Genomic DNA, 60,948 nt, shown 5'->3' on the forward strand with positions numbered 1-60,948 from the left:
CATCAGCAACATCACCCAGATAGGAAATCAGGTGTCCAATAGCAGCATCATCCAGGAAGGAAATTAGGTGACCACCAGAAACATCATCTAGACAGGAAACCAGATGTCCATCAGCTGCATCGCCCAAACAGGAAATCGGGTGTCCATAAGCATCACCTTGACAGCCAATAAGATTTTCACCAGGAACATCATTCAGACAGGAAATCAGGTGTCCATCAGCAGTATTACCCAGACAGGAAACCATGTGTCCATCAAGAACATCCCATAGACAGGAAACCATGTGTCCATCAAGAACATCCCATAGACAGGAAATCAGGTGTCCATCAGGAACATCACCCAGACAGAAAATTAGGTGACCATCAGGAACATCACCCAGACAGAAAATTAGGTGACCATCAGGAACATCGCAGATGGGAAATTAGATGTTTAACGGGAACATCACACAGACAGGAAATCATGCCAGAACATCACCCAGACAGGAAATTAGGTGTCCATCAAGAACGTCAGTTAGACAGGAAATCAGATGTACATCAGGAGCATCACCCAGACAGGAAATTAGGTGTCCATTAGAAGCATGATCCAGACAAGAAATGATGTGTTTATCAGGAACCTTCCCCAGACAGGAAATCAGGCATCTGTCAGGAACATCACTGAGACAGGAAATCAGGTGTCCATCAGGCACATTACCCAAACAGGAAAACAGCTGTTCATCAGAAACATCATTTAGATAGGAAAAAAGATGTCCATCAGCTGCATCGCCCAAAAAGAAAATCAGGTGACTATAAGCATCACCCTGACAGCAAATAATATTTTCAACAGGTGTTCCGCGAGATATGGCGATCCGTCAGAAATAGTAACAGAAGTGACGTTCCGTCGCCACTATCTTGTTACACCCCACACTCCTCCATAGTAAGGAAACACTGAGAAGAGGGCAAGTGGACATCTTGTTACACCCACCGGAGTTTTGCATTTCACACAGTAAACGGAGCTTTTATAGTGAAATACAGGATTTGGAAATCAGCCTGACTGTTTATATGTTGAATTGCAGTATGAAAGCAGCAGTGTTCTGTCAGATTAGCAAACCTGTGAGATCAGCAGGTTTGCCGCTGCTTTTAAAATTCAACATCTAAACAGTCTGTTGGATTTCTAAATACTGTATGTAGCACTGACCCCCCCAAGGAGCTGCTGGTTTGATTGGGCTTACCGTTACCTTCTTGACTGCTCCTCCATCTAGGGTTTCCCGTGGTAGACAGCCCAAAGAATTGTGGAAGCCTACACTGAATCTTCTTTTGGGTTATTTATTTAAAGTAGAAACAGAGTCTCTGAGTTAAGGGTAGAGGGTTAGGAGTAAGTTCAGGTACTTTGGACTGCAAAAATGGAAAGTCTTTTTATAAGAAAAATCCAGAGAAGAACCGTTTCACAGCTGGATTTCACAACCCCCGGATAGACCTCCTCTCACTAGGCCTAGCCGACTTGAGTGTAAAATACTTGAGTAAAAGTCTCTTACACAGACTTGATTGTAACTGAGGGACGTAGACAAATTTAAAGAGCTATCATACGGTACCAGTATCTCTCAGCCGATCCGGCCATATCGTATGAGTGAAGATCCATGAAGTGTCCTTCAACTGAGCCTCCAGGCTCCTTCAGAGAAGCCAGCCTTGTGCACGGCCTTCTCCTGAAGAGTGCTCCCCTCAGGAGCATCACCCAGACAGGAAATCGGGTATCCACTAGGAGCATGATCCAGAAAAGAAATTAGGTATTCATCAGTAACCTTACCCAGACAGGAAATCAAGCATCCGTCAGGAACATCACTGAGATAGAAAATCAGGTGTCCATCAGGAACATCACCCAGACAGGAAAACAGGTGTTCACCGGGAACATCACCCAGACAGGAAATCAGGTGTTCATCAGGAACATCACCCAGACAGGAAATCAGGTGTTCATCAGGAACATCACCCAGACAGGAAATCAGGTGTTCACCAGGAACATCACCCAGACAGGAAATCAGGTGTCCATCAGGAACATCACCCAGACAGGAAATCAGGTGTCCATCAGGAACATCACCCAGACAGGAAATCAGGTGTCCATCAGGAACATCACCCAGACAGGAAATCAGGTGTTCATCAGGAACATCACCCAGACAGGAAATCAGGTGTCCATCAGGAACATCACCCATACAAGAAAACAGGTGTCCATCAGGAACATCACCCAGACAGGAAATCAGGTGTCCATCAGGAACATCACCCAGACAGGAAAACAGGTGTCCATCAGGAACATCACCCAGACAAGAAATCAGGTATTCACCAGGAACATCACCCAGACAGGAAATCAGGTGTCCATCAGGAACATCACCCAGACAGGAAATCAGGTGTTCATCAGGAACATCACCCAGACAGGAAATCAGGTGTCCATCAGGAACATCACCCATACAAGAAAACAGGTGTCCATCAGGAACATCACCCAGACAGGAAATCAGGTGTCCATCAGGAACATCACCCAGACAGGAAAACAGGTGTCCATCAGGAACATCACCCAGACAAGAAATCAGGTATTCACCAGGAACATCACCCAGACAGGAAATCAGGTGTCCATCAGGAACATCACCCAGACAGGAAATCAGGTGTTCATCAGGAACATCACCCAGACAGGAAATCAGGTGTTCATCAGGAACATCACCCAGACAGGAAATCAGGTGTCCATCAGGAACATCACCCAGACAAGAAAACAGGTGTCCATCAGGAACATCACCCAGACAGGAAATCAGGTGTCCATCAGGAACATCACCCAGACAGGAAATCAGGTGTCCATCAGGAACATCACCCAGACAGGAAATCAGGTGTTCATCAGGAACATCACCCAGACAGGAAATCAGGTGTTCATCAGAAACATCACCCAGACAGGAAATCAGGTGTCCATCAGGAACATCACCCAGACAGGAAATCAGGTGTCCATCAGGAACATCACCCAGACAGGAAATCAGGTGTCCATCAGGAACATCACCCAGACAGGAAATCCGGTGTTCATCAGGAACATCACCCAGACAGGAAATCAGGTGTCCATCAGGAACATCACCCAGACAGGAAAACAGGTGTTCACCAGGAACATCACCCAGACAGGAAATCAGATGTCCATCAGGAACATCACCCAGACAGGAAATCAGATGTCCATCAGGAACATCACCCAGACAGGAAATCAGGTGTCCATCAGGAACATCACCCAGACAGGAAATCAGGTGTTCATCAGGAACATCACCCAGACAGGAAATCAGGTGTCCATCAGGAACATCACCCAGACAGGAAAACAGGTGTTCATCAGAAACATCACCCAGACAGGAAATCAGGTGTCCATCAGGAACATCACCCAGACAGGAAATCAGGTGTCCATCAGGAACATCACCCAGACAGGAAATCAGGTGTCCATCAGGAACATCACCCAGACAGGAAATCAGGTGTTCATCAGGAACATCACCCAGACAGGAAATCAGGTGTCCATCAGGAACATCACCCAGACAGGGAAATCAGGTGTCCATCAGGAACATCACCCAGACAGGAAATCAGGTGTTCATCAGGAACATCACCCAGACAGGAAATCAGATGTTCACCAGGGACATCGCCCACACAGGAAATCAGATGTCCATCGGGACCATCACCCAGACAGGAAATCAGATGTCCATCTGGACCATCACCCAGACAAGAGATCAGGTGTTCATCAGCCACATCATCCAGACAGTAAACCAGGTGTCCATCAGCAGCATCATCGAGATAGGAAATCAGGTGTCCATCAGCAACATTGCCCAGACAGGAAATCATGTTTCCATCACCAGCATCATCCAGACAGGAAATTGTGTGACCATCAGAAACATCACTCAGACAGGAAATCAGGTGTCCATTAGGAACATCACCCAGATAGGAAATCAGGTGTTCATCAGCAGCATCATCCAGACAGGAAATCAGGTGTCCATCAGGACCCAGACAAGAGATCAGGTGTTCATCAGGAATATCGCCCAGACAGGAAATCAGATGTCCATCAGCAACATCACCCAGATAGGAAATCAGGTGTCCAATAGCAGCATCATCCAGGAAGGAAATTAGGTGACCACCAGAAACATCATCTAGACAGGAAACCAGATGTCCATCAGCTGCATCACCCAAACAGGAAATCGGGTGTCCATAAGCATCACCTTGACAGCCAATAAGATTTTCACCAGGAACATCATTCAGACAGGAAATCAGGTGTCCATCAGCAGTATTACCCAGACAGGAAACCATGTGTCCATCAAGAACATCCCATAGACAGGAAACCATGTGTCCATCAAGAACATCCCATAGACAGGAAATCAGGTGTCCATCAGGAACATCACCCAGACAGAAAATTAGGTGACCATCAGGAACATCACCCAGACAGAAAATTAGGTGACCATCAGGAACATCGCAGATGGGAAATTAGATGTTTAACGGGAACATCACACAGACAGGAAATCATGCCAGAACATCACCCAGACAGGAAATTAGGTGTCCATCAAGAACGTCAGTTAGACAGGAAATCAGATGTACATCAGGAGCATCACCCAGACAGGAAATTAGGTGTCCATTAGAAGCATGATCCAGACAAGAAATGATGTGTTTATCAGGAACCTTCCCCAGACAGGAAATCAGGCATCTGTCAGGAACATCACTGAGACAGGAAATCAGGTGTCCATCAGGCACATTACCCAAACAGGAAAACAGCTGTTCATCAGAAACATCATTTAGATAGGAAAAAAGATGTCCATCAGCTGCATCGCCCAAAAAGAAAATCAGGTGACTATAAGCATCACCCTGACAGCAAATAATATTTTCAACAGGTGTTCCGCGAGATATGGCGATCCGTCAGAAATAGTAACAGAAGTGACGTTCCGTCGCCACTATCTTGTTACACCCCACACTCCTCCATAGTAAGGAAACACTGAGAAGAGGGCAAGTGGACATCTTGTTTAGTGATGGCCGAACGGTTCGCCCGGCGGTCGTTTCGCGGCGAATTTCCGACTTTCGCCGTCCGCGGGTTCGAACGCCTTTTTCCGTCGTTCGCCCCGGCGGACTTACGTGTTTAATGTATACAAGAACTTTAACCTTTCGTGACACGTTTATCATGTGTTACAGGACAACCAATTGAGACATGACAGCTCATGGACACTTGGACATTCCCCCTAACCTATAAATACACCCGATCCGGTGGCCATTTTACATTCTTTCTTCTGTCACTGTAGGGAAAGGATCCTGTGTGGAGTAGGGACAGAGAAAACGCTAGCTATTTGGTACACAAAAGTTCTTTTCAGGACTGGTATAGGTGTTAGGTCAGCAGCCTGAGTTTCTTTTGTCAGTTTAGATAAAGGGACAGAGCGCTGTATGCTGCTATTTTAGGGACAGCTCAGCCAGATTAGTCTTTCTTCATCATCATCATCATCATCATCATTAGCTGTTACTATCAGGTCCACAAAAGAGCTGTTCCAGCTAATCGTTCCAGCCTACTCTTTTTTGCCAATTTGTATAGGGACAGGCAGGAAGCAGTGTGTCAGGCAGTGAGGATAATTTTAAAGACTTGCTGTTACTATTAGTTCCACAAAGGTTCTTTTCAGGACTGGTATCAGTGGTACGGTAATAGGCTTGTACACGTATAATATTCTTTCTTCCAAATATAGAAAGAATATTATACTTGACTGCTGCCCTTCTGCTGCAGTCTGCTAATCATTCACAACTCACTTGTTCCACAAAGCTCTTTATCAGGACTGGTAACTTGGTCTGTCTAGGGTGCTACGGTACATAGGCTTGGGTGCGGTACAGTCTGCTGTTCTGTAAGGACCGCTATCGGTCCACAATACATAGGGTTGCCGTGCACTACTGCTGACCGCTGCCCTATACTGCAGCAGTCCTTCATTGGTATAGGGACTGACGTACAGTCTGCTAATCACTAACACACAACCTGCTTGGTCCACAAAAGTTCTTATAAGGACTGGTAACTTGGTATAGGGTGCTACGGTACATAGGCCTGAGTGCGTTACAGTCTGCTGTTCTGTAAGGACCGCTATCGGTCCACAATACATAGGGTTGCCGTGCACTACTGCTGACCGCTGCCCTATACTGCAGCAGTCCTTCAGCGGTATAGGGACTGACGCACAGTCTGCTAAACACTAACACACAACCTGCTTGGTCCACAAAAGTTTTTATAAGGACTGGTAACTTGGTATAGGGTGCTACGGTACATAGGCCTGAGTGCAGTACAGTCTGCTGTTCTGTAAGGACCGCTATCGGTCCACAATACATAGGGTTGCCGTGCACTACTGCTGACCGCTGCCCTATACTGCAGCAGTCCTTCATTGGTATAGGGACTGACGTACAGTCTGCTAATCACTAACACACAACCTGCTTGGTCCACAAAAGTTCTTATAAGGACTGGTAACTTGGTATAGGGTGCTACGGTACATAGGCCTGAGTGCGTTACAGTCTGCTGTTCTGTAAGGACCGCTATCGGTCCACAATACATAGGGTTGCCGTGCACTACTGCTGACCGCTGCCCTATACTGCAGCAGTCCTTCATTGGTATAGGGACTGACGTACAGTCTGCTAATCACTAACACACAACCTGCTTGTTCCACAAAAGTTCTTATAAGGACTGGTAACTTGGTATAGGGTGCTACGGTACATAGGCTTGAGTGCGGTACAGTCTGCTGTTCTGTAAGGACCGCTATCGGTCCACAATAGATAGGGTTGACGTGCACCACTGCTGACCGCTGCCCTATACTGCAGCAGTCCTTCAGCGGTATAGGGACTGACGTACAGTCTGCTAAACACTAATACACAACCTGCTTGGTCCACAAAAGTTCTTATAAGGACTGGTAACTTGGTATAGGGTGCTACGGTACATAGGCTTGAGTGCGGTACAGTCTGCTGTTCTGTAAGGACCGCTATCGGTCCACAATAGATAGGGTTGACGTGCACCACTGCTGACCGCTGCCCTATACTGCAGCAGTCCTTCAGCGGTATAGGGACTGACGCACAGTCTGCTAAACACTAACACACAACCTGCTTGGTCCACAAAAGTTTTTATAAGGACTGGTAACTTGGTATAGGGTGCTACGGTACATAGGCCTGAGTGCGTTACAGTCTGCTGTTCTGTAAGGACCGCTATCGGTCCACAATACATAGGGTTGCCGTGCACTACTGCTGACCGCTGCCCTATACTGCAGCAGTCCTTCATTGGTATAGGGACTGACGTACAGTCTGCTAATCACTAACACACAACCTGCTTGGTCCACAAAAGTTCTTATAAGGACTGGTAACTTGGTATAGGGTGCTACGGTACATAGGCCTGAGTGCGTTACAGTCTGCTGTTCTGTAAGGACCGCTATCGGTCCACAATACATAGGGTTGCCGTGCACTACTGCTGACCGCTGCCCTATACTGCAGCAGTCCTTCAGCGGTATAGGGACTGACGCACAGTCTGCTAAACACTAACACACAACCTGCTTGGTCCACAAAAGTTCTTATAAGGACTGGTAACTTGGTATAGGGTGCTACGGTACATAGGCCTGAGTGCAGTACAGTCTGCTGTTCTGTAAGGACCGCTATCGGTCCACAATACATAGGGTTGCCGTGCACTACTGCTGACCGCTGCCCTATACTGCAGCAGTCCTTCATTGGTATAGGGACTGACGTACAGTCTGCTAATCACTAACACACAACCTGCTTGTTCCACAAAAGTTCTTATAAGGACTGGTAACTTGGTATAGGGTGCTACGGTACATAGGCTTGAGTGCGGTACAGTCTGCTGTTCTGTAAGGACCGCTATCGGTCCACAATAGATAGGGTTGACGTGCACCACTGCTGACCGCTGCCCTATACTGCAGCAGTCCTTCAGCGGTATAGGGACTGACGTACAGTCTGCTAAACACTAATACACAACCTGCTTGGTCCACAAAAGTTCTTATAAGGACTGGTAACTTGGTATAGGGTGCTACGGTACATAGGCTTGAGTGCGGTACAGTCTGCTGTTCTGTAAGGACCGCTATCGGTCCACAATAGATAGGGTTGACGTGCACCACTGCTGACCGCTGCCCTATACTGCAGCAGTCCTTCAGCGGTATAGGGACTGACGCACAGTCTGCTAAACACTAACACACAACCTGCTTGGTCCACAAAAGTTTTTATAAGGACTGGTAACTTGGTATAGGGTGCTACGGTACATAGGCCTGAGTGCGTTACAGTCTGCTGTTCTGTAAGGACCGCTATCGGTCCACAATACATAGGGTTGCCGTGCACTACTGCTGACCGCTGCCCTATACTGCAGCAGTCCTTCATTGGTATAGGGACTGACGTACAGTCTGCTAATCACTAACACACAACCTGCTTGGTCCACAAAAGTTCTTATAAGGACTGGTAACTTGGTATAGGGTGCTACGGTACATAGGCCTGAGTGCGTTACAGTCTGCTGTTCTGTAAGGACCGCTATCGGTCCACAATACATAGGGTTGCCGTGCACTACTGCTGACCGCTGCCCTATACTGCAGCAGTCCTTCAGCGGTATAGGGACTGACGCACAGTCTGCTAAACACTAACACACAACCTGCTTGGTCCACAAAAGTTCTTATAAGGACTGGTAACTTGGTATAGGGTGCTACGGTACATAGGCTTGAGTGCGGTACAGTCTGCTGTTCTGTAAGGACCGCTATCGGTCCACAATAGATAGGGTTGACGTGCACCACTGCTGACCGCTGCCCTATACTGCAGCAGTCCTTCAGCGGTATAGGGACTGACGTACAGTCTGCTAAACACTAATACACAACCTGCTTGGTCCACAAAAGTTCTTATAAGGACTGGTAACTTGGTATAGGGTGCTACGGTACATAGGCTTGAGTGCGGTACAGTCTGCTGTTCTGTAAGGACCGCTATAGGTCCACAATAGATAGGGTTGACGTGCACCACTGCTGACCGCTCACCTATACTGCAGCAGTCCTTCAGCGGTATAGGGACTAAGAGTTTTGTCACAGGGTCATTTAAAAAATGACATGCAGAGGAAGAGGCAGGCCCTTCCGCAGGGGTGGTAGGGGTAGGGCAGGAGCAACAGGCTTGAGCCAAAGTGGGAAGTTGCAGAAGGTGCGTTCAATTACTTTAAAGGATGCACCAGACTTGGTTGAGTGGCTCGCTCAGCCTTACTCTTCTGCACCCTCCTCATCCTCTCGATCTGCACCCTCTTCTTCACTCTCTGCTATGTGCACCCCCAAAGACACTACCACCAACAACACGACCACCACCACCACCACCACATACCTTCCGCTTGAGTCACTGGAATTATTTTCCGATCCATATCAAGAGGACATTTCTGATGCGCAGCCACTCTTGGTATTGGATCAGGAAGAGGAGGTAGCAACAAGCGCTACTCAGCAGTCTGACGCCAGTACCCAGATCAGCCCAAGGAGGAGGTTGGTCCCCGGTGTTGCTGCCTACTCTACTTATAGCGGTGGGGAAGGTGACGTTGATGATGACGTGTCTAGTGATGTCACGTGGGTGCCCACAAGAGAGGAAGAGGAGGGGAGTTCAGAGGGAGATATGGACCAGCAGATAGGGAGGAGAAGCAGCAATGACTTACATTGCACAGCAGGGACAAAGCAGACTGCAAATGTATCAGGAGCGAGTCATCGACCATGTACGGTCACATCTGGCGCTCCCAGGACACCGGCACATGGCTCCGCAGTGTGGGCTTTTTTTAACGTGTCCGCTGCTGACAATAGCGTTGCCATCTGCAATCTTTGCAGTCAACGCGTTAGTCGCGGTAAGCCCAATACTCACCTAGGGACGACCGCCTTAAGAAGGCACATGAGCAGCCATCACCGAGCCCAGTGGGAGCAACGGAACACACAAAGCCACACTGCAGGCTCTCACCGTCCAGCCTCGTCTTCTACTTCTCCTTCTCCTCTCTCCTCACAATTGTCCTCCACTCCACCTTCCATCACGCCAAGCTCACATTTTTCTGCAAAAAGGCAGGCTTCCGTGGGCCTAATGTTTGAGCGTAAAAAAATGATGACGCCGGATAACCCTCTTGCCCAACGGTTGGCGGCTGGCTTGTCAGAACTCATAGCCCGCCAACTACTGCCATATAAACTGGTGGACTCGGAGGCCTTTCGCAAATTTGTGGCCATTGGAACACCACAATGGAAGGTCCCAGGAAGGAAGTATTTCTCAGAGAAGGGCATCCCAGAGCTATATGGCCATGTTCAGCGGCAAGTGAATGTATCTCTGGCACACAGTGTCGGTGCCAAGATACATCTGACCACAGACACGTGGTCTAGCAAACACGGGCAGGGAAGGTATATCAGTTTTACTGCCCACTGGGTGAACCTTCTGACGGCCGTCAAGCATGTAACCCGTGGCACCCGTGTAGATTTGGTTTTACCGCCACGGATTGCATGCAGGCCTGACTCTTCTTCTCCTCCTCCTACTCCATCCTCCTCCCTCTCCTCCTCAGCTGCCTCCTCCTTTTCCGCTGCTAGCGTCTCTTCCACTGCACCGCCCAAGCTCCCCAGAACCTATTCCACATGCCAGGTGAGACGTTGCCATGCCGTGCTGCGTCTGTTGTGCCTGGAAGCAAAGAGCCACACTGGCCCGGCACTCCTTTCAGCTTTGCGTTCACAGGCAGATGAGTGGCTAACACCGCTCAATTTGACAGTTGGTAAAGTGGTGTGTGACAACGGTGCCAATCTGCTTAGCGCATTGAAACAGGGCAAAATCACGCACGTGCCGTGCATGGCACACGTCTTAAACTTGGTCGTGCAGCGATTCCTTGTCAAATACCCTGGGGTCCAGGACATCTTGCGGCAGGCAAGGAAAATCTCGGCCCATTTCAGAAGATCTTACACGGCCATGGCTCGCCTTGCTGACATTCAGCGGCGACACCATCTGCCGGTCAGACGTCTTATTTGCGATTGCCCGACGCGATGGAACTCAACCTTCTATATGCTTGATAGGCTGCTCCAGCAGAAACGTGCAGTTAACGTCTACCTGTATGAACTCTGCGAAAGAAACGGTTCTGGGGAGCTGGGTTTTTTTTCACCGCGCCAGTGGCTGCTCATGCGCGACACATGCAGACTTCTGCGGCCATTTGAGGAGATCACCAAACTGGTCAGTCGCAGCCATGGCGCCATCAGTGACATGGTACCTTATGCCTTCTTTCTGGAGCGTGCATTGCGTCGTGTCATTGATCAGGCTGTGGAGGAGCAGGAGCGGGAAGATGAGGAAGTCGCAATGCTGGATGAATTCCCAGGGGGGGCTACTCTATCTGAGACAAGTCAACAACAGGAGTCTGATGAGGAGTCAGAGGAGGATGGTGCCGGGGCGGATGAGCAGGAGCAAGAAGAGCATGCTTTAAACCTTTCTGGGATCCCTGTTGTGCGAGGATGGGGAGAGGAGAATGAAGAGGACGACATTATCCTGGATGATGAGCAGGAGCCAGGCCACCACACCGCTTCCACTTTAGTGCAAATGGGGGCCTTCATGCTCCAGTGTTTTAATAGGGACCCCCGTATAAAAAGCATGAGGGTCAAGGACCAGTACTGGGTGGCAACGTACTTAGACCCCCGGTACAAACACAAAATGGCGGAAATGTTACCGCCGTCGCAGAGGGCTGTCAGAATGCAGCACTTCCAGGCCTTGCTTCGAGAAATGCTGCATTCTGCTTTTGCGTGCGCTGGCAGAGGAGCAATTCCCACTCCCAGAGAAGGATTTGCGGGTACCAATCCAACAGCGCCTGCAAGAAGAGGCCGGTTTGAAGATGTGTTGGTGACTTCGGATATGAGGTCATTCTTTCAGCCGACCCATCGACAGGTGTCATCCGGATCCAGCATCAGGGAACGCCTAGACCGTCAGGTGTCCGACTACATTGGGTTAACGGCCGATGTGGACGCTCTGAGGAGTGATGAACCCCTAGACTACTGGGTGGGCAGGCTTGACCTCTGGCCAGAGCTTGCCCAATTTGCAATCGAACTGTTGGCTTGCCCCTCATCCAGTGTCCTGTCCGAAAGGACGTTCAGCGCAGCAGGGGGGATTGTGACCGATAAGCGTACTCGCCTAGCTCACCACAGTGTTAACTACCTCACATTTCTAAAAATGAATGAGGCATGGATCTCGGAGGAATTCAACACATGTGATCAGTAGACCATGTATATGTCTATAAACAATTTTTGGAATCAAGCACACAGACCTTCTTAATTCATTTGGCTCACTTCCCTGACCCAAAAAAGCACACCGTACTATATGCCCCTACCCTCCTCTTTGAAGAGGTTGAGCGGTGTCATATTTCTACTGGGGCTGCTTATTATGAGGGGTTCCCACCATCCCTGTGCTGTGCTGACTTCCTCCTGGGTGTTCTTATTATGAGGGGCTCCCACCATCCCTGTGCTGTGCTGACTTCCTCCTGGGGGTTCTTATTATGAGGGGATCACACCATCCCTGTGCTGTGCTGACTTCCTCCTGGGGCTGCTTACGGTGCTGCTGTCAGCGCTGTATGTCACGGAGCTGCTGTCAGCGCTGTATGTCACGGAGCTGCTGTCAGCGCTGTATGTCACGGAGCTGCTGTCAGCGCTGTATGTCACGGAGCTGCTGTCAGCGCTGTATGTCACGGAGCTGCTGTCAGCGCTGTATGTCACGGAGCTGCTGTCAGCGCTGTATGTCACGGAGCTGCTGTCAGCGCTGTATGTCACGGAGCTGCTGTCAGCGCTGTATGTCACGGAGCTGCTGTCAGCGCTGTATGTCACGGAGCTGCTGTCAGCGCTGTATGTCACGGTGCTGCTGTCAGCGCTGTATGTCACGGAGCTGCTGTCAGCGCTGTATGTCACGGAGCTGCTGTCAGTGCTGTATGTCACGGAGCTGCTGTCAGCGCTGTATGTCACGGAGCTGCTGTCAGCGCTGTATGTCACGGAGCTGCTGTCAGCGCTGTATGTCACGGTGCTGCTGTCAGCGCTGTATGTCACGGAGCTGCTGTCAGCGCTGTATGTCACGGAGCTGCTGTCAGCGCTGTATGTCACGGAGCTGCTGTCAGCGCTGTATGTCACGGAGCTGCTGTCAGCGCTGTATGTCACGGAGCTGCTGTCAGCGCTGTATGTCACGGTGCTGATGTCAGTGCTCTGTATTACGGTGCTGCTGTCAGTGCTCTGTATCTCCTGCACCCTCTTGTTTGCCTACCCTGGTCCCTGACCTTCCCTCTCCTCCATTGCCTTCATTAGCTCCATAGTCCTGAATTGTCAGAACAATTTCCCAAATAAAAAAAAAATGCTTGTAGTTATCGATCCCAAATTCACCTCATACATGTATTATGCTATTGTCCAGGTGGTGGGACTACGTGCTACCCCCTAATAATTACCCCGTGGCCGCAAATTCGACCTAAAGGTTTGCGAAATTCGCCTCCCATTGAAGTCAATGGAGCCCGCGGCGAACGGTCGTTTTCGCGAACGTTTGTGTCCGTTCGCGTTTCGCGTTCGCGAAACGTCCCGTCGGAAGTTCGTCCATCACTAATCTTGTTACACCCACCGGAGTTTTGCATTTCACACAGTAAACGGAGCTTTTATAGTGAAATACAGGATTTGGAAATCAGCCTGACTGTTTATATGTTGAATTGCAGTATGAAAGCAGCAGTGTTCTGTCAGATTAGCAAACCTGTGAGATCAGCAGGTTTGCCGCTGCTTTTAAAATTCAACATCTAAACAGTCTGTTGGATTTCTAAATACTGTATGTAGCACTGACCCCCCCAAGGAGCTGCTGGTTTGATTGGGCTTACCGTTACCTTCTTGACTGCTCCTCCATCTAGGGTTTCCCGTGGTAGACAGCCCAAAGAATTGTGGAAGCCTACACTGAATCTTCTTTTGGGTTATTTATTTAAAGTAGAAACAGAGTCTCTGAGTTAAGGGTAGAGGGTTAGGAGTAAGTTCAGGTACTTTGGACTGCAAAAATGGAAAGTCTTTTTATAAGAAAAATCCAGAGAAGAACCGTTTCACAGCTGGATTTCACAACCCCCGGATAGACCTCCTCTCACTAGGCCTAGCCGACTTGAGTGTAAAATACTTGAGTAAAAGTCTCTTACACAGACTTGATTGTAACTGAGGGACGTAGACAAATTTAAAGAGCTATCATACGGTACCAGTATCTCTCAGCCGATCCGGCCATATCGTATGAGTGAAGATCCATGAAGTGTCCTTCAACTGAGCCTCCAGGCTCCTTCAGAGAAGCCAGCCTTGTGCACGGCCTTCTCCTGAAGAGTGCTCCCCTCAGGAGCATCACCCAGACAGGAAATCGGGTATCCACTAGGAGCATGATCCAGAAAAGAAATTAGGTATTCATCAGTAACCTTACCCAGACAGGAAATCAAGCATCCGTCAGGAACATCACTGAGATAGAAAATCAGGTGTCCATCAGGAACATCACCCAGACAGGAAAACAGGTGTTCACCGGGAACATCACCCAGACAGGAAATCAGGTGTCCATCAGGAACATCACCCAGACAGGAAATCAGGTGTTCATCAGGAACATCACCCAGACAGGAAATCAGGTGTTCACCAGGAACATCACCCAGACAGGAAATCAGGTGTCCATCAGGAACATCACCCAGACAGGAAATCAGGTGTCCATCAGGAACATCACCCAGACAGGAAAACAGGTGTTCACCAGGAACATCACCCAGACAGGAAATCAGGTGTCCATCAGGAACATCACCCAGACAGGAAATCAGGTGTCCATCAGGAACATCACCCAGACAGGAAATCAGGTGTTCATCAGGAACATCACCCAGACAGGAAATCAGGTGTCCATCAGGAACATCACCCATACAAGAAAACAGGTGTCCATCAGGAACATCACCCAGACAGGAAATCAGGTGTCCATCAGGAACATCACCCAGACAGGAAAACAGGTGTCCATCAGGAACATCACCCAGACAAGAAATCAGGTATTCACCAGGAACATCACCCAGACAGGAAATCAGGTGTCCATCAGGAACATCACCCAGACAGGAAATCAGGTGTTCATCAGGAACATCACCCAGACAGGAAATCAGGTGTTCATCAGGAACATCACCCAGACAGGAAATCAGGTGTCCATCAGGAACATCACCCAGACAAGAAAACAGGTGTCCATCAGGAACATCACCCAGACAGGAAATCAGGTGTCCATCAGGAACATCACCCAGACAGGAAATCAGGTGTCCATCAGGAACATCACCCAGACAGGAAATCAGGTGTTCATCAGGAACATCACCCAGACAGGAAATCAGGTGTTCATCAGAAACATCACCCAGACAGGAAATCAGGTGTCCATCAGGAACATCACCCAGACAGGAAATCAGGTGTCCATCAGGAACATCACCCAGACAGGAAATCAGGTGTCCATCAGGAACATCACCCAGACAGGAAATCCGGTGTTCATCAGGAACATCACCCAGACAGGAAATCAGGTGTCCATCAGGAACATCACCCAGACAGGAAAACAGGTGTTCACCAGGAACATCACCCAGACAGGAAATCAGATGTCCATCAGGAACATCACCCAGACAGGAAATCAGATGTCCATCAGGAACATCACCCAGACAGGAAATCAGGTGTCCATCAGGAACATCACCCAGACAGGAAATCAGGTGTTCATCAGGAACATCACCCAGACAGGAAATCAGGTGTCCATCAGGAACATCACCCAGACAGGAAAACAGGTGTTCATCAGAAACATCACCCAGACAGGAAATCAGGTGTCCATCAGGAACATCACCCAGACAGGAAATCAGGTGTTCATCAGGAACATCACCCAGACAGGAAATCAGGTGTCCATCAGGAACATCACCCAGACAGGAAATCCGGTGTTCATCAGGAACATCACCCAGACAGGAAATCAGGTGTCCATCAGGAACATCACCCAGACAGGAAATCAGGTGTCCATCAGGAACATCACCCATACAAGAAAACAGGTGTCCATCAGGAACATCACCCATACAAGAAAACAGGTGTCCATCAGGAACATCACCCAGACAGGAAATCAGGTGTCCATCAGGAACATCACCCAGACAGGAAAACAGGTGTCCATCAGGAACATCACCCAGACAAGAAATCAGGTATTCACCAGGAACATCACCCAGACAGGAAATCAGGTGTCCATCAGGAACATCACCCAGACAGGAAATCAGGTGTCCATCAGGAACATCACCCAGACAGGGAAATCAGGTGTACATCAGGAACATCACCCAGACAGGAAATCAGATGTTCATCAGGAACATCACCCAGACAGGAAATCAGGTGTTCATCAGGAACATCACCCAGACAGGGAAATCAGGTGTCCATCAGGAACATCACCCAGACAGGAAAACAGGTGTTCACCAGGAACATCACCCAGACAGGAAATCAGGTGTCCATCAGGAACATCACCCAGACAGGAAATCAGGTGTCCATCAGGAACATCACCCAGACAGGAAATCAGGTGTCCATCAGGAACATCACCCAGACAGGAAATCAGGTGTCCATCAGGAACATCACCCAGACAGGAAATCAGGTGTTCATCAGGAACATCACCCAGACAGGAAATCAGGTGTCCATCAGGAACATCACCTAGACAGGGAAATCAGGTGTACATCAGGAACATCACCCAGACAGGAAATCAGATGTTCATCAGGAACATCACCCAGACAGGAAATCAGGTGTTCATCAGGAACATCACCCAGACAGGGAAATCAGGTGTCCATCAGGAACATCACCCAGACAGGAAATCAGGTGTCCATCAGGAACATCACCCAGACAGGAAATCAGGTGTCCATCAGGAACATCACCCAGACAGGAAATCAGGTGTCCATCAGGAACATCACCCAGACAGGAAATCAGGTGTCCATCAGGAACATCACCCAGACAGGAAATCAGGTGTCCATCAGGAACATCACCCAGACAGGAAATCAGGTGTTCATCAGGAACATCACCCAGACAGGAAATCAGGTGTCCATCAGGAACATCACCCAGACAGGAAATCAGGTGTCCATCAGGAACATCACCCAGACAGGAAATCAGGTGTCCATCAGGAACATCACCCAGACAGGAAATCAGGTGTCCATCAGGAACATCACCCAGACAGGAAATCAGGTGTCCATCAGGAACATCACCCAGACAGGAAATCAGGTGTTCATCAGGAACATCACCCAGACAGGAAATCAGGTGTCCATCAGGAACATCACCCAGACAGGGAAATCAGGTGTACATCAGGAACATCACCCAGACAGGAAATCAGATGTTCATCAGGAACATCACCCAGACAGGAAATCAGGTGTTCATCAGGAACATCACCCAGACAGGAAAACAGGTGTTCATCAGGAACATCACCCAGACAGGAAATCAGATGTCCACCAGGAACATCACCCAGACAGGAAATCAGGTGTCCATCAGGAACATTACCCAGACAGGAAAACAGGTGTTCACCAGGAATACGTCTCATCTCCTTCTGCATTCTTCAAGTCTGTGCTTTCCTCCAGCAAGAGCTGGGAGCCAGAGACAGTTTGCTATCAACTCCTTGCTGGTTGTGGTGTGGAGCAGCCGTGCACCAAGGTGGGGTGTTCTGTCCAACATTACAGCCAGTGTTACAGGGCACCTAGGAAGATTCTACTTTGTCCCATCAGGAACTAAAATATGTAGAAACAGTTAGTATTTCTTCTTTAAGCTCCTCCCTAAACAAATAAAAAATATTTAAAAACAACCCATATTAAAGCAATGGAATATACTTACAGTATACGTGGGAACAATTAGCACAATTAGTATATCCATACAATTCACCATTAATGAGTGGAATGTCACTGATATATGTAAAATATATCCAAAAATATCACCTGAGAGGTATGAAAGCTTCCCACAGGTGTTCAGCATAGGTAGTTGCTTTATCAGGGACCTGATGCTGGAAATTATAGCCTCTGGTGTTATTTTCTGCTAGTGCTATGTATTGCATTCCCATTAATAATGTTCTTATCTATGTTGTCATCTAGTTGTATTTTTGTGCCATAGCAACTTGTTTATGGAGCTTTTGGTATGTTTCTTCTTTTCCCCCTCCTGATTGGTGCTAGGGAGTAATATTGTAATTAGTTTCTGCCAGTTTTTTTCCATACTCCGTCAGTCTCTAGTCTTCATAGCAGATGCGAAACTGGGAGGAAAATTGTCTGTGCACAATTCAGAAGACTGGAAAATACATCCATTGAGAAGTAAATTTGCTTAGAATTTCACTTTCGTGTTCTATTGGAGAGTTGAGCGATCAGGTATGTCCATGCACAAAGCTGCATTTGAAACAGAATGGAGATATACCATCTCTTCACCCCTTCACCTTGGTGGACCATACTACAAATGTTCAGCGTTGTGACCCATAAAGACAGAGACAAGGGTGTGTTTACCTTCCAGCAGAGGAAATGAGGATAAGATCAATTTGTGGTTTCAAAGAAAATAGGAAAGTTGGTAATTTATTCAAACAATATCCACACTTACAGTTATGTAGTAATACTCGTGAAATAGTAAACAAAGGAACTTCTGGTCTCGGCCGCGACCGGAAGTGACGATCGTGACACCTGGCTCCTCCCTGCCGCGTTGCGTCACATCCACGTGATTTTTTAAAAGGGTAAAGGAGACCGGTGTCGGATGGAGCTTAAATACAGTGCGCGCCGCTGTCATGGCAACCAGAAGCCAAACAACGGCGCTTTTACATCTATGAAAACATTACCGTAATCAATTACATTGTACTACTCTAACTTACTAACGTAATAGATAGCATTACAAATTAGACAAAAACATGATACACAAGTAAAAAATACTTAAAATCAATAATAATATTATTAAGAATAAAAACGACATCTGGTGGCCATAAATAATATTACATGAGCCCACACACGATCGCATTGTCCGGCGGATTCCAGATCAAGTCTGCCGGAAAGTCCAGTCATGTGTACGCGCCATTAAAGTTTATTCATCTGAGGACCTGACCTGGAGCCTGAACACCTCACATCTGATATAGAAGGCTCAGCAGGGCCTCCGTTTCCTGAGCACTTTAAGATGCAAAAGACTCTCCTCATAAACAATTGTTACATTTCTTTTTGCTGCTTCAATGGGAAGTATTTTGATGCATTGTTGCACCGTCTGGTATTCTGGTTGGACAATGGCAGATAGGAGAGACCTGCGTTGGATAGTCAAAGTGGCTCTGTGGATTACACTGGTTTACAATGAGAAATCCTCGGAAATGAAAGTAGCTAAAGAATACCAGAATCGGGTCACTAATAAAAGGAAAATTAGGTCCTGAGTATTAATTGGCTCCAATTTCCAAGATACAGCTACAGGGCAAAATTGCATCAAAAGGTTTCAAAATGAGGAGGGGGATGGGCGATTATGCTCCATAACTTTTCTGCAAAGTGGTACCACACCAATCATTATACATTTATCTTTTTATTGATGCCAATAACAACTTTCCATTAATTTATTGTTTTTTCATGCTCCGGCCACACCATTGGGACTGCTGCAAAATGCATGGACTTTCTCTTCTCTTTTCTTCTTCATTCTTCCAATGATCCAGAAGTTGCACGTGTAATGCAACAATAATGAGGGGCCCAACTCTTGTCCTGAGCCCCTATTTGGCATCCAAAATATAGGTGGCATTTCTTTTTTGACCACTGCCGTCATACTGTACATTTCAGATGCAAATGTAGCCTCGCCGCAAATGTAGCAGAAGTTGTCGCCGTTGTTTACACTTGTTTTGGCTTCTGAGAGGAGATGTCACACAACTGTTCCTTGGAAATGTTAGGCAATGACACTTTCACAAGCCACCAGATGTAACTGTATGTTGTGTAGATCTGACCAAGATAACCGTACCTTGCAATAAAAGAAGCACAAATTACAGCCAGGCAATAATCTTTAGTCGCAAAGTGAAGATAAATTTATACACTTCCATGAGGTTCCATTTTCATTGTTCTACCATACTTTGCCGAGAAGTTATGAAGCATCATCAGACACCCCCCTCACTTGTAGACAAATATACTCATCTGTGTACAGGGCCGGACTGGGAATAAAAACCAGCCCTGGAAATAATTTCATACCAGCCCCAGAGCATTATTATAGCAGCCCAACAGCATAACCTCATTGTTTTCTTGTTCATAAAAGGGATAACCAAGCACATTTGAAGACTGCATTATACTCATCAGTGCCCATTAATGCAGCCTCACCATTGCCCATCAATGCAGCCTCACCAGTGCCCATCAGCTCAGCCTCATCAGTGCCCATCAATGTAGTCTTACCAGTACCCATCAGTGCAGCCTCACCAGTGCCCATCCAATGCAGCCTCAGCAGTGCCCATCAGTGCAGCCTCACCAGTGCCCATCAGTGCAGCCTCACCAGTGCCCATCAGTGCAGCCTCACCAGTGCCCATCCAATGCAGCCTCAGCAGTGCCCATCAGTGTAGCTTCACCAGTGCCCATCAGTGCAGCCTCACCAGTGCCCATCCAATGCAGCCTCAGCAGTGCCCATCAGTGCAGCCTCACCAGTGCCCATCAGTGCAGTCTCACCAGTGCCCATCAATGCAGCCTCACCGGTGTCCTTAATGCAGCCTCACCAGTGTCCTTAATGCAGCCTCACCAGTGTCCATTAATGCAGCCATTGATGTTCGTTCGTTATGACGGGACTACGTTGAGGCTACTAACCAATAGCTTTGGTCTCGTAATTTGATTTGAGCATGCGTGGCACTTTGTCCGATCGGAATTCTCTACAAATGATCTGAAAAAGACAGATCACATTTTTTTGACTGAAAATTTGAGATCTTGCTCTCAAATTTTTTCCATTGGAATTTCCGACGGAAAAAGTCAGCCCACACACAATCGGATTTTCGGACAATATAATCCGATCAGACCTTTTCCATCGGAATTTCCGACCATGTGTAAAAGGCATAACAGTTGCATCACACACCACAATACTGCCCTGTCACCCAGTGAGAGGTAATAATGTGCTGTAACCTCTAGCAAACAATCAGTGAGCAGTAATAATGTGCAGTAACCTCTAGCAACCAATCAGTGAGTGATAAACAGTAACCTATAGCAACAGAAAGAAGAAAGAAATGGGACTGTGTGTGAGGCAGGTCACTGAATGGATACCTTATTCAAATCATATATAATTATAATTTTTTTATTAATAACAAATCACGTTATAGAGAGTGTCAATCTGTAAATGCATGACACAATGTATTATGGTACACTTGTATGACTATATAGTTGTTATACAGAATAAGGTAAAACATAATAAGCATTACAGCCACATAAAAACATTCATCCATTCATGAAAATTCAATGAACATAATCGATTGGTCATGGTGAGCCAAACTTGTCTAGGCATCAGTTCGATGTAACACACGTTTCATGGCTCATGCCAATCATCAGGAGTAAAATGCTCTGAAATTAAAGTGGTGTTGCCACCAAAAAATAAAAAGCTGCTTAAAACTCGTTAAAAAAAAAAAAATAAATAATAATTGGCAAAAAAAAAAAATAATTGTTTTACTCACCTCTAAATACCTGTTGCTAGGGGGTCCCTCGTAGTCTGCCTTCTTCCTTGCCCGGGCTGGTGACATCACTTCCCCTCGCGCCGCACATTCACCTGGGACCTGTCACGTGTCCCAGGTGACTGTACGGCGTATCATGGCGCCCTGCGCCGCTCGCGCATGCGCAGTGGGTGCCCGGCTGTGGCTTCACCCACAGGACGCATGACGGTGCTGCGAGCGGAGCGGGGGAACGAGGGGGGGCTTCGTTCCCCCGCATCGCTGGACCCTGGGACAGGTAAGTGTCCGATTATTAAAAGTCAGCAGCTGCAGTATTTGTAGCTGCTGACTTTTATTTTTATTTTTTTTAGGGGGCACCCCAGTTTAAATCAATAATATCTATAAATATAGGATATCCTTTAAATGGAGAACAATCTCTCAAAATAAAGGTGTGTAACTTACAATACGGCACAATGGTGGTGCCCAACCTTAGGTCCAAGGTAAGACAGGGGAAAAGGATGATCATCTCCCCCGGGGCTGAGGTGAGGAGTCCCATCCAGACCAGAGAAAGCAACCAGGTGAAGACCAGGCGACCATGTCATGACCATGTGAATCTAGTGTATGCTTAACAGTCCACCCTGTTCTGCATACTCTAAGGTTGTGTTAGGTCGCATCATTATAGTAACCTATAGCAACCAATCAGTGAGCAGTAATAACGTGCAGTAACCTCTAGCAACCAATCAGTAACTGGTAATCTGCAGTAACGTCTAGCAATCAGTCATTGAGTGATAATATTGTACAGTAACCTCTAGCAACCAATGGGTGAGCGGTAATGATGTGCAGTAACCTCTAGCAACCAATCAGTGAGCGGATAATATATACAGTATTTATCTGCGTATAACACATGACGGCGTAAATAACACGCACCCCAATTTAAGAGGGAAGTTTCAGGCAAAAAATAATAATTTGTGTGCCCATCTGCAGCCTGTTCTGTGCATATCTGCAGCCTGTTCTGTGTATATCTACAGCCTGTTCTGCGCCCATATGCCCCCTCAATGCAGGTCACTATCTCTCATAGGACATCACCGAGCCGTCATCTGTTTCCTCAGCTCTCAGTCGGCAGTCACATACACAGTCCCGCCTCTACCATCGGCATTGGACCAGCTCCTGTGATAGACAGAACACTGGTCCAATGCCGGTGGCGGAGGCGGGACTGTGCGTGTGATGTGCGAGCCGAGTGAGGCCGCGTACACACGGGCGGACTGTTCGTCCAACTTTGTCCGCTGAACAGTGTTTGGGCGGACAGTCCGCTCGTGTGTGGGCTTTCAGCGGACAGTTTGACGGACAAGGTTTTTCGGAAATTCCGTAAAACTGTCCGCTGAAACCTTGTTTCAGCGAACAGTCCGCTCGTGTGTAGGCTTGTTCGTCAAACAAAGTTGCGCGCATGCTCAGAAAGGATTTTCACGCCGAAAGCTATAATGCAGTGTATAGGACGTCGTATTTTTTCAGCAAACTGTTCGTCCGTCGTGTGTGGCCATGTCCGTCCATGCTAAGTTTGAGCGGACTGTTTGCCGAAACTGTTGGACGGACAAAGTTGGGCGAACAGTCCGCGCGTGTGTACGCGGCCTTAGAGCCGAGTGGAAAGTCGAGTGGAGAGGAGATGATGGCTCGTGATTTCCGGCGGCACTCTGCCTCCTTCGAGGGTACGCTGTCGGCGTATAACACGCACCCTCGATTTTCCCCCTATTTTCAGTGGGAAAAAAAAGTGCTTGTTATACGCCGATAAATACGGTATATGTTTAACGTGATTAAAGAGTAGTTGGTTAGAGAAAATTCTAGACACTGTGAATTCATAGTTCATAGGATTTAAGGCTTTTAATATATGTAATTTATACAATTAATTTCTATCGCTTGAAATATTTTTCCCATTTTGGGCGCGAGTGGGGCCTCATGTCTAAGATTTGCCTAAAGCCTCACAAAGCCTGGAGCCGCCTCCAACCCCTCCAACCCTACTTTTAGCTCAACTATTCTAATGCCGCGTACATACGACCGGACTTTCCGGCAGACTTGGTCCGACGGTCTTCCCGACGGACTTTCGGCGGGGTTCCGGCTGACTTTCCGAACAAACGGACTCGGCCACTAAGTCCGATCATTTTGAACGTCATGACGTAAGACGGGACTAAAAAATGGAGTTCAATAGCCAGTAGCCAATAGCTGCCCTTTACGTCGTATTTGGTCAGTCGGACCAGCACACTGACGAACGGATTTCCAGAAAGGAATTGAGTCCGTCGGACAGATTGGAAACATGTTCTATTTTTAGATCCGTCTGATTTTTTTAATGAAAAAAAAGCCCACACACGCCGGGTTGTCCGTCGGACTGATTCCGTCGGGCCTAGTCTGCTGGAAAGTCCGGTCGTGTGTACGCGGTATAACTGGCCTATGGGCATGTTAAAAGATCTTGTTGCCTTTTTATCTATTTTTGCAACCTATGAAAAAGTAATGGAAAAAAAATTAGTGAGATATCCACAGCTTCTCACCTATTGTTTTCATCCTTCTTCTTATCACCGTTGTCAGGATCGCTGGTTTCATTATCTTAAAAGAATTAAAACAAAGCAGAGTTTACACAGCTCCTCCACACGTTGGTCTGTAGTTCCCCTGAAAGTCATTTTACCGGATCAACAATATTTAATAACGTTTTGTAAGCCGTCTTTCCTTTTCTCTTAAAGCCAGAAATCATAGAACAGGACAGAACATCTCAGAGAGCTCTTTGCTGATCCAGACTTTTATCGGCCTGGACTGGAGGCGAATGTCTTATAGAGTCGTGATTTGTCTACCGCTATATGTGAGAGCTTCCTTCTTCCCCTGTTAGTGGTTGTGAAGGGAGCAGCAGGCACCAGCCATGTCTTCAGCAGTCAGTGACATCATCGAGCCTCATTCACTTGCTGGCCAGGAATTTCCAGCCGTGTAAACAAAGGGGCGGGGATAGCACTGACATCACTGACCAAATATGGTCACGTCAACAGCTACAGTAGATGACATCATTTCCCAGATGTAGCCACCTGACCATATTTTGGGAATACCCCACCCTATTGTTTACATTTAGCGGACAGGACCAGAGCTGTCATTTGTTGCGATGGGATAAGACAAGCCCATCAGTTGGCGGGTTTTTTCTTTTAGCAAGTTGGTGGGAAATGTTCATCATGATTGTCCCTGGATGATGTGAGTGACAATGGATTTTCATAATGGGACTTTTTTTTATTTAAATAAAACACTTGTCAAAAGGTGTGTCTTTATTTACACATGTTTTGTGACTGTGTAGGGACACTGTGTACCCCTTTCTCTTTCACATGGAGGGGTTGGTATTTAGGGACCCCTTTATTGTTAAAGGGACTTCCAGATTCTGATAAGCCCCCCCCCCCACCCACAGACTGGGCCAGGGTTTTGGGGAGGAGGTTATTGCATTCATCATCATGGGGACAAGGTGCTTTGCTATGGGAAACACCACTGGAATGGTACCCTCCCTATATTGAGGGCATGTGGCCTGGATTCGGGAAGCAGGTTGGAAGCACGTGATTGATCCCCTACCTTTCTGGCCTCCCAGGCTACATTGTTATAAAAGGGTCTGCTATGGATTTTGTTTTTGCTGGGAGTCCCTCTTGAAATTCATACCAGACCCCCATCATCATCCCAGACCCCCATCATCATACCAGACCCCATCATCATACCAGACCTCATCATCATACCAGACCCTCATCATCATACCAGACCCTCATCATCATACCAGACCCCCATCATCATACCAGACCCCATCATCATACCAGACCCTCATCATCATCCCAGACCCCCATCATCATACCAGACCCCCATCATCATACCAAACCCCATCATCATACCAGACCCCTATCATCATACCAGACCCTCATCATCATACCAGATCCCATCATCATACCAGACCCCCATCATCATACCAGACCTCATCATCATACCAGACCCTCATCATAAAACCAGACCCCCATCATCATACCAGACCCCCATCATCATACCAGACCCTCATCATCATACCAGACCCCCATTATCATACCAGACCCCCATCATAATACCAGACCCCCATTATCATACCAAACCCCATTATCATACCAGACCCTCATCATCATACCAGACCCCCATCATCATATCAGACCTCATCATCATACCAGACCCCCATCATCATACCAGACCCCATCATCATACCAGACCTCCATCATCATACCAGACCCTCATCATCATACCAGACCTCCATCATCATACCAGACCTCCATCATCATACCAGACCCTCATCAACATACCAGACCCTCATCATCATATTAGACCTCCATCAACATGCAAGACCCTCATCATCATACCAGACCTCCATCATCATACCAGGCCCCCATCATCATACCAGACACCCATCATCATACCAGACCCTATCATCATACCAGATCCCCATCAAGATAAAGGTCTGGAAACTGTAATTTGCCAGAAATTTAACAGCATTTTTTCTTTGTAAATGTTGGTGTTTCTGTAGTAGATTGTATACATCGTACAGTAGGGCCAGGGAATCCCCAGATATTCCCGGCCTATAGCAGAATGACCGCCGGGAAGTGGTCCTGTTACCCTGACTGGGCATAATATGATGTCCAGCAGGATAACATGCCGGCGTGTGCGCCGACGGGGTCCACAGCATGCCGATCACGAGTTTGGCGTGTCAGTCTGACACCCTGCATTTCCGATCGTGGTAAGAAGCCTCTGAGACAGACTTCTTACCACGTGATCAGCTATGACCAATCACAGTTGATCATTGCGTGAACCAGAAAGTGCCAGTAAACGGCATTCCCCGGTTCGTGCTGACTTGGAGAGCCAATCGCCGGCTCTCCGTATCAGAGGGGGGATCTGTGCTGATAATCAGCACATTGATTATCAGCACAGCCCCCATCAAATGTACCCATCAGCTGCCAATTACTGCTCAGCAGCTGCCAGTCAATGCCCCATCATTAACTCCTGTCAGTGCCCAATAAAGTGCCAATGATTGGACACCACAGTGCAAATCAGTGCCCACCATATTGCCAAACAGTGTTCATAACAGTGCCAATCAGTGCCCAGCATTAACACCTGTCAATACCTGCCCAATTAGTGCTATCTATTAATGTCCATCAATGCCACCTGTCAATGCCAATCAGTACCACCTATCAGTGCCCATCGGTGCTGCATATCAGTGCCACCTATCAGTTCCAAACAATTCTATATATCAGTGCCTCCTTATCAATGCTTATCAGTGCCACCTTATCAGTGCCCATCAGTGCCGCCTCATTAGTGCCCATAAGTAAAGGAGAAAACAACATTTTATAACAGAAACAAAGAAAAAACATGGGTTTTCTAAACTTTCTGGCTTTTGTAGTTTGTTTAGCAAAAAGTAAAAACCGCAGAGGTGATCAAATACCACCAAAAGAAAGCTCTATTTGTGGGAAGAAAACAATAAAAAATTATTTTTGGTGCAGTGTAGCACGACCGTGCAATTGTCATTCAAAATGCGACAGCACTGAAAGCTGAAAATTGTCCTGGGCAGGAAGGGGGGAAGTGCCCGGCATTGAAGTGGTTAAAGGAATTTAACATTTTAATGTTTTACTTTAACCATTATTAAAATTGCTGCTCCCATCAAACATTTTTTTTTCTTAATTGCTTGGTGCATATCCCCCATGGCAGTACCCAGCCTTCCATGACTCCCATTGACTTTAATGGGGTTCAGATGTGGGCATTTGGCACTCAGTCATCAGTCAGTTCCCTGAACCCTTCTCAAGCCAAACCCAGCTATATTCATCTGATCCCTACTTCTGACTGACCTACTCCAACAAAAAACAGGCTGCTCTTTCCTTATTATAGGATAACTTCCCTCAATCTGAGAAACGAACAGTTGTTGCAAGAACCGGGGAAGGAGGCGGAGTCTCCTAAAGTGGACCTGTCAGTATCTTTACACATCTGCATGGAGACATCTCTGACAACATCAGTATCATTTTTCCAATCAATGCTCCGCCTTTTTTTTCCATCAGTAAGTCCCCCTTCCCCTGAGCTTCAGTTCAATTACTTTGCCTAGAGTGAGATGATGTCATCAGGATTTATGTGATTGTGTCATCTCTGAACCAGAACCTCAGCCCAGGATGTAGACAGTGACCTTGGATGATGCCTGAAAGAAGATGTCACCATCCTTCTAGAGAGAAAAGTAGATAAAGTCATCAGCAGGGGTAGTAATGTGACCTCTGTGAAAGGGAAAAGGGGTTCAAATCTAGTCAACAGAAAAAAAAAAAACAGCTGGTAACTCCATGAAACCTTAAACTTCTTTATTATGCCATCCCAGTGAGTAGACAGACAGTGGCAGACGCGTTTCGGCGATAAGCCTTGTTCATAGCACACCTATCGCCGAAACGCGTCTGTCACTGTCTGTCTACTCCCTGGGATGGCATAATAAAGATGTTTGAGGTTCTTGCCAGCTGTTTTTTCTTTTTTCTGTTGACTATATTGTCTTTTGGTGGATTGGAGGACACCACAGCTTGGGCACCCGGAATACAGCTTCCAGCTACATACCATGGCTCCTCTGCTCTGAGCGATGCATTGCTTCTGTTTGAGATGCCCCAAACTGTTATCCCATCTGACTGGCCACAATGTTTGCATGTGTTGAATAATAGTTCTTCAGGCACATCCAGTATATCAACCAAATGGCATCCATCTGCACATTGTCTCAACATATATTGAGCTCCAGCATGGTCTCCTACCCATGGGAGAACCCCCTCTAACATGTTTCTCCCAGTAAAGGCCCCTCAACAATTGAGGTCCTTCTGCTCACTGAGATGGTATAATAAAGAAGTTTGAGGATCATGGAGTTGGCAGCTGTTATATTTCCGTTGACTAAATTGGGGCATCTATTCCCTTTCACAGAGGTCACATTATTACCCCTGCTGATGACTTTATCTACTTTCCTCTCTAGAAGGATGGTGACATCTTCTTTTAGGCATCATCCAAGGTCTCTGTCTACCTCCTGGACTGAGGTTCTGGTTTAGAGATAAGGCAAGCATGTAAATCCTGATGACACCATCTCACTCTAGGCCTGTAGGAACTACAGTCCTCATCATGTATAGTCATGTCTGTGAATGTCAGAGTTTTACAATGCCACAATGTTTGCAGGTGCTGATTGGGATGAATAATGGTTCTTCAGACACATCGAGGACTTCAACCAAATGGCATCCATCTGCACATTGCCTCAACATATAGTGAACAGCTTGGTCTCCTACCCATGGGAGAACCCCCTCTAACATGTTTCTCCCAGTAAAGGCCCCTCAACAATTGAGGTCCTTCTGCTCACTGAGATGGTATAATAAAGAAGTTTGAGGATCATGGAGTTGCCAGCTGTTATATTTCGGTTGACTTTACTCCCTTTCACAGAGGTCACATTATTACCCCCCCTGATGACTTTATCTACTTTTCTCTCTAGAAGGATGGTGACATCTTCTTTTAGGCATCATCCAAGGTCACTGTCTACATCCTGGACTGGTTTCTGGTTTAGAGATGACGCAATTACGTAAATCCTGATGACATCATCTCACTCTAGGCCTGTAGGAACTACAGTTCTCGCCATGCCTAGTCATGTCTGTGAATGTCAGAGTTTTACAATGCCACAATGTTTGCAGGTGCTGATTGGGTTGAATAATGGTTCTTCAGGACTTCAGCTTGGTCTCATACCCATGGGAGAACCCACTCTAACATGTTTCACCCAGAAAAGGCCTCAACGATTAAGGCCCTTCTGGGCGAAACATAATAGAGGGGGTTCTCCCATGGGTAGGAGACCAAGATGAAGCCATTATTTACTAATGTAAATGTATATGGTGAGGCAGTGTGTGGATGGGGGCCATGTGGTTGTGTTACACAGATTATTGAGCATTCAAAGATAACATAAAATAATATATCTGATGCATAGTTGATTTGCGTAGTTTTGATGGTTCAGGCACTGAGGCCGTCATCCTAATTCTGGTTTCACTGCTCAGTGACCCAGAGAAAGCATGTAGCCAGTGAAGCTCCCCGGTACTTGCTCTACATTCTATTTTCTTTGTAGTCACTTACTATAGAGTGCAACAAGGATGAAGGTTAGATAGGTAGAACTGCCATTTAAAAAAAAAGGCCAAGCCATCAATGGCAGCTCTTATATTATTATTATACAGGATTTATATAGCGCCAACAGTTTGCACAGTGCTTTAGAATGTAGGGAGACAATACACCAACAGTACAATTCAAAATAAGAGGCTTAGAGAAGCCCTGATCCTGGGAGCTTACAATCTAAGAGGGAGGGGCTGGTGAAACAAAAGGTAGGGACTGTGAGGGATGAACTGATGAGGGGAGTAGAAGATTTAGCTGTTGGCTGGAGGCCACCCTGAAAAGATGGTTTTTTTGGGGATCACCTAAATGTGGACAGAGTAGGAGATAGCCGGACAGATTGGGGTATTGAGTTCCAGAGGATGGGAGAGGCTCAAGAGAAGTCCTGGAGATGAGCATGGGAGGAGGAGACAAGGGAGCTAGAGAGCAGAAGGTCTTGGGAGGAGCGGAGAGGACTGACTTATATTTCTGTCCTCGGAATTCCTGTAAAAGCCGAACTGAAAGCAAGCACATGAGAGCTGTATATGTGTGGTGTATACGTTACCTGAGAAGAATTGTTTGATTCTAATCAGCCAGTCCTGGGATTCAACCAGCTCTGTCAGAAGGAATAAATTGATTAATGATGTAATTTTTCTCCACTCAAATAAGCAATACAACTTGACTCACAATGCCGGCCTTCCCTCTCCCATGCCGGCCTTCCCTCTCCCATGCCGGCCTTCCCTCTCCCATGCCGGCCTTCCCTCTCCCATGCCGGCCTTCCCTCTCCCATGCCGGCCTTCCCTCTCCCATGCCGGCCTTCCCTCTCCCATGCCGGCCTTCCCTCTCCCATGCCGGCCTTCCCTCTCCCATGCCGGCCTTCCCTCTCCTATGCCGGCCTTCCCTCTCCCATGCCGGCCTTCCCTCTCCCATGCCGGCCTTCCCTCTCCCGTGCCGGCCTTCCCTCTCATGTGCCGGCCTTCCCTCTCCCGTGCCGGCCTTCCCTCTCCCATGCCGGCCTTCCCTCTCCCATGCAGGCCTTCGCTCTCCCATGCCGGCCTTCCCTCTCCCATGCCGGCCTTCCCTCTCCTGTGCCAGCCTTCCCTCTCCTATGCCGGCCTTCCCTCTCCTGTGCCGGCCTTCCCTCTCCCATGCCGGCCTTCCCTCTCCCATGCCGGCCTTCCCTCTCCCATGCCGGCCTTCACTCTCCCATGCCGGCCTTCCCTCTCCTATGCCGGCCTTCCCTCTCCCATGCCGGCCTTCCCTCTCCCATGCCGGCCTTCCCTCTCCCATGCCGGCCTTCCCTCTCCCATGCCGGCCTTCACTCTCCCATGCCGGCCTTCCCTCTCCTATGCTGGCCTTCTCTCTCCCATGCTGGCCTTCCCTCTTCTATGCCGGCCTTCTGTTGTGCAGAGAATTACCATCAGATAACACAAAGGCAGATAGATAATACAACTAGTTATATTCAACATTGATCAGATGGTGATAGAGAGATACAAAGTAACATTGTTTATAAACATTGATCAGACAGGAGATAGAGAGATACAAAGTAACGTTGTTTATAAACGTTGTTCAGAAAGGAGATAGCGAGTTACAAAGTAACACTGAAGAAGTAATGTTTTTTTTTTTGCCTATTAATTCCCAAGTTATTAATTAATCTAACCCAATCCAATCAAACGTTGTTTTCTTGCAGTGTTTGTTAATTGTCACATTTCACCTGTAAATAACTTTGCACTGCTTTGTAGCAGAAGTATAATTGTGATGTCATTTTTCAACAAGACGCTCTATACAATAGCATGTATGTTATATAACTATAAAAATCCAAAAGCTAAATAATAGTTAGACCGCCCGATGCAGTTGTACTGCGGCAGGTTGGCTCTCCTGTGCGAATCACCGTACATGTACAGCGGCAGGCGCAGATGCGGGTGCGCGCCACTGGTGGCGTTCTCTCACGCCCGCTGCACACTGTGGGAGCATGCCCGCGGGTCGGGGGGACTCGATGTCTGCCAGCGGCCCGCGATCGCCTAGTACAGAGTCAGAAAGGGGATCTGTCTTTGTAAACAAGCAGATTCACGTTCTGCCTAGTGACATGACAGAGATCTACTGTCCCCTGTGATCGGGAACAGCGATCTCCGTCACGTCCCAGGCAGCCCATCACCCCTACAGTTAGAACACACTGAGAGAACACACTTAACCCCTTGATCGCCCCCTAGTGTTAACCCCTTCCCTGCCTGTGTCATTTATATAGTAATCAGAGCATTTTTAAAGCACTGATCAATGTAATGATGTCACCGGTCCCCAAAAAGTGTCATTTGGGTTCAGATCTGTCCGCCGCAATGTCACAGTCCTGCTAAAAAAAATCGCAGATCGCAGCCTTTATCAGTAAAAACAATAAAAATAAAAAAATAAAAGCCCCTAAATCTATCACATAGTTTGTAGACGCGATAACTTTCATGCAAATCAATCAATATACGCCTATTGCTATTTTATTTACCAAAAATATGAAGAAGAATATATAATCGACCTAAACTGATGAATACATTTGTGTATATATATATATATATATATATATATATATATATATATATATATATAAAATTTTATATTTTTGGGGGGGGGATATGTATTATAGCAAAAAGTTTAAAAAAATTTTTTCCAAAATTGTTGGTCTTTTTTTGTTTATAGCGCAAAAAATAATAAAAAACCTCAGAGACGATCAAATACCACCAATCGAAAGCTGTATTTGTTTGTGTACAGCGTCGCACCACCGCGTAAGTGTCAGTTAAAGCGACTCTGCCCCGAATTCCAAAAAAAAAAACGGCCTGGTCATTAATGGGGGAAATCTTTCCGGTCCTTAAATGGTTAGATTGACATCAAATGTAAAAAAACAAAGATTTGCTTTTCTTTATTTTTACCTTTTTTTTGTCTAACGTTTGCATAAAAATGTAAATAACTTTTGCTGGACAAAATATTACCAAAAGGAAGTCGTGTTTATCCCAAAAAAGTTGTAATTTTATGAAAATCATGCTAAAAGTTATTGCCTAATAAACCGGAAATATATATAATATACATTTTAAAATGTACATACCTTTCAAATAATCTTTGGCTTCTGTCAACCAGTCTTGTGGTCTATGAAGTTCTGCCAGACAACATATACAGGTCAGAGATATCAGGTTTCTCCAGTGTTGTGAATCAATACAGGTCAGTTAACTAAATTCTAATATTCCAATTTCTCCATCATGCATGGTTGCCACCTGTCGGGATTCACCCGGACAGTACGGGTTTTGAATCCTGTGTCCGGGTATCAGTCTGCCTGAGCCCTGGACACAGTGCAGAGGAGTCCCCTATTATGGAGTTCCCCGTGCAGGTGTCTCCCTCCCTGCCTGCACCGCCCGGCGCTCTGGCCGAGTCTCCGGTGCTGCGTAAGTTGAGCGGTGACACATTGCAGGGCGACTGTGTGCTGTGAGGGGGGAGAGACGTCCCAGTGCTTATTCCATGCAGAAACAGCTTCGGGCTCTTAGTCACTGTGAGCCGAGCATGTGACCTGTCTGGAAAGAGGGAGGAACAGATACAGAGCCGGTGCACAGAGCCTGCCGTGCATTGCCAAGAGGACACCGACCGCTGGGTGAGTGCAGAGCCGAGGAGACACCGACCGCAGGGTGAGTGCAGAGCTGAGGGGACACCGACCGCTAGGTGAGTGCAGAGCCGAGGTGACACCGACCGCTGGGTGAGTGCAGAGCCGAGGAGACACCGACCGCAGGGTGAGTGCAGAGCCGAGGAGACACCGACTGCTGGGTGAGTGCAGAGCCGAGGAGACACCGACTGCTGGGTGAGGGCAGAGCCGAGGAGACACCGACCGCTGGGTGAGTGCAGAGCCGAGGAGACATCGACCGCTGGGTGAGTGCAGAGCCGAGGAGACACCAACCGCAGGGTGAGTGCAGAGCCGAGGAGACACCGACCTCTGGGTGAGTGCAGAGCCGAGGGGACACCGACTGCTGGGTGAGTGCAGAGCCGAGGAGACACCGACCACTGGGTGAGTGCAGAGCCGAGGAGACACCGACTGCTGGGTGAGTGCAGAGCCGAGGGGACACCAACCGCAGAGCCGAGGAGACACCGACCGCTGGGTGAGTGCAGAGCCGAGGAGACACTGACTGCCGGGTGAGTGCAGAGCCGAGGAGACGCAGACCGCTGGGTGAGTGCAGAGTTGAGGGGATGCAGACCGCTGGGTGAGTGCAGAGCTGAGGGGACGCAGACCGCTGGGTGAGTGCAGAGCCGAGGGGACGCAGACCGCTGGGTGAGTGCAGAGCTGAGGGGACACCGACCACTGGGTGAGTGCAGAGCCGAGGGGACACCGACCACTGGGTGAGTTCAGAGCTGAGGGGACACCGACCGTTGGGTGAGTGCAGAGCTGAGGGGACGCAGACCGCTGGGTGAGTGCAGAGCCGAGGGGACACCGACCGCTGTGTGAGTGCAGAGACGAGGGGACACTGACCGCTGGGTAAGTACAGAGCCGAGAGGACACTGACCGCTGGGTGAGTGCAGAGCCGAGGGTCTTTACTTTCCTGCAGTTCAGTCCACAAGCTCTCCAGTGTAGGACTGTCATGCTGGTCTTTCCAGGGACGTGGCTGCTGACTGAAGATTGCAGTCTAGTTCTCCCTGCAGTCCCATCCTGGCACAATTACTTCATTGTCCAGTGCTCACTCAGTACTTTTATTTATTTATTTTGGTAATTAAAAGTCCTCTGCTCCACTGACACCGTCCTCTGCTCCACTGACACCGTCCTCTTCCCTACTGACACCGTCCTCTGCCCTACTGACACCATTCACTGCCCCACTGACACCGTCCTCTTCCCTACTGACATCGTCCTCTGCCCTGACACCATCCACTGCCCTACCGACACCGTCCACTGCCCTACCGACACCGTCCACTGCCCTACCGACACCGTCCACTGCCCTACCGACACCGTCCACTGCCCTACCGACACCGTCCACTGCCCTACCGACACCGTCCACTGCCCTACCGACACCGTCCACTGCCCTACCGACACCGTCCTCTGCCCTACCGACACTGCCCTCTGCCCTACTGACACCGCCCTCTGCCCTACTGACACCGTCCTCTGCCCTACCGACACCGTCCTCTGCCCTGCCGACACCGCCCTCTGCCCTGCCGACACCGCCCTCTGCCCTACCGACACTGCCCTCTGCCCTACTGACACCGTCCTCTGCTCTACTGACACCGTCCACTGCCAGACTGACACCGTCCACTGCCAGACTGACACCGTCCACTTTTAAGGTAGGTTAGGCTTTAATTAATCCAATCCTATTTTATGGGCACACAAATGCTTTTGTTTCTTTTATCCATGGCCCTTTAAGTCCACTCCCCTCTCTCCTGGGGTAACTCAAAGGTGTCCCAAGTTTCTTACAATCCTATAGCGTGTACTAGAAAAAAAAATTGCAGTGCGCCACTAAAGTGTTCGGGTTTGGCTTGACAAAAGGGTTGGAAACCCTGAACTCAGGTCCCCCCTCCCCCGGCCTGATTTCTAATGAGCAGAGGATCACAACACACTAATACAGAGAGAGATTGAGACACTACTACTAGTTGTAATAAAATATAAATTTTTAATTAAAAATGCATACCTTTCCATGTCCTGCTTTTGTTCAGCCACTCTTGTACTCCAGGCACCCCTGCCAGACAACATAGACAATTTAGTGACATCACTTTTCTCCATTGTACATGTAAGGACCCTGCCATGAGCTGGAGTGTAGTTTAAAGTTAGTGTAGCCAGCTTGTAGACATGTGGAGTTCATTTCGTTCCAAATTCAGACGCATTTTCGTCTTTTTGAAATTCGGAAATTGGGTCTGCGAGTGCCTGTGTATTGTCGTGTTAAGTACCTGTGTATTGTCTTGTTGAGTACCTGTGCATTGTCTTGTTGAGTACCTGTGCATTGTCTTGTTGAGTACCTGAGTATTGTCTTGTTGAGTACCTGAGTATTGTCTTGTTGAGTACCTGAGTATTGTCTTGTTGAGTACCTGTGTATTGTCTTGTTGAGTTGAGTACCTGAGTATTGTCTTGTTGAGTACCTGTGTATTGTCTTGTTGAGTACCTGTGTATTGTCTTGTTGAGTACCTGTGTATTGTCATATTGAGTACCTGAGTATTGTCTTGTTGAGTACCTGAGTATTGTCTTGTTGAGTACCTGTGTATTGTCTTGTTGAGTGCCTGTGTATTGTCATGTTGAGTACCTGAGTATTGTCTTGTTGAGTACCTGTGTATTGTCTTGTTGAGTACCTGTGTATTGTCTTGTTGAGTACCTGTGTATTGTCTTGTTGAGTACCAGTGTATTGTCTTGTTGAGTACCAGTGTATTGTCTTGTTGAGTACCTGTGTATTGTCTTGTTGAGCACTTGTGTATTGTCTTGTTGAGTACCTGTGTATTGTCTTGTTGAGTACCTGTGTATTGTCTTGTTGAGTACCTGTGTATTGTCTTGTTGAGTACCTGAGTATTGTCTTGTTGAGTACCTGTGTATTGTCTTGTTGAGTACCTGAGTATTGTCTTGTTGAGTACCTGTGTATTGTCTTGTTGAGTGCCTGTGTATTGTCTTGTTGAGTACCTGAGTATTGTCTTGTTGAGTACCTGAGTATTGTCTTGTTGAGTACCTATGTATTGTCTTGTTGAGTACCTGAGTATTGTCTTGTTGAGTACCTAGGTATTGTCTTGTTGAGTACCTGAGTATTGTCTTGTTGAGTACCCCTGTATTGTCTTGTTGAGTACCTATGTATTGTCTTGTTGAGTACCTGAGTATTGTCTTGTTGAGTACCTGTGCATTGTCTTGTTGAGTACCTGTGTATTGTCTTGTTGAGTACCTGAGTATTGTCTTGTTGAGTACCTGTGTATTGTCTTGTTGAGTGCCTGTGTATTGTCTTGTTGAGTACCTGTGTATTGTCTTTTTGAGTACCTGAGTATTGTCTTGTTGAGTACCTATGTATTGTCTTGTTGAGTACCTGAGTATTGTCTTGTTGAGTACCTAGGTATTGTCTTGTTGAGTACCTGAGTATTGTCTTGTTGAGTACCCCTGTATTGTCTTGTTTAGTACCTGAGTATTGTCTTGTTGAGTACCTGAGTATTGTCTTGTTGAGTACCTGAGTATTGTCTTGTTGAGTACCTGTGTATTGTCTTGTTGAGTGCCTGTGTATTGTCTTGTTGAGTACCTGAGTATTGTCTTGTTGAGTACCTGAGTATTGTCTTGTTGAGTACCTATGTATTGTCTTGTTGAGTACCTGAGTATTGTCTTGTTGAGTACCTATGTATTGTCTTGTTGAGTACCTGTGTATTGTCTTGTTGAGTACCTGTGTATTGTCTTGTTTAGTACCTGAGTATTGTCTTGTTGAGTACCTGAGTATTGTCTTGTTGAGTACCTGTCTATTGTCTTGTTGAGTACCCCTGTATTGTCTTGTTGAGTACCCCTGTATTGTCTTGTTGAGTACCTATGTATTGTCTTGTTGAGTACCCCTGTATTGTCTTGTTGAGTACCTGAGTATTGTCTTGTTGAGTACCTGTGTATTGTCTTGTTGAGTACCAGTGTATTGTCTTGTTGAGTACCAGTGTATTGTCTTGTTGAGTACCTGTGTATTGTCTTGTTGAGCACTTGTGTATTGTCTTGTTGAGTACCTGTGTATTGTCTTGTTGAGTACCTGTGTATTGTCTTGTTGAGTACCTGTGTATTGTCTTGTTGAGTACCTGAGTATTGTCTTGTTGAGTACCTGTGTATTGTCTTGTTGAGTACCTGTGTATTGTCTTGTTGAGTACCTGAGTATTGTCTTGTTGAGTACCTGTGTATTGTCTTGTTGAGTACCTGAGTATTGTCTTGTTGAGTACCTATGTATTGTCTTGTTGAGTACCTGAGTATTGTCTTGTTGAGTACCCCTGTATTGTCTTGTTGAGTACCTAAGTATTATCTTGTTGAGTACCTGAGTATTGTCTTGTTGAGTACCCCTGTATTGTCTTGTTGAGTACCTATGTATTGTCTTGTTGAGTACCTGAGTATTGTCTTGTTGAGTACCCCTGTATTGTCTTGTTGAGTACCTGAGTATTGTCTTGTTGAGTACCTATGTATTGTCTTGTTGAGTACCTGAGTATTGTCTTGTTGAGTACCCGTGTATTGTCTTGTTGAGTACCTATGTATTGTCTTGTTGAGTACCCGTGTATTGTCTTGTTGAGTACCTATGTATTGTCTTGTTGAGTACCTGAGTATTGTCTTGTTGAGTACCCCTGTATTGTCTTGTTGAGTACCTGAGTATTGTCTTGTTGAGTACCTGTGTATTGTCTTGTTGAGTACCCCTGTATTGTCTTGTTGAGTACCTGAGTATTGTCTTGTTGAGTACCCCTGTATTGTCTTGTTGAGTACCTGAGTATTGTCTTGTTGAGTACCTATGTATTGTCTTGTTGAGTACCTGAGTATTGTCTTGTTGATTACCCGTGTATTGTCTTGTTGAGTACCTATGTATTGTCTTGTTGAGTACCCGTGTATTGTCTTGTTGAGTACCTATGTATTGTCTTGTTGAGTACCTGAGTATTGTCTTGTTGAGTACCCCTGTATTGTCTTGTTGAGTACCTGAGTATTGTCTTGTTGAGTACCTGTGTATTGTCTTGTTGAGTACCCCTGTATTGTCTTGTTGAGTACCTGAGTATTGTCTTGTTGAGTACCTGAGTATTGTCTTGTTGAGTACCCGTGTATTGTCTTGTTGAGTACCTATGTATTGTCTTGTTGAGTACCCCTGTATTGTCTTGTTGAGTACCTATGTATTGTCTTGTTGAGTACCTGAGTATTGTCTTGTTGAGTACCTGAGTATTGTCTTGTTGAGTACCTGTGTATTGTCTTGTTGAGTACCCGTGTATTGTCATGTTGATTACCCGTGTATTGTCTTGTTGAGCACTTGTGTATTGTCTTGTTGAGTACCCCTGTATTGTCTTGTTGAGTACCCCTGTATTGTCTTGTTGAGTACCTATGTATTGTCTTGTTGAGTACCCCTGTATTGTCTTGTTGAGTACCTGAGTATTGTCTTGTTGAGTACCTGAGTATTGTCTTGTTGAGTACCTGTGTATTGTCTTGTTGAGTACCCGTGTATTGTCATGTTGATTACCCGTGTATTGTCTTGTTGAGCACTTGTGTATTGTCTTGTTGAGTACCCCTGCATTGTCTTGTTGAGTACCCCTGTATTGTCTTGTTGAGTACCTATGTATTGTCTTGTTGAGTACCCCTGTATTGTCTTGTTGAGTACCTGAGTATTGTCTTGTTGAGTACCTGAGTATTGTCTTGTTGAGTACCTGAGTATTGTCTTGTTGAGTACCTGAGTATTGTCTTGTTGAGTACCTGAGTATTGTCTTGTTGAGTACCTGTGTATTGTCTTGTTGAGTACCTGAGTATTGTCTTGTTGAGTATTAGTGTTAGAAAGCTAGTTGTTAGGTAATTTGGACAGGGTATAATCCCCAATCCGGTGTGGAGAGGTGACTCGTTGTACATCTTGTGGCATGTATGCGTTCCTTGATCATCCGCTCGAGAGAGAATACTTCTGTGCAAAATGTAAGCACATTGTTTTCCTGGAAGCCCAGGTTCTGAATCTGGGGAAGCAACTGTCAGCACTGAGAAGTCACTCCATACTAAAGGAGAGCCAGGAATGTACATGGCAAGTGCCGGCACAGAGGTGGGTGGAGACAAAGAGGTGCAGGCACTAGAAAAGTGTAGATGGGTGACAGGCAGGAAGGGTAGAGGGGTAAGTACAAGGGAGGCCGATCCTGGGCTGGAGCATCCCAATAAGTACGCTCCATTGAGTGACATTGGTGATCCCAGTCAGGGACCAGCACTGCTGGAGCTGAGGGACTCTCCTAGCTGCCAGGGGAAGAACTCCTCCAGTGAGAGTGGGGGGAGGAAGTGAAGGGAAAGGGAAGACAGATTCTGGTGGTAGGGGCTCAATTTGTAGAAGGACAGAGAGGGCAATCACGGATCTGGTGGACAGATTATTGGGGAGGGGCTGAGGAAGACCCGGCTGTCGTGGTGCACGTTTTTCACCAATGACAAAGTCAGAGGCAGATGGAGTGTCCTAAAGAACGATTTTAGGGACTTGGGAGCTAAAGTGAAGAAAAGGACCTCCAAGGTGGTATTCTCATGAATACTACCGGTACATCGAGCCACACCAGAAAGGCAGAGGGAGATTAGGGAAGTAAACAAGTGGCCAAGGAGCTGGTGTAGTAAGGAGGGGTTTGCATTCCTGGAGGACTGGGCTGACTTCTCAGTCGGTCACCAGTACTATAGAAGGGACGGACTGCACTTAAATGAGGAGGGTGCAGATCTGCTGGGAGTAAAGATGGCCAAAAAGTTAGAGGGGTTTTTAAACTAGGCAATGGGAGGAGAGTCCAGAGGTAGAGATAGTCAGCAATTAACATATTCCAGAGGTTAGTATTGGGGGCATTAGTGGTAGGTTGACTAAAGCACATACAGTAAACCCAAGGTAAGTATAGTAACAAGTCCTAGTTGCAATCTCGGAAAACACCCAATAAGAGGATAGTATGCAACCGGTCTAAACTACGTGGAATATTCACCAATGCCAGGAGCCTGGCGGACAAGATGAGTGAACTAGAGATACTGTTGTACGAGGAGGATTTGGATTTTGTGGGAATTTCAGAGACCTGGTTCAACAGCTCTTATGATTGGCTGGCAAACATTCAAGGCTATACATTTTGCAGGGGGGAATATTAATAGCTCAGTTTTAGAGAGGTTTAGTTTAAGGAAATGGTGTGACATCCACGCTGATATGTCAGTTAGCAGGTTAGCAATGCGAGAGGAGACTGAAGGAGTGAGGTGAGGAGTAGATAGATAGATTTGGGTTTTATCGGCGTATAAGTGGTATTGGAAGCCATGGGCGGTTATCAAGTAACCAAGGGAGGAGGTATCAATAGAGAAGAGAAGGGGTCCAAGAACAGAGCCTTGGGGGACCCCCACAGAAAGAGGCAATGGAGAGGAGGATACAGAGTTGTAGGTGACACTGACGGGGCGCTGTGATAGATAGGCAGAGAACCAGGAAAGCGCAGAATCTCGGAGGCCAAGGAAATGTAGTTTATTGAGGAGGAGCGGGTGGTCAACAGTATCAAAGGCAGCAGAGAGGTCAAGTAGTAGGAGTATGGCAAAAGTATTGAATTTATTCTTCTCCTCAGTCTTCACAAGGGAATCGGGGGGCTTCAGTAACCAAAACTGCAGTGTTTAACCTCATGACACATCACAGGAAGCACCTCCATAAATCACCAGGACCAGATGGTTTGCACCCAAGGGTACTTAGGGTACTAAGGGTACTTAGAGAACTCAGTCAAGTAATTGTCAGACCATTGTTCCTAATTTTTACTGACAGTCTACTGACTGGAATGGTACCAGCTAATTGGAGAAAAGCCAATGCAGCACCAATATTTAAAAAGGGCTCACAAAACATCTCTGGGAATTACAGACCAGTTAGCCTAACATCAATAGTATGTAAACTCTTGGAGGGGTTGATAAGGAACTATATACAAGATTTTAGTAATGAGAACGATATCATTAGCATTAATCGGCATGGATTAATGAAGAATCGTTCTTGCCAAACCAATCTACTAACCTTCTATGAGGAGGTGAGTTGGCATCTAGATAATGGAAGGCCCGTAGACGTGGTGTATCTGGATTTTGCAAAAGCATTTGACACAGTTCCCTATAAACGTTTACTGTACAAAATAAGGTCCGTTGGCATGGACCATAGGGTGAGTACATGGATTGAAAACTGACTACAAGGGCGAGTTCAGAGGGTGGTGATAAATGGGGAGTACTCAGAATGGTCAGTGGTGGGTAGTGGGGTCCCCCAGGGTTCTGTGCTGGGACCAATCCTGTTTAATTTGTTCATAAACGTCCTGGAGGATAGGGATGGGGTAAACAGTTCAATCTCTGTAATGGCCGGACAATACTAAGCTAAGCAGGGCAATAACGTCTCCGCAGGATGTGAAAACCTTGCAAGAAGATCTGAACAAATGAATGGGGGGAGGGGCAACTACATGGCAAATGAGGTTCAATGTAGAAAAATGTAAAATAATGCATTTGGGTGGCAAAAATCTGAATGCAATCTATAGACTGGGGGAAGAACCTCTGGGGGGGGATCTAGGATGGAAAAGGACCTGGGGGTCCTAGTAGATGATAGGCTCAGCAATGCCAAGATGCTGCTAACAAAGCAAACAGAATATCGGCATTAAAAAGGGAATCAACTTGAGAGATAAAAGGATAATTCTCCCCTCTACAAGACTCTGGTCCGGCCGCACCTGGAGTATACTGTCCAGTTCTGGGCACCAGTCCTCAGGAAGGATGTACTGGAAATGGAGCGACTACAAAGAAGGGCACCAAAGCTAATAAAGGGTCTGGAGGATATTAGTTATGAGGAAAGGTTGTGAGCTCTGAACTTATTCTCTCTGGAGAAGAGACACTGAGAGGGGATGTGATTTCAATATACAAACACCGGACTGGTGACCCCACAATAGGGAGAAAACTTTTTTGCAGAAGGGAGTTTAACAAGACTCGTGGCCACTCATTAAAATTAGAAGAAAAGAGGTTTAACCTTAAATGACGTAGAGGATTCTTTACTGTAAGAGCGGCAAGGATGTGGAATTCCCTTCCACAGGCGGTGGTCTCAGCGGGGGGCATCAATAGTTTCAAGAAACTATTAGATAAGCACCTAAACTACCACAACATACAGGGATATACAATGTAATACTGACATATAATCACACACATAAGTTGGACTTGATGGACTTGTGTCTTTTTTCAACCTCACCTACTATGTAACTATGTAACAATAGTACCGAAATTAAACAAATCCAAAATAACAAAAAAAAAAATAATATTCAGACGAAATTCAAATTTGAATCGATTTGAACAGCTTTCAAATCAGTTTTGAATAGTTTTCAAATTCAAATTCAAAAAGTTTTCCAAAGAGAATAAAATAGAATAGAAAATGAAGAAATAGAATAGAAAAAAATAAAAATGAATAAAATAAAAAAGAATACAATAAAATAGAAAGAATATAACTATCTTCTGAAATTCGAGTTTCAAATAGAATACATTTCTATTTCGAATATATATAAGAAAATAATAGAATAGGAAAAATAGAATATAATAGACTATAATAGAATAGAAAACATTTTTATTTAAAAAACTATAGAAACGACTAGAATAGAATAGAAAGAATATAACCATTTCCCAAAATTCTAATAGAATCAATTCAATTTTGAGCAGAATAGAAAAGAATAGATTAGAAAATAACAGAATAGTATAGAAAAAAATAGAATGGAATAGAATAAAAATAATATAACCATCTTCCAAAATTCTAATTTAGAATAGACTAAATTTGAATAGAAAATAATAGAATAGAAATGAATAGAGTAGAATAGAATAGAATAGAATAAACAGATAGAAACAGAATAGACTTTTAAAAACAACAGAATAGAAAGAATATGATCATTGCCAAAAATTCAAATAGAATCAATTCGAAAGCTTGGTGGATCACTGAGTATTTTTATGGCTGTGATTTGGGATAGGGAAGAGAATAAATAACTGAGGAAACCTTCTAGAAGGATGTTTTCTTCTCAGGCTTTGGCTCTGGAAAGGAGGTCGTGTTGGAAGATTTTTGTTGCCTGTTAGACCTGCTGCCTGGGATAAGAGGAGTCTAAAGGTTCTTTGCTTCCAGGCTTTCTGCCTAGATAGGAAGTAAATCTGGGAAATCCAGTTCAGGTTTCTTCGACCCCTTCTCTGCCGGAGGAAGCTAAAGGTGAATGGTCTCAACTCATTGGTGAACTATGACCAATGGCTGGTATAGGCTCTAAGGCAGGGATATGCAATTAGTGGACCTCCAGCTGTTGCAAAACTACAAGTCCCATCATGCTCAGCCTCTGGGTGTCATGCTTATGGCTGTCAGAGTCTTGCAATGCCTCATGGGACTTGTAGTTCTGCAACAGCTGGAGGTCCACTAATTGCATATCCTTGCTCTAAGGTCTACTAATACCAAATACTGTACCACACTCAAAGGTCCTTTACTACCAATTGCTGATCTTACCTCATATATTTACTACTACCAAATGCTGGTCTGGACTCAGAGGTCATCTGCTACCAATTAATGGTCTCAGCTCAAGTGTCCTTTTTTTTTACCAGTTGTTGGTCTCAACTCAAAGGTCCACTTCTACTAATTACTGTTCTCAGCTCAAAGGTCCACTATACTACCAATTGGTGGTCTCAGTTCAAAGGACCACTTCTACTAATTGCTGTTCTCAGCTGAAAAGTCAGATTCTACCAATTGCTGGTCTGGGCTCAAAGGTCTACTTCTAATTATTTTTGGTGGTGGCTCAAAGGTCCACTTCTTTGAATTCCTGGTGGTCTCAGCTCAAGGGTCCACTTCTACAAATTGCTGGTCTCAGATCAAAGGGTCACTACCACCGATTGCTGGTCTCAGCTCAAAGGTCCACTTCTATAAATTGCTGGTGTTGGCTCAAAGGTCCACTTCTTACTATTGCTGGTCTGGTGCCAAAAGATTATTATTAATACATGTTGGTCTGAGCTCTAAGGTTCACTTCTACCAACTTCTAGTCTAAGCTCAAGGGTCCACTACTACCAATTGCCAGACTGAGCTCAAAGATCCACTACTACCAATTGCTGGACTGAGCTCAAAGATCCACTACTACCAATTGCTGGACTGAGCTCAAAGATCCACTACTACCAATTGCTGGTCTGTGCTCAAAGACCCGCTATTAATCAATTCTGGTCTTAGATCAAAGGTCCACTACTGACAATTGCTGGTCTTAGCTCAAAGGTCAACTACTAAATGCTGGTCTCAGCTCAAAGCTCTACTAATGCTAATTGCTTGTCTCTGCTCAAATGGCTACTACTAACAATTGCTGATCTCTTGCTCAAAGATTCACTTCTAATTGCTGGTCTCAGCTCAGAGGTCCACTACTAACTATTGCTGGTCTCAGTTCAGAGGAACGCTACTACCAATTGCTGGTCTCAGCTCAAAGGTCCACTACTACCAATTAGTGATGGATGAACTTCCGACGGGACGTTTCGCGAACGCGGAACGCGAACGAGGCCGACCGTTCGCGAAACCGAACATTCGCCACGGGCCCCATTGACTTCAATGGGAGGCGAACTTCGTCAACCTTTAGGTCAAATTTGCAGCCACGAGGTAATTATTAGCAGGGCAAACATAGTCCCACCACATGGCCAATGACATAACACATGTATGAGGTGAATTTGGGATCGACAACTACAAGCATTCTTTTTTTATTTGGAAAATTGTTCTGACAATTCAGGACTGTGGAGCGCATGAAGGCAGTGGAGGAGAGGGAAGGTCAGGGACCAGGGTAGGCAAAGAAGAGGGTGCAGGAGATGATCACCAGCAGCGTGACATACAGCAATGACACCTGCACCGTGATAGAGTCATCTGACACCAGCACCGTGATAGAGAGCACTGACATCAGCAGCGTGACATAAAGCATTAACACCAGCACCGTGATATACAGCATTGACAGCAACACCGTGATATACAGCACTGACATCAGCAGCGTGACATAAAGCATTAACACCAGCACCGTGATATACAGCATTGACAGCAACACCGTGATAGAGAGTACTGACATCAGAAGCGTGACATTAAGCACTGACATCAGCACAGTGATATACAGCACTGACATCAGCACAGTGATATACAGCACTGACAGCAGCACCGTGATAGAGAGCACTGACATCAGCAGCATGACATACAGCACTGACATCAGCACCGTAAGCAGCCCCAGGAGGAAGTCAGCACAGCACAGGGATGGGGTGATCCCCTCATAATAAGCAGGCCCAGGAGAAACTCAGCACAGCACAGGGATGGTGTGATCCCCTCATAATAAGAACCCCCAGGAGGAAGTCAGCACAGCACAGCACAGGGATGGTGGGAGCCCCTCATAATAAGCAGCCCCAGTAGAAATATGACACCGCTCAACCTCTTCAAAGAGGAGGGTAGGGGCATATAGTACGGTGTGCTTTTTTGGGACAAGGAAGTGAGCCAAATGAAGAAAGAAGGTCTGTGTGCTCGATTAAAAAAAATAGTTTATAGACATATACATGGTCTACTGGTCACATGTGTTGAATTCCTCCGAGATCCATGCCTCATTCATTTTTATAAATGTGAGGTAGTTAACACTGTCGTGAGCTAGGCGAGTACGCTTATCGGTCACGATCCCCCCTGCTGCGCTGAACGTCCTTTCGGACAGGACACTGGATGAGGGGCAAGCCAACAGTTCGATTGCAAATTGGGCAAGCTCTGGCCAGAGGTCAAGCCTGCCCACCCAGTAGTCCAGGGGTTCATCACTCCTCAGAGCGTCCACATCGGCCGTTAACCCAATGTAGTCGGACACCTGACGGTCTAGGCGTTCCCTGATGCTGGATCCGGATGACACCTGTCGATGGGTCAGCTGAAAGAATGACCTCATATCCGAAGTCACCAACACATCTTCAAACCGGCCTCTTCTTGCAGGCGCTGTTGGATTGGTACCCGCAAATCCTTCTCTGGGAGTGGGAATTGCTCCTCTGCCAGCGCACGCAAAAGCAGAAGGCAGCATTTCTCGAAGCAAGGCCTGAAAGTGCTGCATTCTGACAGCCCTCTGCGACGGCGGTAACATTTCCGCCATTTTGTGTTTGTACCGGGGGTCTAAGTATGTTGCCACCCAGTACTGGTCCTTGACCCTTATGCTTTTTTTATGGGGGTCCCTATTAAAACACTGGAGCATGAAGGCCCCCATTTGCACTAAAGTGGAAGCGGTGTGGTGGCCTGGCTCCTGCTCATCATCCAGGATAATGTCGTCCTCTTCATTCTCCTCTCCCCATCCACGCACAACAGGGATCCCAGAAAGGTTTAAAGCATGCTCTTCTTGCTCCTCCTCATCCGCCCCGGCACCATCCTCCTCTGACTCCTCATCAGACTCCTGTTGTTGACTTGTCTCAGATAGAGTAGCCCCCCCTGGGAATTCATCCAGCATTGCGACTTCCTCATCTTCCCGCTCCTGCTCCTCCACAGCCTGATCAATGGCACAACGCAATGCACGCTCCATAAAGAAGGCATAAGGTACCATGTCACTGATGGCGCCATGGCTGCAACTGACCAGTTTGGTGATCTCCTTAAATGGCCGCAGAAGTCTGCATGCGTCGCGCATGAGCAGCCACTGGCGCGGTGAAAAAAACCCCAGCTCCCCAGAACCGTTTCTTTCGCAGAGTTCATACAGGTAGACGTTAACTGCACGTTTCTGCTGGAGCAGCCTATCAAGCATATAGAAGGTTGAGTTCCATCGCGTCGGGCAATCGCAAATAAGACGTCTGACCGGCAGATGGTGTCGCCGCTGAATATCAGCAAGGCGAGCCATGGCCGTGTAAGATCTTCTGAAATGGGCCGAGATTTTCCTTGCCTGCCTCAAGATGTCCTGGACCCCGGGGTATTTGACAAGGAATCGCTGCACGACCAAGTTTAAGACGTGTGCCATGCATGGCACGTGCGGGATTTTGCCCTGTTTCAATGCGCTAAGCAGATTGGCACCGTTGCCACACACCACTTTACCAACTGTCAAATTGAGTGGTGTTAGCCACTGATCTGCCTGTGAACGCAAAGCTGAAAGGAGTGCCAGGCCAGTGTGGCTCTTGGCTTCCAGGCACAACAGATGCAGCACAGCATGGCAATGTCTCACCTGGCATGTCGAATAGGTTCTGGGGAGCTTGGGCGGTGCAGCGGAAGAGACGCTAGCAGCGGAAAAGGAGGAGGCAGCTGAGGAGGAGAGGGAGGAGGATGGAGTAGGAGGAGGAGGAGAAGAAGAGTCAGGCCTGCATGCAATCCGTGGCAGTAAAACCAAATCTACACGGGTGCCACGGGTTACATGCTTGACGGCCGTCAGAAGGTTCACCCAGTGGGCAGTAAAACTGATATACCTTCCCTGCCCGTGTTTGCTAGACCACGTGTCTGTGGTCAGATGTATCTTGGCACCGACACTGTGTGCCAGAGATACATTCATTTGCCGCTGAACATGGCCATATAGCTCTGGGATGCCCTTCTCTGAGAAATACTTCCTTCCTGGGACCTTCCATTGTGGTGTTCCAATGGCCACAAATTTGCGAAAGGCCTCCGAGTCCACCAGTTTATATAGCAGTAGTTGGTGGGCTATCAGTTCTGACAAGCCAGCCGTCAACCATTGGGCAAGAGGGTTATCCGGCGTCATCATTTTTTTACGCTCGAACATTAGGCCCACGGAAGCCTGCCTTTTTGCAGAAAAACGTGAGCTTGGCGTGATGGAAGGTGGAGTGGAGGACAATTGTGAGGAGAGAGGAGAAGGAGAAGTAGAAGACGAGGCTGGACGGTGAGAGCCTGCAGTGTGGCTTTGTGTGTTCCGTTGCTCCCACTGGGCTCGGTGATGGCTGCCCATGTGCCTTCTTAAGGCGGTCGTCCCTAGGTGAGTGTTGGGCTTACCGCGACTAATGCGTTGACTGCAAAGATTGCAGATGGCAACGCTATTGTCAGCAGCGGACACGTTAAAAAAAGCCCACACTGTGGAGCCATGTGCCGGTGTCCTGGGAGCACCAGATGTGACCGTACATGGTCGATGACTCGCTCCTGATACATTTGCAGTCTGCTTTGTCCCTCCTGTGCAATGTAAGTTATTCCTGCTTCTCCTCCCTATCTGCTGGTCCATATCTCCCTCTGAACTCCCCTCCTCTTCCTCTCTTGTGGGCACCCACGTGACATCACTAGACACGTCATCATCAACGTCACCTTCCCCACCCCTATAAGTAGAGATCTCGGAGTAGGCAGCAACACCGGGGACCAACCTCCTCCTTCGGCTGATCTGGGTACTGTCGTCAGACTGCTGAATAGCGGTTGTTGCTACCTCCTCTTCCTGATCCAATACCAAGAGTGGCTGCGCATCAGAAATGTCCTCTTGATATGGATCGGAAAATAATTCCTGTGACTCAAGCGGAAGGTATATGGTGGTGGTAGTGGTGGTGTTGTTGGTGGTAGTGTCTTTGGGGGTGCACATAGCAGAGAGTGAAGAAGAGGGTGCAGATCGAGAGGATGAGGAGGGTGCAGAAGAGTAAGGCTGAGTGAGCCACTCAACCAAGTCTGGTGCGTCCTTTAAAGTAATTGAACGCACCTTCTGCAACTTCCCACTTTGGCTCAAGCCTGTTGCTCCTGCCCTACCCCTACCACCCCTGCGGAAGGGCCTGCCTTTTCCTCTGCCTGTCATTTTTTAAATCACCCTGTGACAAAACTCTTAGTCCCTATACCGCTGAAGGACTGCTGCAGTATAGGGCAGCGGTCAGCAGTGGTGCACCTCAACCCTATCTATTGTGGACCGATAGCGGTCCTTACAGAACAGCAGAGTGTACCGCACTCAACCCTATGTACTGTAGCACCCTAGACCAAGTTACCAGTCCTTATAGGAACTTTTGTGGACCAAGCAGGTTGTGTGTTAGTGATTAGCAGACTGTACGTCAGTCCCTATACCAATGAAGGACTGCTGCAGTATAGGGCAGCGGTCAGCAGTAGTGCACCTCAACCCTATCTATTGTGGACCGATAGTGGTCCTTACAGAACAGCAGACTGTACCGCACTCAACCCTATGTACTGTAGCACCCTACACAGACCAAGTTACCAGTCCTGATAAAGAGCTTAGTGGAACAAGTGAGTTGTGAATGATTAGCAGACTGCAGCAGAAGGGCAGCAGTCAAGTATAATATTCTTTCTATATTTGGAAGAAAGAATATTATACGTGTACAAGCCTATTACCATACCACTGATACCAGTCCTGAAAAGAACCTTTGTGGAACTAATAGTAACAGCAACTCTTTAAACTGACCCTCAGTGCCTGACACACTGCTTCCTTCCTGTCCCTATACAAAGTGGCAAAAAAGAGGAGACTGGAACAATTACTGGTTACTGGAATAGCTCTTTTGTGGACCTGATAGTAACAGCTAATGATGATGATGATGATGATGATGACGACTAAACTGACTCTCCCTGTAGCACACACCGTCCTTTCCCTTTCTCTAAACTGACAAAAGACACTCAGGCTGCTGCAACAATCAGTAGCACAGCAAACCTATATACACCTAACACCTATACCAGTCCTGAAAAGAACTTTTGTGTACCAAATAGCTAGCGATTTATCTCTCCCTACTCCACACAGCAACCTTTCCCTATAGTGACAGAAGAAAGAATGTAAAATGGCCGCTGGATCGGGTGTATTTATGGGTTAGGGGGAATGTCCAAGTGTCCATGTGCTGTCATGTCTCAATTGGCTGTCCTATACCCCATGATAGACGTGTCATCATAGGTCAAAGTTCTTTTACACATTAAACACGTAAGTCCGCCGGGGCGAATGACGGCAAAAGGCGAGCGAACGAGCGGACCGCGAACGACCGAAATCCGCTGCGAAACGACCGCCGAGCGAACCGTTCGGCCATCACTACTACCAATTGCTGGTCTCAGTTTGAAATGGCTACTACTAAGAATTGCTGGTCTCAGCTCACAAATCCACTCCTATCAATTGCTGGTCTCAGCTCAAAGGTCCACTACTAGCATTTGCTGGTCTCAGCTTGAAATGGCTACTACTACCGATTCCTGGTCTCAGCTCAAATTTCCACTTCTACCAAGTGCTGGGTTTATCTCAAAAGTCCACTAATACTAATTGCCAGTCTCATCTTAATGGTCCATAGCTACATTTTGCTGGTGTCAGCTTATTGGTTCATTTCTACAGTTTATCATTATTGGCTTAAAGATCAAATACTAGCTTGTCAGAGGGGATGAAGATGCTTGAAGGTATCTGTCTGGCCTACTGGATCTTCATTAGCCTATGACAGGTTAAAGATACTGCAAAATAATGTTGAGTGGAGGGAATTGTTTTATGTTGCTTTTTCGAGGTTTCCGGCACCCCCAACCCAGCTCAGCCAATAAAATTTTAAGAGAGGATTGACTGGGTGCAAATCTGTCTGTCAGTTGTCATCAGTGGGTTGTTGAGTATTTTGGTCTAGCTACAGGACAAAGCAAATACAAATTCAGGTTCTAAAATATACGTACCTTCGAAAATCTGGGCCATTTTGTTTTTCCAGCCTGGTGATCCACGCTCATCTGTCAGACAACACAGAGAGGTCAGTGGCCTCACTTTTTAATTTGACGAGCTTATTATGCACAGTGTTATAATAACACCCCCTGCATTGTAATACTGCCTGGTTCACTGCTCTGCCCCTCCCCCCACCCTGCCTGAATTCCATTGTATAGGACAAGAAACTTTTTTGCACTTATGTTAAAAAACACATTTTAGGCCCGAAGATTACTTAAAACCCTTAGGCTGGGTTCACACGAGTGGCGGCCCGTCCATGGAGGGTGCAGGGGTGCCGCCCCCTGTCCAAGAGTCCGGCTCCCTAATCTACATGCAGGGCACCGGACACATAGATTTTTTTTTTTTTAAGCAAGTGATTAGAGCCTGAGGCTCTAATTGGCTTCAAAAAAAGGGGTGGGCTCAGGGTGCAGTGCCCACCCACTTGTGTGACAAAAGCAAAATGAATATTTGCTATCGTCTTCCTGGTTCTCTTTCTGGGCCAGGAAGCCACGATTGGCCAGGGAGTCTTGGTCAGGGTTGGGGTTAAGGGTTAACCACTTCAGCTCCGGAAGGTTTCACCCCCCCCCCCCCCGCCTTCCGGACCAGAGCATTTTTTTTACAATACGGCACTGCATTAATTTAACTGACAAGTGTGCGGTATTGCGACAATGTACATAAATAAAATTGATATACCCTTATCCCCACAAATAGAGCTTTCTATTGGTGGTATTTGATCACCTCTGTGGTTTTTATTTTTTGCACTATAAACAAAAAAAAGAGCGACAATTTAAAAAACAAAACAAAAAAAAAAATAAAAAAAAAAAGCACATGCTTTTTTATTTTCTGCTATAAAACATATCCAATAGAAAAAAAAAAATCAAATTTCTCCATCAGTTTAGGACAATATATATTTTTCTACATATTTTTGGTAAAAAAAAAAATCCCAATAAGTGTATATTTATTGTTTTGCACAAAAGTTATCGCGCTACAAGCTATGGGTAATTTTTATGGCATTTTTTTTATAATTATTTTTTATTTTTTTACTAGTAATGGCCGGTGATTATCGATTTTTAGCAGGACTGCAACATTTTTCCGTGGACAAATCGAATGCTAAAGGCCCATACACACGATCAGACTTCCTTTGTACAAAAATCCAAGGGAAAGTTTGTACAAAGTCCTATCGTGTGTATGAGGCTTAAGTGAGACTTTTTCGGGGACCAGTGATACTAAAGCCTCATACACACGATAGGACTTTGTACAAACTTTCCCTTGGATTTTTGTACAAAGGGCGTCGGCCCTGAACTTGTATTGCATACACACGGCAGGACTTTTTCAGCCAACTTTCACCAAATCACGTGGTTTTTCTGCTCTTTACCGCCACCTTTGGTCAACTTCTGTATTGTTGTCTGATCTTTTGCATTGGTTCTGAGCATGCCTGTTTGTACTTTGTACAAAAGTCCTATGGTTTTCTGTACACACGATCAGACTTTGCTCCATCGGACTTTTGTTGCCAGAAAGTTTGTCCGTTCGCACAGCCAACAAAAGTCCGATGAAAACCAAAAAAGTTTGTCCGATGGAGCCTACACACAGTCGGATGTTGCTCCAAAACAGCTAATTTGCATGTTTGTTGTCAAAAAGTCTGATTGTGTGTATGGGCCTTTATACAGTGATCAGTGCTAATAAAATGCACTGTCACTGTACCAATGACACTGGCAGGGAAGGGTTTAACATCATGGGCAGGGGGGATTAGGAAAGGTGAAATATAAGCCAATTTAACTTACCTGGAAGAGTGGAAAGGAGGGCTGAAATGTAGAGGGGCTTTTCTATCTGACAATAGTAAGTCTCGACTTTTTCCTCTCCGGATATCTGTGTCTTGCATTTGACTTTCTGGGATTTCGTATCATTGCTGACATTCTTCAGACGTACTGGGCAGATGATTTCTGTGATATTACACCGTAAATGAATTTTCTTCTCATAACCTTCTGTAGGCCTCTGGTGGTCATCACTGCAGTTCTTCCTTTCCTCCCCCTTGAGACACATTACAGATTCTCCATCAGAGAGTCCTGGAAAAGGAGATTAGGTTCAATCAAATACGATGCAGTGAAGTTCATGGCTCACCTCAGAGGTGGTCATCATCACATAGAGGAAAGAAGAGGAACCTTTACAAAGACAAAGTGATATATGTGATATTCTGAAATTCAGACTGATACATGGATAAAACACATTTGAAGTTTTATTTTATTATATATGTAGCACTGACCCCCGAAGGAGCGGCTGATTTAATTGGGCTTACCGTTACCTTCTTGACCTTGTGTGTATCTAGGGGGTTTCCCGTGGTAGATGACCCAAGAACTGTAGAGACTGACACCAGATCCACTTAGAGGGATTTTTATTTGTGAAAATACCGTATTTATCGGCGTATAACACGCACTTTTTTCCCCTTAAAAGCAGGGGAAAATCGTTGGTGCGTGTTATACGCCGATCCCCCGAAATTCCGAGCCTCTGGGCAGCTTTCAGCCGCCTTCGGCTCTTCAAGGCGACTTTTGACCGCCTTCGGCCATTATCGGCGGCTTTCGGCCATCTTTGGCCGTTCTCGGCAGCCTTCGGCTCTTCTCGGCGGCCGAAAGCTGCCGAGAATGGTTGAAGGCGGCCAAAAGCTGGCGAGAAGAGCCGAAGGCGGCCGAAAGCTGCCGAGAACTACCGCATGCCGCCGAGATACACATCTGTATCTCGGCGGCGGCATTTTTAAAAAATAAAATACAAATAGCAAATAAAATAGACACGGCTGCAATGGGGGACAAGACTGCATAAGGCTGCAATGGGGGACAAGACTGCATAAGGCTGCAATGGGGGACAAGGCTGCATAAGGCTGCAATGGGGGACAAGGCTGCATAAGGCTGCAATGGGGGACAAGGCTGCATAAGGCTGCAATGGGGGACAAGGCTGCATAAGGCTGCAATGGGGGACAAGGCTGCATAAGGCTGCAATGGGGGACAAGGCTGCATAAGGCTGCAATGGTGGACAAGGCTGCAGATGACACTGATGGGCATATAAATGTAGGGTTTTTTTTTCCCCTTAAACTTCCCTCCTAAACTTGGGGTGTGTGTTATACGCCGGCGCGTGTTATACACCGATAAATACGGTAGTTAAAGAACACAGTCTCTCAACGTAGAGGGTTTAGGTAGGAAAGTCCAGGTTCTCCTAGTGCTAAGTGCTAAGTCAAATAGAAAAGTCTCTCACACTAGGAAATCCAGAGAATAGCCATTCACAACTGGATCCTCACCCTTATCGGATAGTCCTTCTCTCACCAGGCCTAGCAGCCAACAGGGTGTTTCAATCGGATACAGTCCCTGCCACAGACTTGTTGTAGAACACTTGGTTAAAGTCCCTGCCACAGACTTGTAGAAAACTTGAACAGAACTGAAAGATGTAGACAACTCAGAAAACCCTCGTATGGTGTCAGTGTCTTGTGGCCGATACCACACGAGATTGGATTCACTTGGGGTCTTTCACCTTGTCCAGGCTCCTGCTGAAAAGCCGACCTTTGCATGTCATTCTCCCGAAGAGTCCTTCCCTGGAAACCTTCACAGTTGCTGGGCCTCTCCACAAACCGAGACAGCACTGGACTGCCTCCGAATCCTTCTTTCAGTTTCCTTGCCTCGGGCTAGCAAACCCCGAGACTTGTAGTCCGGTGGATCTGCACCCCAGGCCATGAGAGTCCTGGGGGCTGGTCAGGAGGACCAGGACCAAACAGCCAGAAAGCACTTCTGGACCAGAATCCCCCCCGAAGCACGTGACGGCACCTTAAATACCCTCTCCCAGAATGCACAGCATGAGTGACACTCCTACTGGGCTGGTTCCGAGAGAGAGTAAACCCTTAATGCACCCAACTAGACTGCGTTCTTGACCCTGCCAGGGATGACAGCGCCACCCATGGTCAGGCAGAACACCATGCAGTTCAGCCAGACTGGTACTGAGATCAAAATTTCGAGTAATTAAACCCAAAACCAAACTGCGGTTCCAGGAAAAGTGTGCTCTTCAGGAGCCGGTGCTACATATAAAACAAAGCTTACTTAATAAATGTGTCTATAAACAAGGGACAATCAAGTCAAACTGGGATTTTTAATTTTACAGGTACAAAAAAGGGATGCTAGCGTAGCGTGGCCGTACTACACGCAGTAGTTAGTGGCAAGCGTGTCCTATTACTGATAGGTGGCGCACGTGTCGCCGGCCAGTTCAGAGACTGTTAATCAAGATGGCGGACAACAGTGTTAGTGCGTTCATGAAGCAACGTGTGGTCAGTGGTGTATTTTGGTTTGGTGTTGCCCTAGGCAAGACTAAAATCGGGCGCCTCACCTTCCGGTTTGTTGATGTCCCTTAATTCCAATAAATGTTCATCCCATTTCTAGAAGTGTCTCTCCAGTCTTTATCATTGTGTTTTCAGACCATATTTATCAGTCTCCTTTGCAGCAAAGCTTGTATCTCTCAGTGTATATTCAATACCTATTAATCAACCCCCCAGCCATTCATATGGCATATCTCCAGACTCTATTAGTCAGCCACTCCAATCTCCATGTGTCATTGTATCTTCAGACCCCATTAGTCAGTCTCTCCAGCCTCCAGTGTGGCATATCTTCAGACCCTAGTTGATAGTCCCTCCAGCCTCCATGTGTCATTGTATCTTCAGACCCTAGTTGATAGTCCCTCCAGCCTCCATGTGTCATTGTATCTTCAGACCCTAGTTGATAGTCCCTCCAGCCTCCATGTGTCATTGTATCTTCTGACCCTAGTTGTTAGTCCTTCCAGCCTCCATGTGTCATTGTATCTTCAGACCCATCAATCAGTCCCCTCCATCTTCCATGTGTCATTGTATCTTCAGACCCCATCAGTCAGTCCTTCCAGCCTCCAAGTGTCGTGTCTTCAGACCCTGTCAGTCAGTCCCTCCATGAGTCATTGTATCTTCAGTCCCTCCTCAGCTACATTCAGTCAGTCCCTCCATCCTCCATGTGTCCTCAGCCACCCTTAGTCAGTCACTCCATCCTCCATGTGCCTTCAGATGCCCCCAGTGCTGCCCATCCTCTCACCTCCAGACCTTTTGGAGCTGCAGCAGGTGGACAGAGCCCTGCAGAATTCAGGCACAGAGGCAGCAGCAGACGCTGTTGCCCCCAGGGGGAGATGGGCTGCAGTCAGAAACCACCCAGCTGAAGCTCTGGGTGAGCAGGGAGGGCAGCAGCACCAGCAGGTAGGTGGGACAGAAGCGGTGCTTCTGCAGGTAATCCACTGCCAGTCACAGGTCAGATGCCCTGCCCATGAAGAAGACCAGCAGGGCCACTACCACCCACCACCTATCCAAGAGAGAGTAACGGGGTAACAGGCAGTAACAAGACTACCATTCAAATCTGGGGGGCCACACCTGGCTCCGCTGACATACACGGGGGACTCCTACTGTATCATCACACTTACCATATTTCCTGCAATAGGAGAGGCAGGGTGGTGTCTGTGCACCGAGGAGGGTGATCACTGGATCCGGGGGTTGCCCATGTCTGCCCGATGTTCCGTAGGAATAGACAGGGTTACATCCTCAGGCTTCCCCCTTCCGAGTCCAATGTCACAGATCCTCCAGCCTGTTCCACCCCACTGAAAAATGCCACCCAAGGCAGACGCCTTCTTTGCCTCTTGGTAGATACACCCCTGTGTGTGGTGATTACGTTTCTTGTGAATGAAGGCGTAAAAAAACACAGATTTCTACAGAAGACTTCAAGCACAGTACGGTGATGAGACGCTAAGACACAGTAAGACATTTGAATGGTGTAAACATTTCAAAGATGGCCGTATGTCTGACAGTGACCACCCCAGCCGTGGTGGTTCCCATCCCACAGCAGTCATTCCTGTGATCATTCAGTGCATGGAAAGTCCGATCCTGGATAATCTGTTGTGAAATTGCACAAGAGATGAATCTTTCTGTGGGAATGGTGAACACAATCATTCATGCAAAGTTAGCGCACGCTGGGTACCAAGAAGAGCTTTCCGCTTTGGACTGGCATAGAAGAGTTGAAGGCCAGGATTTTCTGGATTTTATCATTACATATGACCAAACCTGGGCACGTCTTTCACTCTGGAGTCAAAACAAGCATCAAAGCAGTGGAAGCGATAAATGTCGAACAATTGCTTCTGCGGGTAACGTGATGGCAAATGTTTTCTGGGACAAACGTGGTATTATTTATGTGAATTTTCTACCCCGTGGTGCCACGATCAATAGTAAATATTACTGTCGTGTTCTGAGAGATGTGCGTACTCGTCTGCATAAAACACGGCCTGGTTTGATCACTGAGGGGGTCCTGTTTCTCCAGGAGAACTCACAAGCTCATACTGCTCACCGCACTACGTGCAAATTCCAGAAACTCAGCTGGGAGGTATTTCCATTGTCACCTTACAGCCCGAACCTCTCTCTGAGTGATTCCCACCTGTTTGGACACCTAAAATAGTTCCTTGGAGGTCAGAATTTCAGCACTGATGATGAAGTGGATTAATCTGTCCTAGAATGTTTCAGGCGTACTGACAAATCTTTCTATGCAGATGTTTTCCAGGCATTCGTTAAATGCTGGGATGAGTGTATAGAGTAAATGCAGCAGGGGAGGATATTGAAAATAAATGCAGTTTCCACTACTTGAAATGTGTTCTTTTATTTTATCAACTCAAAAAGTTTGACTTGAACGCCCCTCGTAACACCATCAATTTACCAACATGACACAATTACATCAGGCCCTGCCCCCCCCCAAGGACCTTTTTGGGGTGATTTGAGGAGCAGAGGTACAGGAATTAGTCTGATCTGAGGGGTGAAGGTGTAGGAATTGGGGTGATCTGAGGGGTGAAGGTGCAGGAATTGGGCTGATCTCAGGGATGAAGGTGCAGGAATTGGGGTGATCTGAGGGGTGAAGATGTAGGAATTGGGGTGATCTGAGTGGTGAAGATGCAGGAATTGGGGTGAGCTGAGTGGTGAAGGTGCAGGAATTGGGGTGATCTGAGGGGTGAAGGTGAAGGAATTGGGGTGATCTGAGGGGTGAAGGTGTAGGAATTGGGGTGATCTGAGGGGTGAAGGTGTAGGAATTGGGGTGATATGAGGGGTGAAGGTGCAGGAATTGGGCTGATCTCAGGGATGAAGGTGCAGGAATTGGGGTGATCTGAGGGGTGAAGGTGTAGGAATTGGGCTGATCTAAAGGGGGGAAGGTGCAGGATTTGGGGTGATCTGAGGGGTGAAGGTGCAGGAATTGGGGTATCTGAGGGGTGAAGGTGCAGGAATTGGGGTAATATGAGGGGTGAAGGTGCAGGAATTGGGGTTATATGAAGGGTGAAGGTGCAGGAATTGGGGTGATATGAGGGGTGAAGGAATTGGGGTCATCTAAGGGGTGAAAGTGTAGGAATTGGGGTGATCTGAGGGGTGAAGGTGTAGGAATTGGGGTGATATGAGGGGTGAAGGTGCAGGAATTGGGGTGATCTGAGGGGTGAAGGTGTAGGAATTGGGGTGATCTGAGGGGTGAAGGTGCAGGAATTGGGGTGATCTGAGGGTTGAAGGTGCAGGAATTGGGGTGATCTGAGGGGTGAAGGTGCAGGAATTGGGGTGATCTGAGGGGTGAAGGTGCAGGAATTGGGGTGATCTGAGGGGTGAAGGTGTAGGAATTGGGGTGATCTGAGGGGTGAAGGTGCAGGAATTTGGATGATCTGAGGGGTGAAGGTGTAGGAATTGGGGTGATCTGAGGGGTGAAGGTGCAGGAATTGGGGTATCTGAGGGGTGAAGATGCAGGAATTGGGGTGATCTGAGGGGTGAAGGTGCAGGAATTGGGGTGATCTGAGGGGTGAAGGTGCAGGAATTGGGGTGATCTGGGGGGTGAAGGTGCAGGAATTGGGGTGATCTGAGGGGTGAAGGTGCAGGAATTGGGGTGATCTGAGGGGTGAAGGTGCAGGAATTGGGGTGATCTGGGGGGTGAAGGTGCAGGAATTGGGGTGATCTGAGGGGTGAAGGTGCAGGAATTGGTGATATCTGAGGGGTGAAGGTGCAGGAATTGGGGTGATCTGAGGTTCTTACTGGATCTGACATTTATCACAGTAACACCATAAGACTAAGTTACCTTATCGGTAAATGTAAAAGAGAAAGACTGAAGAAAAGATCTCCATCAGAAATGTTTGGCTTATCTTTTCCTCTCTTTGTGACTATTGGGTTCTCATTGGGTTCTCTTTCTTATCTTCGTCTTTTGTTGAACTTTCTATTCTGGCCGGTCACCCACCTCATTCTCCTTCCCTTTTTTCTCAGAAAATTTCTACATAGCTCTAAATAACATTTCCAGACTACAAGCAACCGCTTCAACCATACAAGTCAGCCATGGAAGCTTCCATAATTCTATATCAGGTTCTCTTTAACTTATAAAGATGAAGACTTACCTATCACACCCGCAACAAGGACCCAGAAATAGAAGGTCATCATATTTCTCCTCCAGAAGGTCCGTCTGGCAGTGAAGGGATGGAGAAACCCGTCTCAGTCTACACCAACACTACTGTACATGCCTGGGAGAGGAGCGTGTGGTCTGGTGAAATATAGGAAGTGGTACAGGAAGGAACATTGCCTAAAATTTTAAGGTGAGGTGCCAAGATCTTATCAGACATTTCTACTGAACAACTTTAACTTCATCCATCATAGGTAACACCCAACAGAAGAGGTGAAGTTCTATAAACCCCATGGACATCGGTGTACTGCCAATACCAGGAGAGTGACCTGAAGGTCTATAGAATGTACAGATCTTCCTCTAGGAGATCTGGGAGGAGTCTAATGATAATTATAGGCACACGTTACATTAGGAACTCACAGCAGGGCTCTATTTGGAAAAAAAACAAAAACAAAAAACAAATGGAATAGCTGCTCGTTCAGCAAATCTGCATGCACATTCATGTGGTATTTGTAAAAAAAAAAAATATTTTCTGAACAATTGTTCTCTTATTATGGGCAATAGTAATATACCACATTATGGCCACTAGATGGAGCTTGGGAGCATAGGAAATGCATCTGTGTAACAAGCGATACAATGTAACAATTCCAAGGGTTACTTTTATTTGCTAATTCCCGCTAGTGTTCTCTAAAATTAGTAAATTTCATCTCTTCTTAAAAGTTATATGTATTTCCAATGCTTTTCAGCTCCATCTAATGGCCATAATGCAGACAGTAGTGAAATACCACAATATGGCCACTAGATGGAGCTGGGTAGACTAGGAAGTGCATATATAACAAGAGATACAATGCAACAATTTATTTATTTGCTATTTCGCTAAAGTTGGGCTGTGGAAATTAAAGATTAATTCCTCGATTAATCAATTCATTTTTTTGATTGGTGAAAATTCTTTTGATCGGTACTCACCTCTCCACCGGCTTCCAGGTCTTCAGGGAGTTCCCCGTCAGACATCCGGTGACGTCACAGACATTGACGTCACTGGACTCCTCCCCCCTTCTCCAAGTGCCTCTGTCTGCTAACGAAGGAAAGGGGGGAGGAGTCCGGTGACGTTGAAGTTCTGATTGAACGTAACATGTACGGTGGAGGAACTACGCATGACGTCACCCGCTGCTGCCCTACAGAACTAACACGATTGTCGGCTTTACATGCTGTGTTTTTATCATCTTTATGTGAGTAGTTTGTGTTTGAACACAAAAATGAAATCTTATACATAAGCAGACCATGACCTGGCGTCCTTGCTGAGATCCAAGGAGACAAGTCAGCTATGACTAAGCACTACATTGAAGTGTGAAACGCGTTAGCTCCTGTCTGTTCCTGCTGTGGCTTGTATTTTTGTTCACAAGAATTTTTGAATAAAAGGCAAAAAATTACCATGATTGTAATATGCTGTGAATGTCCCCTTTGTCCCCATGGATGCTGTAATCTTTAAATGCTCCTTTTTTGGCTTGCATGCATATTTGCCTTCACTAACCTCCCCAGCATGCTATCCTGGGCCCATATACACCTATAGTCTAGTCATTTAACAATGTATTTTGTCAGCTCCATTGTAGTGCTTTACCCTAAACACCCCCTAAAATGTGTACAAATGTTATTGTTGTCCTTAAATTCAGGCA

General features: G+C 46.7%; 1 protein-coding gene and 1 long non-coding RNA gene across 2 annotated transcripts; both read right to left on the reverse strand.

The window, feature by feature from the left end:
• Positions 1-21,251: 21,251 nt before the first annotated feature.
• LOC143956856 (uncharacterized) lies at positions 21,252-32,950 on the reverse strand. Its single transcript, XR_013269979.1, has 4 exons — positions 32,749-32,950; positions 30,229-30,279; positions 24,065-24,119; positions 21,252-21,444 (listed from the first exon to the last, which is right to left on the reverse strand). It is a non-coding gene; the product is annotated as an uncharacterized LOC143956856 (long non-coding RNA).
• A 2,332-nt stretch (positions 32,951-35,282) lies between these two features.
• On the reverse strand, positions 35,283-59,381 carry LOC143956840 (uncharacterized). Its single transcript, XM_077467013.1, has 4 exons — positions 59,274-59,381; positions 52,619-52,900; positions 50,816-50,866; positions 35,283-35,344 (listed from the first exon to the last, which is right to left on the reverse strand). Exons 1-4 carry the CDS (start codon positions 59,314-59,316, stop codon positions 35,283-35,285), a joined length of 438 nt encoding a protein of 145 aa, XP_077323139.1. The 5' UTR covers positions 59,317-59,381.
• Positions 59,382-60,948: the final 1,567 nt, after the last annotated feature.

This window comes from Lithobates pipiens, unplaced genomic scaffold, assembly GCF_037356315.1.
Source record: "Lithobates pipiens isolate NorthernLeopardFrog02 unplaced genomic scaffold, aLitPip1_a1.2 Scaffold_44, whole genome shotgun sequence".
In the NCBI taxonomy this organism is placed as follows: Eukaryota; Metazoa; Chordata; class Amphibia; order Anura; family Ranidae; genus Lithobates; species Lithobates pipiens.

What these genes read in the sequence shown, in the direction of transcription:
- LOC143956840 (XM_077467013.1), bottom strand. Translation starts at nt 59,316, where the DNA reads ATGATGACCTTCTATTTCTGGGTCCTTGTTGCGGGTGTGATAG. An exon ending in CCTTGTTGCGGGTGTGATAG is followed by an intron (nt 52,901 to 59,273) that starts GTAAGTCTTCAT and finishes CTCCTTTTCCAG; the next exon opens with GACTCTCTGATGGAGAATCT. An exon ending in CCTCCTTTCCACTCTTCCAG is followed by an intron (nt 50,867 to 52,618) that starts GTAAGTTAAATT and finishes GTTGTCTGACAG; the next exon opens with ATGAGCGTGGATCACCAGGC.